This window comes from Antechinus flavipes, chromosome 4 (assembly GCF_016432865.1).
Source record: "Antechinus flavipes isolate AdamAnt ecotype Samford, QLD, Australia chromosome 4, AdamAnt_v2, whole genome shotgun sequence".
Classification (NCBI taxonomy): domain Eukaryota; kingdom Metazoa; phylum Chordata; class Mammalia; order Dasyuromorphia; family Dasyuridae; genus Antechinus; species Antechinus flavipes.
The window spans coordinates 195,347,562-195,419,650 of NC_067401.1; the positions used below are offsets into that span (position 1 = coordinate 195,347,562).

The 72,089-nt window shown below is 39.0% G+C and overlaps 1 protein-coding gene across 7 annotated transcripts; it reads left to right on the forward strand.

Moving 5' to 3' along the window:
* The first annotated feature begins 15,026 nt into the window (after positions 1–15,026).
* Positions 15,027–48,660, forward strand: BRPF3 (bromodomain and PHD finger containing 3). Of its 7 annotated transcripts, none has more exons than XM_051996548.1 (14): positions 15,027–15,497; positions 18,978–20,427; positions 22,695–22,851; positions 25,387–25,518; positions 26,494–26,622; positions 27,088–27,400; positions 28,168–28,452; positions 29,901–30,407; positions 32,410–32,514; positions 33,145–33,238; positions 40,321–40,418; positions 42,507–42,604; positions 45,089–45,243; positions 46,218–48,660. In XM_051996548.1, the coding sequence occupies exons 2-14, from the start codon at positions 19,022–19,024 to the stop codon at positions 46,399–46,401; spliced, it is 3,663 nt and encodes a 1,220-aa protein (XP_051852508.1). In that variant the 5' UTR covers positions 15,027–15,497; positions 18,978–19,021; the 3' UTR covers positions 46,402–48,660. The 7 variants fall into 7 exon arrangements, with proteins under 7 accessions (XP_051852508.1, XP_051852509.1, XP_051852510.1 ...); XM_051996549.1 differs by having other exon boundaries at positions 29,904–30,407; XM_051996550.1 differs by having other exon boundaries at positions 25,390–25,518.
* Positions 48,661–72,089: the final 23,429 nt, after the last annotated feature.

The following is a 72,089-nucleotide window of genomic DNA, read 5'->3' on the forward strand; positions in this document are numbered from 1 at the left end:
GGGTCTTCTCTTTTGTTTCAAGGGTCTGCTCCGTCTCTCTGCAATGGACAAGGCGAATACGGCTCATTGGCACCCATCTGATTCCTTCTCCACCTGTAGAGATACAAGCAAACCCTCTCCCCCAAGCAGTTAGCCTATCTGGTCCCTTCCATTCACCACTTTCTGGGTCTCTCCACATCACCTGGCTATTATCTAAAGATAGTGGAGCTGCTCGCACTGGACACTGCCCTTCCGGTGGGTTATAAAACCTGTCTGCTGGAGCCAGTGCATCTTTGTCAAAAATCAAGAAGTTAATAGTATAAAGTGCTAGATTTAGTAGTTCTCTAGGGTTACCTGTGGCTCCCCCTTTCTTTTGTTTTTGGAGCAGCGTCTTAATGTCTCTGTTTCTCCTCTCTACTATTGCGTGTCCTTGAGGATTAAAGGGTATGCCAGTGGTGTGTAAAATCTTATACTGTGCACAAAAGTGTACAAAATGTTTGGAAGTGTATGCAGGACCATTGTTGTTTTTATTGCTTGTGGCACATCCATAATGGCAAATGCTTGTGTGAGGAATTCAGTGACCACTCGGGCTGTCTCTTTTGCTGCTGGTATGGCAAAAGTGAATCCTGAAAAAGTGTCTACCACAACATGGATAAAAGACAGACGACCGAAAGATTTATAATGGGTCACATCCATTTGCCAAATTTCATTGGCTCTCAAACCACGAGGGTTCTTCCCTGGAGGCAGTGTAGGAGCATGGACAGGAAGGCAAGCTGTACAGCTTTTTACTATACTCCTAGCTGCCTCTTTTGTAATCCCAAGTTAAAAACGCAAAGCTCGAGCAGCCTGATGGTATTTAGAATGGGATTCCTAGGCCTCCTGAAATAAAGGTGTACTGGCTAACATAGTTAAAAGGCTATCTGCCTTTGAATTCCCATCAAAAATAGGACCTGGGAGTCCCCTATGTGAGTGGACATGCAAGATATAAATCTTACCTGGATGTTTTCTCACTTGCTCCTGAAGTTCCTTAAAGAGCTGATATATATTAGAAGCTACAAATTTTATTTGGGCTGTGGCAATTCTTTGTACCACACCTACTGAATAGGCTGAATCAGATATTATATTTATGTCTCCTGAGTAATAAGTGAGAGCTAACATGATTGCATATAATTCGTTCTGCTGAGTGGACTGAAAAGGAGTTCTGACTACTCTCTTTATTATTAAGTCATGAGAGTATACAGCACAAATATTGTGTTTGGACACATCTGTAAAGATAGTTAGTCCTTTAAGAGGAACTTTAGAAACTTTTTCTTCAAGAATCCATCACCAATTATGTAAAAGTCTGGTTATCTTTAATGGAGACCCATGTGTAAAATTTGGAGCCATGGCTAATAAAATTTGCCACTCTGGGATAGTCTCACAACACACATTAATTTGTGTATTGGTGTAAAAGGTGTATATCTTATCAGGTCCTGCCCCAGATAATTGTACTGCTCGCTTAATGGCCTTTAACAAAATTCTAGCCACAAGCACTGGGTAAGGAGTAAGGCTTTGTTCTGGTTGTGCCGGGAGGTTCACCCACTCTATCACACTGTCTCCTTGATGAAGGACTGCTGTGGGTGCCTCTTGTGTGGCAAAAATTGATATTTCCAAGGGTTTTTGAGTGACTCTTTCAACCACATTGGATAAAGCCAGTTCAACTTCTCTCAAAGCTTCTTGAGCTTCTTTTGTAAGCTGGCGTGGTGAATTTAAAGCACTGTCTCCCCTTAAAATATCATATAATGGTTGTAACTGATAGGTAGTCAAGCCTAACACTGGTCGCATCCATTGGATATCTCCTATCAATTTCTGAAAATCATTTAAGGTGTTTAGCTTCTCTGTTCTTAAGGACAGTTTTTGTACTGTAAGCACCTTAGGGTATACTTCATATCCTAAATATTGAAAAGGAGCATGTCTTTGAATTTTCTCTTCAGCTATGTATAATTTGTAGTATCTTAGTGTTCCTATGGTCTTTTGTAGACATGCTTCTAGCATTTGTTCCTCAGGTGCACATCCCAATATATCATCCATATAATGTAATAGCATAACTTTTGGAAATGCTTTTCTTATTGGAGCAAGAGCAGCAGCAACATACATTTGACACATAGTGGGGCTGTTTTTCATTCCCTGTGGCAAAACTGTCCATTCATATCTTTTATAAGGCTCAGCTAAGTTAACGCTGGGCACTGAAAAGGCAAATCTTTTTGTATCCTCCTTATCCAGAGGGATAGAATAGAAACAATCCTTAATATCTATGACCCAAAGAGGCCACTCTCTAGGCAATTGAGTAGGAGATGGAAGTCCAGGCTGAGGAGTTCCCATAGTTTCCATCTGTTCATTCACTTTTCTTAAATCAGTGAGCATCCTCCATTTTCCCGATTTCTTTTTTACAACGAACACTGGGAATTCCAAGGACTTAGAGAAGGTTATAAATGCCCTTGTTCAAGCTGCTCCTGTATTATATCTAATAAGGCCTGAATTTTATCGCTACTTAAGGGCCTCTATCCACACTGGTGTATCAGTTTTCCATTGGATAGGAACAGGTGAAAGTGTTGGCAGGCCTTCAACAGCAGCTCTGCTTAAAAAACCGAAGTACTCATTTTTAACCCTAATTGTTGTAAAATGTCTCTTCCCCACAGATTGATGGGGATTTTTTTAACTATAAAAGGAGTAAAAACTCCTGTTTTGCCTTTAAAAGTCTATCTCATAGGGGCAGCACTAACTTCAGCTGCTATTGATCCTCCTACCCCAGACATATAGGTGTCTGCTTTAATCTTTGGCCAGTGACTGGGCCAACTGGCACTTCTAATAACTGTACGATCTGCACCTGTGTCTACCAATCCTTCCAATGGTAGGCCATTTATATAGATCGTGAGCATAGGTTGGCCAGCTGTTACAGCTGCTGTCCAGTATATTTCTTTATTTTGTGGTCTGGAGTCAGAATCTGGGTGACTATCACCAGATTGTTTATTAGGATTCTGTATGAGTAAACCTGATGCTACTATTTCTCCTAGGTGATAAGTCACACATTGTCTACCTGTATTAGTGACTGGGATATTATCTACACATTCCCCAGTTTCCCACATCAGTGTGTGGATGGACACTGTTTTGTACGTACAAAAAGGAGGTGAAATGGTTAAGCCTACTGTGCCTGGAGGTAAGGGATCTATAGGCTGGAGAGGAACAGATTTCACCTCTCCAGGGGGTATCTCAGTTGTCCCAGCTGCATACAGCTCTATTCTCCCTAATTGTAATTCCTTTCTGCCATCAGGTTGCTTCCTGGCTGATTGACTGTGTAATCCCCTTCTCCCATCATATAGCTTTCTGGCTGATTGGTCATGTCTGGGTACTGGACTTCTAGGCACTCTCTGGGTGCACCATTGGCTGCCATCATGCCCCAAGTGTTTTTTGCCTTGGGCCCTGGGGCTGGGCCCCTCATCCCATTTCCCTGAATCTGTCTACATTCTGAGGCCCAATGGAAGCCTCTGTTGCATTTTGGACATGGGATATTGGGTCTTGTTCTCCCACCCTGTTTTCCCATTCTATCTCTATACCAACATTGAGCTTTCAGATGTCCTACTTTTCCACATTGAAAGCATCTACGAGTCTCTCTGGAAGTCCCTTGCTAGGAGGGACTCTGTCTTCCCATGTTTGGATTTTGGGAAGTCTGCATCATAGCCTGGCTATAAAAGGCACCTGTGCCCACTGTGGCACAGCGTCTTATGAGCTCCTCTAAAGGAGCATCCTTGTGCAGTCCTAGTATAATTCTTCTGCAAACCTCATTAGCATTTTCCTTAGCAAATTGCCTTATCAAAATGTCTGTTATTGCATTTTCTTCATTTGTTCTTGTGATAGCTGTCTGCAAACATCCCACAAAGTCAGCAAAGGGTTCATTTGGCCCTTGTGTTATTTTTGTGAAGGCCCCACCCATTTCATCTTTATTGTGGAGAGAAGCCCACGCATTAGCAGCATTTTGCTGATGTGCTGCTACAGAATAATTAATTTGTACTGCGACATCTGCATAAGGACCTACACCTGTTAGTAGGTCACAGGTGATTGCAGTATGAACTCCACGTTGACTATTTTGTTGGGCTTGTATCCTACAGAGCTCACTATAGAGAAGTTTAACTGATGTAAAACAATTGCCACACAGAGATGGTTAAAATAGTCTATAAATCACATTAGCCATTTGATGTTTTGCCAAACAGAGCGACATGGAAGTAAAAATCTAAACCAGTTTATAAATCATTATTATTTGCAAAACATTAGGAAGAGGATGAAAGATTTTTTTTTTATTTAAATTTTATTTTATTTAATAATAACTTTGTATTGACAGAATCCATGCCAGGGTAATTTTTTACAACATTATCCCTTGCTCGCTTATGTTTCGTTTTTTCCCCTCTCTCCCTCCACCCCCCCCCCCCCCAAGATGGCAAGCAGTCCTATATATGTTAAATATGTTGCAGTATATCCTAGATACAATACATATTTGCAGAACCGAACAGTTCTCTTGTTGCACAGGGAGAATTGGATTCAGAAGGTAAAAATAACTCGGGAAGAAAATCAAAAATGCAAATAGTTCATGAAATTCGTTTCCCAGTGTTCCTTCTCTGGGTGTAGCTGTCTCTGTCCATCATTTATCCATTGTAACTCAGTTAGGTCTCTTTGTCATAGAAATCCACTTCCATCAGAATACATCCTCATACAATATAGTTGTCGAAGTGTATAATGATCTCCTGGTTCTGCTCATCTCACTTAGCATCAGTCCATGTAGGTCTCTCCAAGCCTCTCTGTATTCAGAGGATGAAAGATTATGAACAGTCATGACTCATAAAACAGGGAAAAGCAGTCCAGGAAAAAGCATATAGAAAGGTTTACAGCCAGAACTGTGGTTGAAACTGGAAAGACAAATAGATGTCAAATGGAACATATCTATCAATATTTGTAGTGTCATCAGTGATGACAGTGGAACTCCATTTAGACTCAGTACCTAAAATACCATTCAGTAAATTTCAAAAGAAAGAAAAAATATCCTGAATAACATTATTGCAAAATAAATATAGTTTGAGTCAATGGGAATATCAAAAAGATTCCAGATTGGAATAGGCAAATCTTTCCTAAGTGATTCTCTATAATATACCAAGACATGGACTGGGACTGTGATTTTATTAGTATAGGGGGTTCAGTTAAGGAACTTTTTTTTTTGAATATAGATCATCACCTTAGCAAATCTTAAGTGAGTTGTCTGAGTCACTAAGAGGTTAAATAACTTGTTGAGGATTGCAAAGCATACATATACACATACACATACTCAAAGCAGGACATGAACCCAAGTTTTCCTGACTCCAAGGCTCTTTATCCACTTTGCCACCTTGCCTCACAAAATTGACTCAAATATATAGAAGATAAACTCTTGCTATGTTTATCCTTTATTAATATCCAGTAAAACACTTTTTGATAGAATCCAACAGCCTTAAAAGCCCTCTTTTAATAGTATGGCTCCCATTCAGATATATTGTTCCATATTCTTTGGTAGATGCAGCCAATGAGAACTTTGTTTAACAATCGTCTGATTATCAAAATCAAGTAAGGTACAAAACAGGAAGATACAAATTTGCCATTGTCAGGGATTAAACAAAGTCCAAATGAATTATCTCTAGGTGGTGAGGTTCTTCAGATATTTTAGGTGACATTTTGTTGATTGCACTGACTCCCTCTTCCCCTGCAAGATGTATTCAATGCATTCTCTGATTTATTACTGTCAATGACCGAGATCTCCTTATTGAAATCTATGATCATTCATAAGATATCAATCTAATAAGTAAAAGAAAGGATGAATATTAACCAATGGATGGGCAACCTATTGATTAGTTTATTGATATACATGTAAGAAACAGATGCCACAGACAGATAGTAAACTGGGTTTAGAATCAATCTGGAAGAATAGGCAGGGTCATATTTGGGATATAAGTAAGCTGTTGCATATTACTAATGATGCCTTCCATGTGAAGAGTTTAAAAGACATTAGAGACACATATGACTAGAAAATGTGGACCAGCCAAGAAACTAGAGTAAAGAATAACAGATAGCTAAGGTGTTCCATTGATAGCAATTAAATATCAAAAATACCATGTCAATAGTTATTAGGTCGGTTTTCTACTTTAAGACAGGTACACAAATCAGAAGGTAAAAAGGCATAGAAATTTTTTTTCTTTAATACTATGAAAGGGAGTACACATAGATCATTGAAATATTGAAGTCCAGAAAGATTAAATGACCTAAGTTCAGATAGTAATAAAACTGAGTTTAGAACCTAGCAATTCTGACTCTTCAATTGATCTTTCCATAAAAAACTCTGTCTCTTAATTAAGAGAATATCCATAAAAAAAAGTATATCAAAAGTCTACACAGTTATAAAAAATGCTAACACACACACACACACGTGCACATGCAAGCAAGCACACTTTATTACTACTAAGAATCTGAAAAGCATATTTTTGACTATATGACTTCCTACTTCATCAAGAGATTCAATTTGGTGAAAATATTAAAGGATGAAATGAAAATACACTGTATTCCATCGAATTTATACTTGTCACATACTAATTCTTTTCATACTCATGGTTTAGTACTTCCAGGCTAGCAAACAAACAGACTATTCATAACTATTCATGTCATGGATTCATGGACTTCAAAGTCATGATAATAAATGTTTCCAAGGCTGGTTTCAAACAACCCAAAATTTCTGAAATTGAACTCATGTTTAATTCCAGTACCACCTTCTTCACAAAACATTATAATTTTATGTGTATATGCCTCTGAACTATAAGCTCCATGAAGGAAGAATAAACTCAATAAATGTTTATTGAGCAAATTAATCTCATTATCAACTACTTTTCAATAGGTCATTCAAGCTTGAAAACTTGGAACTGATTTTCACTCGTTTCTCTTTTCCTTCCCATATTCAATTAGTAAATAGCCAGTCTTCCTCTACAAAATATGAATTGACTTTCTTCCATACCACTTCTTTAATTCAGATTCACATTATCTCAGGTCTAATTTACTACTATCATCTTTGCTTATTTGTCTTATGGACTGCACCCTTAACCCATTCCAGTCAATCTGTTGCTCAGTTGCTAAGATAATCTTTCTCAAATGCCATTTTGATCATATTTCAAACTGGCTTAATAATCTTAAATCCTTAACAGATCTCCAAGGGTAAGAAAAACTACACAAAGTTTATTAATAGGTATTTCCCAGCATCTTAATTTTTTTTTTGGATATTTTTTGTTTTTCCATCACCTAGATTTTCCCCTCTCTTTGTATCTAGGAAAACAGTCCCAATAACAAAGAATTATCTTGTCATGCATCACAATTTTTAAGTGACCAGAATTATCTGGTGATACTAAGAAATTTCATTGAAAAAATATTTTAGCATTTAAGTGCTAAGGATTATAGGAAATTGAGGGGGGAAAGACCATTAGTGCTCTGCAGAAGCTTATTAGCTATTATTTGCTATTTGCAAGGCACAACCCCTAAGTGCCAGAGATGTCAAGATAAACATACTTCTAAGTTCCTATCCTTAAGGAACTCACATTTTGATGGGGGAGAAACATTGAAAATAATTATGTATAACCTGAGGTAAAACACTAGGATTTAGAGGAATAATCTACTTGTAAGGCATTTTGCAAAAAGTGGAATTTTAGCTGAGTCCTCTAGCCAGGTAAAACCAAGTCAAAGACAAGGAGAAAGGGCATTCCAGGCAATGGGAACCAGCTAGTGAAAACACATGGAGTAGGAAAATGGAGTGTTATGCAAGAGGAATAGCAAGAAAACCATAGTCACAAGGATAGGTGGAGGGGATTATAAGGTAAGAAGACTGAGGAAATACAAATGCTAGCTTATTAAGTATTTTTAGAGACAAATGGAATGTTGTATCTGATCCTGGAGATAAAGAATAACTGGAGTTTCCTGACTATGCATGTTATATGGTTAGGTACTTTTGCAGCTTAGTGGAGAAAGGATGTGAGTGTGGACTTGAGAAAGAGAGAGATGCCATCCAGGGAGATTATATCCACAATCTAAGTGTAAAAATGATAAGGACCTGTACTGAGGTGTCAGCTGTGTGAGTAGAAAAGTGGATATATTTGAAAGATGCAAAGGTAGAGGCAAGATTTAGTGACAGACAAGAGTTGTGAGATAAGTGCAAATGAATTGCTGACACTGATGTTGCATGTCTGGATGACTAGGAGTATAATGATGCTCTTGATAGAAATAGGGAAACAGGAACAAGAGGAGGATTTGCTGGGGAAAGATAACTTATTTTGGAAATGATGAGTTTGAGATTCCTAATACTCAGTTGGTGATTGTGAGATTGAAGAGCAAGAGAGCTTAGAGCTGGATAGATGAGAATCATTTGCCCAGAGATATTAATTTAAGCCAAAGAAGCTGATGAAATCTCCAAGAAAGAAAGTGAAGAGCATAGTATAGTGGTGTCAAACTCAAATAGAAAGGGATCCCTGCAAACAGCCAGAAATAGTGAGTTTGACACTTCTGGTAAGAAAAGCACCAAGGACAGAATCTTGGGGGATAACCATGATAAGTGAACAAGAATGAAGACCAAACAACTAAGACTAAAGACTGAGAAAGAGCAATGTCAAAATTAATGCAATGAAAATCTCAAGGAGGGTTTTCAGAAAGGGTACACAATATAGTCAGTTGAGGAAAGGACAATAAAGATGAGAGAAAAAGACATACTTGGCAATTAGAATACTAGAAACTTTGGAGAGGGCAACTCTAGTTGAATAAAGAGGATAGAAATTAGTTGTCAAAGTATTTAGAATCAAGCGGGAAAAGAGGAAATAATCTCAAATCTCTCTTCCCTCAGTTCTTTCCCAGACCATTATCGCTGTAATTTACCTTCTTTTCCCTTCTTTATCTTGACCTCCTGGTGAACCAGTTCAATGCTAAACTGTACTCTCCCTTTAAAATATGAGCACTTAAACACTTGTTAACTGAGATATCATTTAGAGGCCCCTTTCTCAAGGAGTTTAGCCATGAAATGCTAAAGGCATTGGTGGTGGTGGTAGTGGAAGAAGAGGGTGTAATGATGATTAAGGATACAGGAGACATAGGCATGTTTAAGGACAGTATGGAAGCTGCCACTAGACAGGGAGAGACAATGTATTAGTAAGAATGGAAACAGAAATGGCAATTTGTGACAAAGATATCATGGAATCATTTGTGCATATAGAGGGGTTTACATAGGCAAGAAGGATCACTTTTTCATCTGTCAGGATGAAGATAGTAATGTACAGCATCTATATGATTTGAGTAAGGATGGTAAAGGCAGAAGTACCATAGGAGGATTAAAAAGATTTTGAAAAGTTATCGTGGGACAATGAATCCATTAGGGAGGTTTGAAATGATTACCTTTCTGTGGTGAAGACTCAGTTGAGATTAAGTAACATAAATTTATAGTGGTCCCAGTCTGCATGACTTTGAGGCAATAAAATGACCTCTTGTGACATTAAGGCATAAAATACCCTCAATTAATGGAAAAAAATGGAAAAAAAAATATATAAACGAAGATGGACTAGCTATACCAGATGTAAACTATGTTATAAAGCAGTGATCATCAAAACCATTTGGTATTGGCTAAAAAATAAGAGTAATTGATCAATGGAATAGATTTGGCTCATAAGACACAAAATTATCAATGATTTTGATAATCTAGTGTTGGATAAATCAAAAGACTCCAGCTTCTTGGTTAAGAACTATTTGACAAAAAATGGAATATAGCATGGCAGAAACTGGGCCTTGATCAACACCTAACACCCTATACCAAGATAAGATTGAAATGGGTTCATGACTTAAGACATAAAGGGTAAGCAAATTAGGAGAACAAGGAATAGTCCACCTCTCAGCTCTGTGGAGAAATAATTTATGTCCAAAAACTAGAGATTATGAAATGAAAAATGGATAATTTTGACTATATTAAAAAGTTTTTGTACAAACAAAATCAATACAGTCAAGATTAGGAAGGAAAAAGAAAACTGGGGGAAAAAAAATTATATCCAAGGGTTGATAAAGGCCTTATTTCTAAAATACATAATTGATTCAAATGTATAAGAATGTAAGTCATTCTCCAATTGATAAATCATTAAAGGATATGAGAAGACAGTTTTCAGATGAAAATTAAAACCATTTTTAGTCATATGAAAAAATATTCTAAATCACTATTGATTAGAGAAATGCAAATTAAGACAACTCTGAGGTACTACTACATACTTCTCAGATTGGCTAAGATAACAGGAAAAGATGATAAATGTTGGAGGGGATGTGGGAAAACTGGGTCACGTATATTGTTGGTAGAGTTGTGAACTGATCCAACTATTCTGGAGAATATGGAACTATACCCAAAGGGCTATCAAACTCTGCATTATCCTTTGATCTAGCAGAGTGTCTACTGAATCTATATCTCAAAGAGAGCATAAAAAAAATGAAAAAGATCTACATGTGCAAAAATATCTGTGGTAGCCCTTTTTGTAGTGGCAAGGAACTGGAAATTTAGTGGATGCCCATCAGTGGGGAAATGGCTGAATAAGTTATGATATATGAATGTTATGAAATATTCTATAAGAATCAGGAGGATGATTTTAGAAAGACTGGAAAGACCTACATGAACTGATGCTAAATGAAGTGAGTAGAACTGAGAACATTGTACACAGCAACAAGATTACGTGATGATCAGATGGATATGGCTTTTTTCAATGATGAGGTGATTCAGGCCCGTTCCAATAGACTTGTGTTGGAAAGAGCCATCTGTATCCAGAAGATGATTCAGGCCAATTCCAATAGACTTGCAATGAAAAAAAACCATCTGTATCCAGAAAGAGGACTGTTGGGACTGAATGTGAATCACAACATAGTATTTTCACTGTTTTTGTTTGCTTGCTTTTTCCTTTTTGATCTGATTTCTCTTGTGCAGCGTGATAAAGATGACAATATATATAGTAGAATTTAACATATTTAGCATATTGTATTACTTGTTGTCTAGGGGAGGGGGTGGCAAAAGGGAAAAAAAATTTGGAACACAAGGTTTTGCAAGGGTGAATGTTGAAATCTTTACATATATTTTGAAAATAAAAAGCTGTTTTAAAAAAGAACATCCTCTTTGCCAAAGATTGAAGCAATCTAATGATTCAACCCACCCTGATTTTAGGTCCAATTATATTGTTCATAATTTAACACATGATAAAAATTTGAAAAAATACAACCAGCTTAGAAAAAATTGGTTTAGTCTTGTTCATATCACAAGCAACAATGAACTCCATATAAGAAACTGAAATTGCTTCATAATTTTACATAATGAGCCCAGTACTAGAAATTATACTCCTAATTTATAAGAGCTAAAGATTAAATTGACATAATATCCAGCCTTTCTGTAGAAGACATGCTGGACCCTAGCCCTGGGCCTGAGATTGGATTATAAAAATTGCTAACATACATTTTCTAAAATCACTAACATAAATCTGTTTAGACTTGCTGGGCCCAGAGAAGAAACACTTGCCCAGTAAACTGTTTCTTGAACAAGGCAACCAAGTTGCCATTTTGACTGTATTTAACATACCTTGAGGCTAGGCTACGGTCTGAAAAAGACTTTTATCAGTCTTAGTATTCCTAATATGTCTTAAGAGCCAAAATTATGGTATATAAGTTTTCTTCCCCCTAATCCTAATTGCCAATTAGTTACCTATGCTATTTGGCTCACCCGCTTTGTTGAAATAAAGCTTTGACTCAATCCTATGCCAGTGTTTTCATTTCACTTTAAACCAAAGGCTCTTCTGCATTTCTAAAGTGAATTTATTGAAAATTTACACTGAACATTGTAATGACAAAGAGAAAACATATACACCCTTTTACCTTTACCCTTTTTCTCCTGAGATCTTAATTTCATAGGACACTATATTGTTTAGGTGGTTACTTTGAGAACATAAATGAATTTTTCCATGAAAGCAGAATGAGAGTTAACAATGTCAGAACCACAAAACTTTCTCCATTCTTGTTTATAATACAAACAGTATATCATTTTCTTAAATATATCCACAAGAACCTACCAAAGAGACTATTCTAGTCCAGTAGTGTCAGACTCAAAATGTAATGTTACCTATGTTTATTACATTTTCCCAATTATAATCTGTTTTTGCCAGCACAGCCTGTTTGACTCCTTTGTACAAGACCATGCCTACTGGTAAAAAATAACTTTTTATTCACTTTCATTCCAGCTATAAAAGAGTTAATACAGTTTTCATTTCAGATATATTGTTCCTACTCATACAGATTACAATAAAAAACCCTATTTTAGTTAAACTATTAAAAAAATTCACATTTGTTGACTAATTGCTGACTATCTTAATGGAAAGACTGGTGAATTGCTGAACTTAAAACTCATTAAAATAGCTTGGGAGTAAAGTGAATTAAATGTAGGGCTTCTTGATTTGATACATGTTCCAAATTTGTTTTTAATGGCATAATTGTTCCATTGGTTACACTGTAAGGTTACATCATGAAGAACCTGTTATGTGGTTACTTTGTAATAAGAAACCAATGTCAAGGGTCAAAATTTATGTGAGTAAAGGTCTTAAAAGTATTAACTAAAAATGGAAGCATGAAAATCAAATAAGAAAAATCTCAGGCCTAATAAACTTCTGTGAAAAGTTTTAATGAGGAAAACTTGCAAAACACAAATTGTGTTTGCAATATATCCTCATTGCACAAATATTTTTCACTTATTGTTACAAGACAGAACCCAATGTTTTAGATGAATATAATATGTCCCCCATTTTGAAAATTCCCATTGGAATAAGTTGTCACCTAGATAATGACTGTCAAGAGAAAAAAAATTGGTATGGATTTCCAACTATATTTTGAATTTTTCAAAGAAAAATGAAATTAAATAGATACTACCATTCTTACTACCTACTCCCCAAGGTATTTTACATTTTGGTAATGACCAAGTCAAATTCTACTTTCTCATTGACTTCTATTTAAATTGATTTTTCCTTTCTACCATCAATCTAAGTTCTATGAAGAGGAATGTGAGGTCCAAGTAAATACCAGAGTAGATTGTATACTGTAACACTTTTGAGTCTGGTTTGATATTTAGTTCCTATTCAACAGTTTATTTTTCTAAACTCTGGCTTCTAAATTTTTTTTCACCTTCCATCCCAAGGAATAATTTATTCTACGATTCAAACTCAACCTTCACAACTTCCTGAATTTGTTTCCCACTTTTTTGTGTGTATTTGTTAATATTGCTAATATGATTAACATACTATATTGTAACATGAAAATTCCTTGTGTTTAATACTTTAAATCTAGTTAACTATTTACATATATTTTAATTTATTTTATTAACTTAGGACAGGATATTGCAGTATTTTGCAAGGCAGTTAACTGGGTTGTTAGTTGGCATATGCTACCAGATTTATGTAAAGAAAAACAATTCTAAGACTGTTCTACAAATGAATGTTGTGGATCATTCAGTTACAATTGAAAAACTTAAAACTATGTTATCCTTCATGAACCAAGGTACCACCAGAACATTTTGTTGCAATTGTCTACTGGTACTTAATATCACACAGATGCAATTTCAATTTTAATTACAAGGACAAAATCCATCCAAGAAAGAATAGGCATAGCAAACAGATGTAAATAATTTGACCTTTTCCTCTCTTAAAATGTACTTCGATCAAGGGCAGTACAATTTGATTACAAATAAATTTGAGGTTGCTACTTATCAAACTAGTAAAAATTAATTTTTTCCCCCTAAACTGTTTCTATATACAAAGTAGAACAGAGAAAGAACTATACCTGAAACCTTAAAATCTCTCGAGGCTACATCCTTTTCCTTTTATTTGATAATTTCAACATGTAACTTTCAAAGCTATCCTGCTCTTCTATTAACTTGCACTTATTTTTTTTTTTTTAAAGGCTTCAATTTTTTGACTCTGGCAATCTATTATAGAGCTCTCACCCTCCATCTCACCAGCCTCAAATGAAAAAAAAAAATCCTTGTAACAAATTGCAAAACTTATCCTTAAAGGGAAAAAATAACTTTCCTATTTACAAAAAAATAACAAGGTATTTTTAGCGGTTAAGACTGACTCTTGAACTACTGTATTTAAATATGTAAAACAGGTTTAACTACTAAAATGTAATTTAGGAACAGGAACTTTTATTTTTTTACTCCAACGTCCCCTAGCACTTCATTTTAAAAATCCTATCGAGTCCAATCACTAGTTTAATTAGGATAACTAACCAGTTGGTTTCATTTGTATAAAACATAGGTAGAAGTGTTCACTGTTGTTTTCAAAAGGAAGAGGAAGACTAGACTATTCCAGAGAATAAGCAGATCTTTGAGAAAGTGCTAATTTTTTTTTTTTTTTTTTTGGTGGGAGGTCATCTTTCTTTGCAGGCTACATAAATTAACTAACTCAGGATCCTGGCTATAGAGCTGATCATGTGCGCAATCCAACCCTTCTTTTTTATATTAATAATCTGAGCCCCAGAAGGGCCAAAATATTTTTGCACAGATAATTCTGGAATCTGACCCCAGGTGTCCAGACTAAAAATCCTGCAGTCTTTCTACTACATTAATCCTCATCCTCCCTTCTCCTCGGTATTGCTTGATCGTTTTATCCTCCTAGAGCTGGAAGGGATCTACAGGTTATCTAGCCCTACCAACTCGTTTCACAGATGAAGAAACTGAGGCCCCATAGAAGGGTAAGCGACATGCCCAAGGTCACCAGGACTAGGCTCCATCCTGGCGACCACCTCCACCTGCTGGAGGCGCCGGAGGCGGAGCTGGGCCGCTCGCCAGCCTCCACACCGCACCCCCCCTCCCCCCCAGCAGCCGCCCTGGGCTCCCCGCAGCGCGGAGGGAGGGGCGGGCGAGGAGGCCCAGAGGCGCGCAGGCCGCCCCCTCCCTTCCCCGCTATGGTGTCCGTACCGCCACCGTGAGGCTGAGGGGAGGACCGTGCCCCCGTGGCGGCGGCGACAGTGACGGGGCTGCTCCGGCTCCGCTCCAGCGGCCCGGCTCCCTCTCTCCCAGGAGGGCGAGAGTGGGGTTTTTTTTCCGCTTTTTCGGCGGAGGCGCGGGCGGGGAGCAAAGGAGGGAGGGAGCGGGAGCAGGGGCGGCGGCGGCAGCGGCGGGGGGAGGCCGGAGGGGCGGGTCCTGCCTGGGGGCTGATCCCTCCCCCCGCGCTGCCTCCCCTGGCCGGGCTCCGTGGCGGCAGCAGCGGCGGCGGCGGCTGCTCCGATTCCCGTCCCTCTCCTCCCCTTCCCTTCCCTTTCCCCTCCCCTCCCCCGGGGACAAGCTGCCGCCGCGGGGGCCAGCGCGAAGTACGCAGAAGTGGGGGAGCAGGAGGCCACCTCTCTCCTGCTAAGGGGCCCCCGAGCGGCCAGGCCGGGCTGAGGTAACGGGGGCCACGGGCCCGGGCGGGGGGCGGGGGCATGGGGCCTGCGGGGCCCGGGCGACCGGAGGAGGGGAGAGGGGAGGGGCCCCGGGGAGGGAGGAGGCTTCCCGCTCCGGGCCGCAGCGTTGGTGGTGGCGGCGGCAGCAGCAGCAGAACCGCGCGACTCCTCCCTAGGGGCGGAGGCGGCGGAGGCCCGAGTGGGCCGAGGGGGAGACAGGCAAAGCTGAGGAGCGGGACCCCCCTCCCGCCGCCGCCGCCATCTTGTCTCCCCTGGCCCTGGCGGCTGAGCGGGAGAGCCCTGCCCCCGCTGCGCGACCCCCGCCCACTCCATGCTCACCGATTGGAAGTTGTGGAGTATGGCCCCGCCTCTCCGCGGCTCTTGGCCCCGGGCTTCCGGGATTGGCAGGCCAAATGGCCAATAGAGCTGCGATTCCTCTCCCTCGCTTTATCAGTGTTTCTTCTGTCTGTCTGTCTTTACATCTCTCTTCTCCCCCAGTGTTTCAGGGGGGCGATAGTATTTCCCTTTCGACTTTTTTTCACCTCCCCAAAAAGATTAAAGAAGTACCCTCTTAACGCAGCAGGGCTCAGCTAGAAATTTGACCTACTTGATGAAAGTGCCAGGTCTCAGAAGCTCCGTTCTGCACCTACTGTGTGCAAAGCCTCGTAGGGGCAGGTGGAATGAGAGGCCTCATTGTGGGGATACTACCACTCTCCCCACCCCAACTCTCCAGTTATCTTAGGGGTTGTGAGGGGAAGGAAGATGCAAGAACACTGGGATAGGCTGTTGATTTTTTCTTTGAGGGCACTGACCGACCTCTATCTAAATTGCAACTAAAATGTAAGCTTCTTGAGGGTAGGGAGATGGTTACTGTTCCCATTTAGCATAGAACTGAACACCATTCCTAGGAAGATACTTCTACACTGGAAGGAATTTAAGGGACCATCTAGTTCAATCCTCATTTTACAGAAGAGGAAGCTGAGGCCATTGGCGCTTAAATGATTTGTCACTTAATTGACAGAAGTTGTATTTGGAATCCGCATCTTCAGACACTTCAGACTTGGTGGTTCTACTTCTCCCGATTTCCATTGAGCCGTGTCAGGCTAGTTAATGGGTGGAGTATTTGATGGGAAAAGTCAGGGAGGGAATTATGCAGTGTGACACCCCCCCCACCTCATTCCTCAAGTAGACGAGAAAGCAGGTGGTTTCTTTGGGAGGTGAATAAAAGAAGCAAGACTTCAAAGCATTTGGCAACGGGTGCAGGCAGGCTGACAGTAGCTTCATGTGGCACAGGGTACCCCAAAGACATATGACATTTTTAAGATCTCCAGCTGGTGTCAGACAATTCCATGTCTGACTCGGAGTCCTCCCAATACAAGTCAATCCTCCATGCTGACTTTCTTCATCTTCCCTTTCCTATGTATAATAACCTGGATACATTTTTGCCAGAATGATGAGGTTGTTACTTGTGTCAATCTTGGACTGCTATTGGGATACCTGGTATTAGTAAGCATGATACTAATTACATCTTATTAAGGATAATAAACAGATATTTTATTGGCATTTTATACTTTTCAAGGCAATTTTATATGCATTATCTCCTTTGTTCTTCATAGTAATATGAGAGAGGGAGATATTATTACATCTCATAGAAGAAGAAACTGAGGCACAAAGAGGAAAAGTCACTTGTTCGTGTTCATATGATAAATTAATAGAAGTTAAGGCTTTTTTGACTTCTTGTCCCATTCCCTTTCCAGAATAATGGCTTCTGGAGGATGTTTTTCAATCTATTTGTAATTTGATAGTGGCATCCCCACTTTACAGATGTGAATAATCTGTCTACCTTTGTGGAATTATAATAGATGGTTATATAGTATTTAAGTCTTGGGGAGACTAATGACTTGTTATTTATATAGTGCATTAAAATATGCAAAGTACTTTATATGAATCATCTTATTCCCCTTCTCCCCCTTTCAGGTAGAAGCACCTGTTACCTCACTGTCTGTCTGCTGTCAGCTCAGGTCAACTTGTCTTCTAGGTTCCATTTTCCAGGAAAGTTGCTTGTACCAGTGGGAGAGCTAATAATTTCCTTGTCAGCAATTGTGGCTCCCTTCCCCCAAAACTTCTAATGGAAAACTTCAGAACCATTGTATACAATAGTTCTCAGCACTGTATGGATATAGAACAGTGTGTTTTGTAAGGGATCATCTTTTGAGGTTATAACATGTAGTAAGGGCATTTTAATACTTTGTTGGTTTGTGATTCAGAATAAGAATTTCTTTGATGAATTTCCAAAGCTTTCAGATATGTCTGATTTAAAGCATTCTAGAGATTATATTAGATTATTTTCCTGATTCTTTTACTAAAGGACCATACTATAGTTTTCAGGGTTTCTCTTCAAGAACTTTTACAAAACTCAAATACTATGTGTGTGCAGTTTGAAGTCTACACCAAGAAGGAATATATATTTAATTAGAAGTGTGATGCTATTCTTGGTCTTCATGATTCTGGGGGTAACTATGGGTTAGGTATCTGTAAGAGATTACTGTGTTGAACTTAAGAGTAGATGAATTTTGATTGAACTCTAGATCTGCTTCGTCTTCTGTAAAATAAGTTAATAATTCTTGTACTACCTGCCTTGTAGGAGCTATTGTGAAAAAACAATTCTGTAAACCTCAAAATGTTTGTAGAAATATTGAAAGTACCTGGTTAGTGGATAGAGAACTGGCCTTAGGAGTAAGGAAGGCTTCAGGTTAAGTCCTGCCCCTAAATTGAGCTCAATGAACAAGTGACTTGACTTAATGTTTCTGGCTACTAACTCTGAGATTGTAAATTTCACAGAGGATACTGATTTGCATTAGTATGGATTTTTTTTTTATACACCAGGAATGCTATGGGGTCCCCTATATTCCAGAGGCTTTGCCCATGCTGCTTACAGTCCCCTTTCCATCCTGTGGACTGTGTTCTTTGCCCCAACAAGGGTGGGGCCTTCAAGCAGACCAGTGATGGGCACTGGGCTCATGTGGTGTGTGCCATCTGGATCCCTGAGGTCTGTTTTGCTACTACTGTGTTTCTGGAGCCTGTTGAGGGTATTGACACTATCCCACCAGCTCGATGGAAACTGACCTGCTATGTTTGTAAGCAGAAGGGTCTAGGTGCTGCTATTCAATGCCACAAGGTGAATTGCTACACAGCCTTTCATGTGACATGTGCCCAGCGGGCTGGGTTGTTTATGAAGATAGAGCCCATGAAAGTTCCCTATGGCAATTAAATCACAAATTTGATCCAAAATAAAACAATAAGAATATAAATCCACAATTTTAATATTAAACATTTTAATACTAAATGGGGATCCATGAAGCCAACATGTTCTTTTTGGTCTCTTAAAGGAATATTCTTATTATATGTTTGGATTAGCCAGTATGTGCTATTTGTGTTTCCTGTCTACCAGCTTACATTTTTCTCTTAATTTTTTCTCTTAGACTTTTTTCACTCCTAGACTCCACTTATTTGGACTGCAAGTAATATGAGGAAGCCTCGAAGGAGATCACGGCAGAATGCTGAAGGCAGGCGTTCTCCATCCCCATATAGCCTCAAGTGCTCCCCAACTCGAGAGACACTAACTTATGCCCAGGCACAGCGGATTGTGGAGGTGGACATTGATGGAAGACTGCACCGAATCAGCATCTATGACCCTCTGAAAATCATCACTGAGGATGAACTGACAGCTCAGGACATCACTGAATGTAATAGCAACAAAGAAAACAGTGAGCAGCCTCTGTTTCCTGGCAAGTCCAAGAAACCTTCCTCAAAAGGAAAGAAAAAGGAGTCCTGTTCCAAGCATGCCCCAGGTACTTCCTTCCATCTGCCTCAGCCTAGCTTCCGAGTGGTTGAGTCCTGCAGCCAGCCGGATGCACCACCCCTCCCTGCTGCTTACTATAGATACATTGAGAAGCCACCAGAGGACTTGGATGCAGATGTTGAATATGACATGGATGAGGAAGATCTGGCCTGGTTAGACATGGTAAATGAGAAGAGACTAGTGGATGGCCATGGGACCATCTCCGCTGACACATTTGAATTGCTGGTGGATAGACTGGAAAAGGAATCCTATTTAGAGAGCCGAAGTAGTGGAGCTCAGCAGACCCTTATCGATGAAGATGCTTTCTGCTGTGTCTGCATGGATGATGAGTGTCACAACAGCAATGTCATCCTCTTCTGTGATATTTGCAACCTGGCTGTACACCAGGAGTGCTATGGGGTCCCCTATATTCCAGAGGGACAGTGGCTTTGCCGATGCTGCTTACAGTCCCCTTCCCGTCCTGTGGACTGTGTTCTTTGCCCCAACAAGGGTGGGGCCTTCAAGCAGACCAGTGATGGGCACTGGGCTCATGTGGTGTGTGCCATCTGGATCCCTGAGGTCTGTTTTGCTAATACTGTGTTTCTGGAGCCTATTGAGGGTATTGACAATATCCCACCAGCTCGATGGAAACTGACCTGCTATATTTGTAAGCAGAAGGGTCTAGGTGCTGCTATTCAATGCCACAAGGTGAATTGCTACACAGCCTTTCATGTGACATGTGCCCAGCGGGCTGGGTTGTTTATGAAGATAGAGCCCATGAGAGAAACCAGCCTAAATGGTACGACTTTTACAGTGCGAAAAACAGCCTATTGTGAAGCCCATTCTCCCCCAGGCACTGTGAAGAAAGATATCCTCCCTGTGATCTCCATTGAAGGTGGGGAAGAAGATGAGGTAAAGGATGGAGGAGGAGAAGAAGAAAGCAAGGTTCTAGTAAGTAGTGCCCTGAAGACTACTGTAAAGAAGAACAAAATGAAAGTAAAGCAGAAAATCAAGAAGGAATCAGAGGATTCATCAAAGGATTCACCTGCAACAGCACCCTTAGTGACTATAACACAGATCCCATCCTGCAGGTGAGCCCTAGCCACCAAGCCAGGCAGGAACATTGACCAAGTATGAGGTCTCTGGGAACTCTTATTCAGTCACCTTGGAGAGTTAGAGAAAAAGGGAGACACACCCTTCCTTTGACTTAAGACCTTGAGAAAAGGAAAGGTCTCTGGATATGCAGTTGTCTGGAACCTCCAGTTCCATTAAGTCAGACATAATCTAATCTGTACTAAGTAATCAGGCAGAGAAGAACTGTCATTGGTAATGAGAAATGTTCTTGGACTGATGAGAGAACTGTAGTTTTGGAGAGAGGATGATGAGTTAAGGAAGTTTTTCTAGAGAAGATCAGTCTTAAGAAAGAATATTTTCATAGACTTCTAGAATTTCACAACCAAGAAGAGTTTTAGAAATCCTTTAGGCTCATCCCTTCGTTTTAGAGCTGAATTACATACCCTAAAGATAGGGAGTGGCTTGCTCAACACCAACACTCATTTAGTGGCAGTTACTGACACTCGGAGATCTAGGTCTTCTAATTCTTGTCCTCTGGTCTATTTAGTACATCCTATTTTTCATAGAAAAGTATAGGGAGAATATGAAGATGGGAAGAAGAAAGAATTAAGTCATTTAAGGAGTTTGCTAATAACATATGCTGGAGTGGAGCATATGCTTAGGGAGTATATAACTGGAGAGAAGGGACTCGCTCAAGGTTTATAATATATTCTAACAGAATTTTGCTTCTCTCCTGTTTTATTCCATTTTGGCCCACATCTGCTTTGATTTGGAATCAATACTGCGTGAGCAGGCACAGAATTTAGTCCATATTTGTAGAGTTGTTATATTAAATCTTTTCTTTGAGCACAGTTTTCACCACCCAATCCCTGAATTCTTTTAGGTTCTTTGTAGGCAAACTGGTTCAGAAACAGTGGGAACAAGAATGAAACTTGCTGCAATTTGCAGGGTTGGAGTGATTTGAATATGAATTAGTGCCTGTTAAATATCAATTTTTTTTTGGGGGGGGGGTTTGCTCAAAGGTTTTGCTCAAAGAGTAGAGAAAAAGACTGAATAAAAGAGAGCTCTTTGCACTTTTTTAGAGCTGTTCTTCTCCCTTACCCCAGTTGTCACCTTTTAAAAACAGTCCATCTTATTCTTGATTTATGGAGGCTCGGATTGCTCTAGGTCAGTATACTTCTCCTGAGCTTTATTAGCTTTTCTTTTTGTATAAGAATAGAAGACCTTAATGAGCTTTCTAGAGTCATACAAATATGCTTTTAGACCTTGGATATTTTCATTGAATCAAAAGTTGGGCAAAATTCTTGTGACTTCAGTGTTTTCAGTAAGAGTCTCAAATATTAGGATATCTCTAAGGGAGCTATACATGACCCAAATGGTAGTACTCCTGGTACAGAACTTCCAGTTTCCCTTTCTTATGAGACATCATAGTTTTGGAAAAAGATTGCTGGATTTGGAATCAGGAGATGTGGGTTCAAATCCATTTAGATACATGTGTAAATCATATAACCTCTTTAATCTATTATTGTCTTGGGGACCTCATATGGTTCTTTCTTTTTTTTTTTTTTTTTTGAGGTACATTTTTATTTTTTTTTATTTATTTATTTTTATTTAATAATTACATTATATTGACACTCGTTTCTGTTCCGATTTTTTTCCCCCTCCCTCCCTCCACCCCCTCCCCTAGATGGCAAGCAGTCCTTTATATGTTGCATATGGTTCTTTCTTAAGCCATAAATTGTTATATAGATGTGAGGAGTTCTTACTTTTTTGTGCCATTAACAGTAGGGAGAAGAAATTAGTGATATTTTCTTATAGCTTATTCTACCTCTTATTTCCTTTGGCTACATTCTTCAATGATGTAGGGATATGCATATATTTTAGGTACTCAGTGAGTGTTTATAAAGCATCTCATAATTGTTAGGCACTATGTGTATAAAGCCTTCCTTTTGCCCTGTTTTCCTTAAAGCATTGAAAAACCGACAATAGGAAGGCTTCCATTGTGTTTCCAGTGTGTGACATTGGAAGAGGTTAGGTTGAAGGTTGGAAGGAAAAATCCAAGATGCTGAATTTTGGATACCTGACTGCTATTATCATTTAAATCTTTCTCTGGACTTGAAGTGTTTGGAAACTCTACAGCTCTTTTTTTTTTGTCCCTACTTCACCAGATCTAGTAGAAGACCTAAAGTCAGGATAGGGATGTGGGCTCCATGACCCAGACTTCCCTCTGACTCTGAATACATACCTGTCTTGTTCCCTGCTTCCTGTCCCTAATCTTCCCAAGGTTGAACAAGATCTGTAGTGGCCTCTCCCTGCAGAAGAAGAACCAATTCATGCAACGGCTTCATAACTACTGGCTGCTGAAACGACAAGCAAGGAATGGTGTTCCACTCATCCGGCGCCTACACTCACACCTTCAGTCCCAAAGAAATGCTGAGCAGGTGGGTGAACAGCTACGGGGAAGAATGGAAACATACCCAGAGACATGGTGAGGGGTGGCATATGTGGCTGGCTCCACACTGCTCAAATGTGGCAGCCTTCAGGCTAGATTGTTCTTGCCTGAGGCACTTATGACCATTAATTATGAAGCTCATCAGTTTGCATTGTGACTTTTTAAGACAACCACTTCCAGGGCCATGGCAGGTTTGGGAGATAAACTTCAAGAACAGCACCTAGACTTAGCTCAGTAGGCTAGTAACAGGCAGCAGAAACATAGAAAAGTAGAATATTGAGCTTGGAAATCTTGGGAGGAGGGAAGAAATAAAACAGATTTGAATGTAATCTTGTGGTCATTCCTTCTAAGTGTCATAATTTTCCCCTTTTTACTTCTTCCCCTAGACCTAAATGATATGTATGCTCTCAGGCAAGGGAACAGGTACTGGTTGGCAAGTAACTATTATTCTATTGCAACATTTTAAAAACTCCAAATGATTGCCAATGAATGAAGTTAAACAATTTTTGATATGCCACAGAAAAGGAAAGAGTAATCATTTAAAATTTATGTTTTCTTATGGACATGGATGGAAAACTGGACTTTTTTCGCATTTATATTACATGGGGGATGAGTTGAGGAATGTTTATTGAAAAGCTAAAGGAGTATGGGCTCTCAAAGAATTTGAGAATTCCTTCTCTATCTCCTAAGATGAAAAAGTTTTCATTGACTCTGCTACTCCCTCCAGTTGCTGGCTTATTTATTTGTTTTCATTTGTAACCACACTTCTCTGCCTTTAAGCTCTCCTTGAGGACCTTTCAGTCTAACCCTACTTACTTATCTCCATTTTACTGAAACTGATGATACTGCTTTCCATAGATCACAGTGATCCCTTTTGATAATCCAGTTCTCATTCTTTTTGAACTTTATTTGATACTGTTTGATTGAACTATATTTGATTCATTTGCCATGTCTTCCCTCAGCTTCTGTAACTCTTCTGATTCTTCCACCTCCTTGATAACTCCCTTTAGTGATGATTTTTTTTTAAAACTATATTCACTGGTTCCTTAGTCCTTTTAATCCCTTTTGGCTTAACAGTCATTTATATCATATGTTTTGGACTCCAGATTCTGCCATATTCCCAATCCCGACCTTCTGTTCATTTTCTTGTCCCATTAGTGCCAGTTTACTGTAGGATATTTCTATTATTAGATTCCTATAGAATTTTTGAAAATTGAAATCCTCACTATTGTCCCCTTTCCCCAGTGATTCAACACCTTCTCTCAACTCTTCTGTCCCCATCAAGGCCCCATTCACTATATTGAAATCTCATAATAGAGATTCAGATGATACATCTGGAATTGGAAGTGCCCTTGAGATCACCTAGGGAAATCTCATTTTATAGATCAGGAAACTCAGATCCTTAAGATCACATAGGCTACAAGAATCAGAATTGAAATCTGAACTCCTGACCAGTGCCTGTCATTCCCCCTATACCAATCAATGCCTTTCCACTTGGCTTTTTTCCCCTCCCATTATTATTTTTTTTTGGCATGATTTCTCTATACCAGTCAATCGCTAAATCTAATTGATTTCTCTATAACATCTACTAGGTTTGTTTCCATTCTTTCAGTCTCCATTCTATTCTAAGGTCTTATTATCATTACTATGGTGGTTTCTTACTAGTCTCTTTATTTCAAATTCTTTTCTACTTCAGGGGAGTCTTAAACAAAGCTGCTATATATTTATTTAGAAATCATTTTGATTCATTCCTGCTCAGAATCTAGCAAAGCTAGTTGCATGTCAGAATATTCTGTAATGTCAGAGCTGGAGGGGATCTTCAAGAACATCTCACAAGATCCAGAGAAGGGAAATGATTTGATCAGGGTTATAATGAATTCTATGATCAGAACTTTTGACTCAAGTTCAGTGCTTTATCTTGTACTTTACACTAACACCTCAGTCTGACATTCACAGTCTTCCATCAGCTGCTTCCTGTCCCTTTTCAATCTCATTCTTGTTTCCTAATCTCAAACCTCTCATCTAGCCATTTTTTCTGTTTTCTTTTTTTCTTTCTTTCTTCCTTTTTTTTTTTTTGCCATTTTTTCTTTTGCAATTTCATGTCTGTTGTCACTCTGCAAGAGCTAACTCATTGGATCTAGGAAACCTTGATGAATCCCAACCTTCTCTGATGATTCTTTTATAGCATCCTACATTCCTTCCCCTTCCCCTCTAGAAAAATGTGCTTAATAACTGCTTGTAGGAAAAAGGCCTAATTTGATCCTTATTTGGGGAAATAATCTCCCTTTACCCCCTGCTCACATTAGGGATACAGTTTTCCTTTGGTGGTTTCAACTCCTGTATGCCTTTTCATAGTTGGCAATTATGTGGCAGTAAAAAATTCATAACTACACTTAGCGAATGGAAAGGAAGGGAAAAGGGAATTTTTTTTTTTTTTTTTTTGCCAAGGCTTAGGGAGATGGCTGACCTCTACAGAAGGTGCATGTTTCCCACATTCCCCCCAGCTCCTCCCTTTGCTTCCTAGAAGGAACAGGACGAGAAAACCAGTGCTGTAAAGGAAGAGCTTAAATACTGGCAGAAACTACGCCATGACCTGGAGAGGGCACGATTGCTGATTGAGCTGATCCGAAAGAGAGAGAAGCTCAAGAGGGAACAGGTAAGAACTTCCTTCCTCTAAAACTCTTGGCCAAATAAGGGAAAAGCCAATCACTGAATTCCCAAATGTCATTGAGTACTGTCAAAATCTGTTCTGTGACTATCTAACAGGTGACTATCTAGCCTTGGCCCCATTCTGGGGTCTATCTAGATTTCTGTAGCACTATCTTATGTTATTCGCTTGGCATTTCATTGTTTGTTACTTAATGCTCCGTGTGCATATCTTAATTGCCCAGTGAGAGTCACATCTTGATGGTATGAACTGTTTTAGTCTATTCTATAATCCCTAGGTGTTTAGATGTTTTGTTAACATCTGGATAAAACATGATGATCCAGATCTGGTCTCTTTGATTATAGAAGCAAGGCAAGTAGTCTTGTTGAGCCACAAAGGCAGAGTGGGTATATTTTAATTTCTTTCTGTGAAATCATGTTAGACCAGCTTCATAACCACAGGAGCTCAGCAGGGCCCAGAGGAGCAATCAGAACTCTCTCTGGCCCATGACTGAAAGCTGTAGTACCAAGTTTATACCTTGTAGACTGGGCAGCACAGCCTAGGCTCAATTTCTGGAGCCAAGAGGAACAACTTGGGATTTTGATCATTGGGTCTGCACCAGCTGTGCTAACCCTTCATGAGATTTCTGGTGCATACTCGGCCATCTGTCATTACTGCTTTAAGTGGTGAGCAGGAAGTAGTCGTCCTTTAGCATGGGCAGCAGGGCATGAAGCTTTCTTTTCTAAGCCGTCCTATGCTTTGCCTGCCCTATACTCTGCCTGCCCTTTCACTGTTGTGTGTTGAGGGTTGGCAATTTCGCCATCCCTGCTACAGACTCTTGTCAGCACTTACCAGTTTTACATGGGTGGTGTAGCTAGCCATCTTAACAAGAATAAGTGTTGTAATGGTGAGGTGGGGTGGGGGATAGGAGAAAACATGCAAATTCTCACTCATCACCTTTCCTCCTTCTTCTGGACTCTTTAGGTCAAGGTGCAGCAGGCTGCAATGGAATTGAAGCTGACTCCTTTTAATGTCTTGTTGCGCACAACTCTGAATCTTCTACAGGAGAAAGATTCTGCCCAAATCTTTGCTGAACCTGTCAACCTGAGTGAGGCAAGTTTTTTCCTCACCATCATTGCCACCAAACTGCCCCTGTCGACTTGTCTATGGTATTGGCACTGCTGGGACAGCAATATAATATTTAAGAGAGCTTCCAGACCAGATATAGTTTTAAAGAGGTCTTAGGTATAGGATTAGGTGGAAAAGGAGTAGGTTTAGGGAACCAGTATTCTTTTTTTTTTTTTTTTTAATTGGAACCAGGACTCTTTTTCCAAGAGGATAAAGAGTTGGTACCCTGGAAAATGGCCTCACAAATTAAATAGCTGAAAGTGGGATGGGTTGAATGATGGGGGCCCTGAGGTGATGGTGGAGGAAAGGGCAAATTTTAGAAGAGAGGCAAGGAATTGCCAGTAAGCTTAGCAGGACCAGTTGGAAGGGGCAGCTAAGAGTGCCGTTGAAGGGTGCACTCTGTTTGGCTAGTAAATGGTTTTTGTAATTGTACAGGTTTTATATGTTTAGGTTCCAGATTACCTGGAATTCATATCCGAGCCAATGGATTTTTCCACCATGAGGCTGAAGTTGGAGTCCCATCTGTACCGCACCCTGGAGGAATTTGAGGAGGACTTTAACCTTATGGTTACCAACTGTATGAAGTACAATGCTAAAGACACAATTTTCCACCGAGCAGCTGTCCGCTTAAGGGACCTGGGAGGGGCTGTCCTGCGGCATGCCCGGCGGCAAGCAGAGAACATCGGCTATGACCATGAGGTGGGAACCCACCTACCTGAGTCACCCAAAATGGAGGACTTTTATCGCTTCTCCTGGGAGGACGGTGAGAAGCTTGGGGTGGCGGGAAAACTAGTGGCTAAGCAGCTGGGCTGGGCTAGGCTATCACTGGCAGAGTTAGAGGGCCAGAGAAAATTCATTTGGACAGTAAAAGCTGGTAGGTAATGGGACATATGTGGGAAACAGGACTGGTTATATACACTGTGTGTCTTGGTTTCAGGGTGGGGAGGGCCCTGGCTAGGGCTTGCCCTTTGCAGAACAGGAACTTCTTCAAGACCGAAAGCATTTAGCTCATTTCAAAAGGTACAGGGACAGCAGGAGCACTTTGGAAAACTGGCTTAGGAGGCTGGAGCTTCTCATAAGGCTTCTCCTCTTGGGCTTCCCCTTCCTTGTGTGGTTGGTATTATGGGGCTTGCATGCTGGTGTCTGTCGGTCTCTTTGGGGGTGAGTAGGTTGGTAACAGAAAGACTGAATTACTTGAGCTCAGAGCATTGATCCTCAAGGCTTTTGGCTCTGCTGTAGAAGCCAGACAGTCAACCAGGCAAGGAAATTTTTGCCTCTGACCCCTTCCAAGAAGCCCAATCTTGATTGTGAGCTGCTTCCTGCAGATGCTTCCCACATTCTGATCTTGCCCAATTGGCTCCCCTCTGTGCAGTGGTATTGCCAGGGCTGAGGCTCTACAGTGACTCTGCTAGAAGCTCCGGTCCCAGGCATTTCAGGAGAGTGTATTTCATCCAGAGGACTCAGCTCCTTCCCCTTGCCCTCGGCCGTGCTGGTCCTTCAGCCCCCTCTGTCCTCCCTTCTCCCTGGCAGTGGACAACATCCTCCTCCCAGAGAACCGGGCTCACCTATCCCTGGAGGTGCAGCTGAAGGAGCTTCTGGAGAAGCTGGACCTGGTGAGCACGATGCGATCCAGTGGGGCTCGGACCCGCCGTGTTCGCCTGCTGCGGCGGGAGATCAACACCCTCCGGCAAAAGCTGGCACAGCAGCAGCCAAACAAGATGGTGCCCAATGGGGAGTTGCCACCAGGGCCCCGGGAGGAGGTGGACGTGGTGGAAAAGGCCCTGCATGGAGAGGAAGAGGAGGATGGGGAGAAAGGTGAGAGGTGTGCACAGGCAGGGCCAAGTGTTGTTAAAGTTTCTGATAGGGAAGGCCCAGACAACTCCCTGCTGATTCCCAACTGGTGGGTGGATGCCTGTGAGCCCATCACTAGAGCCTCATTTTTATATCTTAAGGCTCTAGCACCAGTTGAATTGCCAGAATCCCTGGTACAGTAATACCTGAAGCTGTTAACAGTTACTTGTACCTCAGTATGCATGGAGGATCTGAGAACAGGTTTTGATGTGGAAATGAGAGACTAGAGGAAGTTCAGCGCAATGCAGAGCCTGGGTCAGGAAGCGTATTGGATTCAGTGTCAGGAAAACGCTCCAATCTCACCTCTGCTGCTTTAGAACTTGGTGTGATCTTGGATAAGTCGCTCTTTTGGCCTCAGTTTTCTCATCTGTAAAAATGAAAAGGTTAAACTAGATGATCCTTTGAAGTTTCAAACCTGTAATCCTCCGATTTCTAAGGTGGGACAACTGAATTCTAATCCTGGCTGTGCCACTGCCCTGCTCTGGGATCTGGACAAGTCATTTCCCTTGTCTTGGCTTCTGCTTTTTCCTCTGTACAGTGAGGAAGCTGCATTAGGTTGTCTGTCTCCAAGTTCCCTTTGAAATGTAATACCCTATGGGCCCTATCCAGAAGAGTCAAATTTGCAAGTTGCTTCCAGGAAGAACTCACTTAGAGACTTTAGGTATTTAGTGAAGGGAATTGCTTTTCATTTCTTTTCCCCAGTGGGGGAGAGGTATCTTGGTGGCACAACTGGGGATTTGGTCTGAAATTGGGTTTTGAGACTGTGTCTCTCAGAAATTGGATGAATTGGTATGATGAATATTAGTTTCTTTGGGGTCTGGTGCTGTCTCACATGAGCAGGGTTCAAATTTATGGAGAAGGTCCCATTAGGTCTGAGATGTGGCAGAGAGAATGATAGGGGCAGGTAGCCTGAAGCTTACTGAGATATAGATAGATAGATAGATAGATAGATAGATAGATAGATAGATAGATAGATAAAGCTTTGGACTTGGGAGTCAAGAGACTTCATTTTTGATTTCATTGACTTTGTGAGTCTGGATGAGTCACTTAAATGTGTTTCAGCATTGTAAACCAGGGATCTTTAATGCTCCTCCTCCTTCCCTCATGTGGGTGGTCTGAAGCAAAATGGAATCACAAAAAAGAAAGCACTTGGTCAAGTCAAAGGAAATTTTCTATGTACTATCAGAACTACAATCAGCTTAGTTGATAAACTTAAAAGCTTCCTCATTCCCCCTAAATCTACATCTTAGGATGATTTCTGAGGCTTGATAAGTCCTAGGAAATCATGTGCTTTCATTCCTTTGGGCTAAAAATCATGGGTTTTTTGTTTTTTTGTTTTTTAGTTTTTGTGGGGGGGGGAGGGGGGACATGACTCTATCTATAATGTTCAAGCAGATTCTTTTTCTTTCTAGCAGATGATATCAAGCCTCCTCACCCCCCAACTCTGGAACCTACGGGGCCAGCACCTTCTCTGTCTGATCTGGATTCCCTCCAGGACCCTCCAACCTTGAAACCCATTAGTGAGAGCAAAATCCCAATTCGGCTTTCAAAATATGGGAAGATGGAGGATGAATTTTTGGACATGGTGCCATTACAGCGAGGGAGCCAGCCCTTCCAGCACCTGCTGAGTGACAATGGTTTTAACAGACTCTCCCTTCCAGCCCTTGAGATGTCCACTATGTCCTCCCTTAATGGTGTGGGCCGGCGTACCTCTGTCCTTTTCAAAAAGGCCAAGAATGGGGTCAAACTTCAAAGAAGCCCCGATGGGGCCCTTGAAAACGGAGAGGAGCACAGTCTGATGGACCTGCCTGCCTCCCCAGCCAGTACCGAAGATGAGAGGCAAGCTCGGAAGCGACCACAGAGCAGGAGTTGCAGCGAGAGTGATGGGGAGAAGTCTCCTCAGCAGGTGGAAGAGACAGGTGACCTAACCTGTGGCTCCGCTTGCTGCTGCTTGTGCTTCAGGGAATAAGGAGTGGCTTAATGTTTGCTTCTGCTTATCAGCTGGCCAGTTGTACTATCCTTGGGGGCAGACTCAGAACACTTTAGTAGACACTTACTCCTTGATAAACCCTGTGGAAGCTAGTTGTTTGAGGGTCAGGTAACCCAAACTGGTTTTACATGCTACAAGTAATCAAGAGATTCAGTCAACCAGCAGTTTCATCTTCATTTTCTAATGTTTGTTTATTGCTGACTTAGACACAGCAGGGACTTCAGAGAAGTACGTCTTTACAATCTAGGTGGTCGAATCTAATAGCTTGTTGGTAGCCAAGTTGTATGGGCATTAAGATGTTGGTACCATAGAGCAGTGTATTTGTTGCCAGATGAGTGCCAGCTACGTTTGATGAAAAGAGACAGATCGCATTGAATAGTTAGAGAACACTTAGTTGAGGAGGTGAGACTTGAACTGGGCCTCTAAGAATGAGTAGCATTTGCCCGGGTGGAATGTTTTAGTTTTCTCTGGGTGAGAATGAGCATGATTGTGTGCTGAAAGTAGAGATGAAATTGGGCCAACTTGAATATAGGCTGCTGGGGAATAGTTCCAGCAAGAGTGAATGAATAGGAATGAATCCTGAGAAGTGATTTTAACTTGTATTTGTGTGTGGGGTGGGATTGCTTGTAGTGTAGAGTTGATTGGCAGGTTCTTACTCTTTTCTGTCCCTTTCCTATCTTTTCAGATAGGGACAGAGTTAAATCCTTTTTTGATCTTATCTCTTTCTTTGCTATTGGGTGGGGAAAGACTTTTTCTCTGCAGATTTAATCAGCCACACTGTCACAATATCTAGCTCCCTTTTTAACTTAGGGGCATAAAATGCCAGGCTTCTTAAACTATTTCCACTCACAACTCCTTTTCTCCTGAATCTTCAGATATGTAAAATAGGTGTGCCTATCAAACATTTACTGATAATAAATCATAATTTTGCAAACCCCACATTCAGTTACATAATCCTATAGGGTTGCAAATTTCAGTTTAAGATGCTTTGATGTAATGGACCTTCAGGTTGTACAATGTTAGTGTAGTACAAATGTTATCATCCTCAATCTTGGGTCTGAGATTCAGAAGCCAAGAAAGCCCTGAAAACCAAATTGAGGAGTTGAGGCTTGATGGTGTTTGGAGGAACCTGAATTGTTTGATTTTGAGAGGAGGGAAGAATTAGAAGATGCTCTTAAATCCTTCAAGAGATAGTTTGGGTCTCCTCCCACCATTTCCCCATCAGCCAGATGGTGTATCCTTCACCTGTTTTCCTCTTCCAAATGTACTTATTTTTTTTTGTCCAGAACTATATATGTACATAGTCTGTAGAATTAGACTTAACCATTGACACCACCCTTAGGTTGGTCTTGCTTTAGGGGATTAGTTATTAAATTTAATGTCTATTCTGAGAGACACTGAGGTGCATATGGATGATAGGCAGTGTAATATAGTTAGAATCTGCTCATTTCCTAGCCTCATTTAGGCCAGTGAGTAGTGTGTAATTAGAATAATAATGCTTTATATTTGAATTAGAGCTACTTGATTCTCACTGCAATTTTGTGAAATGGGTACTACCAATGTGTACAATAGTCCCATTTAATAGACTAGATACAGAATCACAGTTATTAAGGAACCTCACTAAGATGACACAGTTATTGCCAGACACAAAATAATAGTCTAACTCTTTGGCCATCTGTTTTACCCACAAATTGAGGTATGGATGATGTATTGTACAAGAACTTAAGTGGGGATGCCTGTTCATTGCATAGTCCCTGAATTTACTTTGGGACTCTGTTATCAAACAATTGAGCCACTGAGATCAGGAAAGTGATCTGGTATGACTTGAGAAAGTTTTCAATTCCTCCTAAAGAGCTCCTTGCTATAAATAGATCTCTTCTCATTTACTTAATCAGATTCCTACAAGATAAGGTATTCTTTCTGTTTCACAGATGGGGGAGCCAAGATTGAGAGAAGAGGGGAAGGGACTCAACCATCATATGAGTTGCCAGAACTGGGATTAGAACTCGGAAATTCTGGCTTTCATTCCAGCACAGGTGCATTATAAGTATAGTATGAGACATTTAGTTTTTGTTGACACCTTTCTATGTCTTTCTAACTTTGCTGCATATTTCAGGGCTGTTCTTTTTTTAGTTTCTAATTCCTGATTTCCCCTCTCCCAAAAGAAGGACAACTGCCTATTTCAAGCAGTATGTTGTATAGGGGTGTGAATGTTCATTTAAAACAAGGAAAGTGGGGTCCCAGAAGGACAGAGAAAGCTCTCTGATGACCATCTAGTCTTCAAATGAGAAGAAAAATTTGGACTCATGTGAAAATTATGAGGGTGGGAAGGCTTCAGTTTTTTGCCTTTGCATTCAAATGTTGGCCTATATAGAGTGTGTTCATCTCTTTAAAGTGAAATGTATGTACGTAAATATTTCAGGGGAAGAAATGAGAATTCTTTTTTATTAGTCAAAACCCATTAGCCTTTAAAAAAAAATTCACCTTGCCAATATATATTCAGTCATTGACATAGTAAAGCCCTGGCCAGTAAACTATTTGAATAGCTGCTACCATCTCCCTCCACTCTGCCCTAAACTAGTGGTGTGTGTTGGGAATTTTAATTTATGCACCATAGCTCACTGTGTGTTTGTGTGTGTATGTGTGTGTGTGTCCGTCCTTGGCAGGAGTCACCAACGGCTTTGGGAAGCACACAGAAAGTGGGTCTGATTCAGAATGTAGTTCTGGTCTTGGTGGTGGCCTGGCATTTGAAACTTGCAGGTAAGGACTTCAATTCCTAAATCCTCATCTTTTTGTTTATTCTTGTCCCTTCCCTTTAGCTTCTGTACAATAACAGATTGATTTTCCATTATGGTTTTCATTTGTTTTATTTGTTTGTTTGGTTTTGGTTTCTTTTCTCCTTGGTTCTTATTTTTAGGGCCAAGAAGATTGTAACTTCATGGGTGTATCCATGGTCTTAAAGACTTTGGTCCCTGTGGCTTCAGGCCACTTTTCTGGCAAGGGAAAGTAGAAAAGTATGGTAATAATAACTGACCAAGAGCAAAGTGGACAAAATAACATTTCAGTCAAATGGAGGGCACACATTCAAAACAGAAAACTGGATTGCCTGGAAGATGGCTTCTTTCTTCTTTACACTTCAAACCTTCTCCCCACCTGCTGGCAGAAGGGTGATGGTCTTTGAAGAATGAAAGCTGTTAGTCAGAAAGGATGCTTATAAGGACTTTTGAACTATCTTTCAAAGGTCTCAAGCTTCTCTGTTTTTTGTTTTGGCTTGTTTTGGTTTGTTTTTACTAAACTTGAAGGAACCTTATTAGATATTATGTAGTTCTTGGACTCAGAAATGAAGTTTTTTTTCCCCAGGTTTACACAGGTAATAAATAACCAACATGAGAATAATCAATAAATAATCCAGTTAGACCCAGACCTTCTGATTCTAAATCCAGTGCTCAAATGTATAAGTAGAAATGATGGATATTTTTCATGATGGAAAAAACTCTTACTATTAGTCATTAAGGTTTCAAAGTGTTTTCTAACTCTGAGTTTCTCTAGGTCTTTATTGACTATCTGTTGTATAACTGGTGCTGAACAAAGCACAAGGAGAAAGGGAAGTAGGAGAGAATAATAAATCAGGAAGGAAGAGACTTCCAGAATTAATCTCGTCATTTCTCCCTTTGATTACAGAGTGGTATATAGATAACAAAATCCTGCGTTTGAAATATTAAGGCAGAGACCACCTTCCTTGTTTTCAGCCTGGGTTCCCTTTGATACTAAGAACTGTACCGACTATTGGGCTTCCTTCCACAGTAGAATTTCTGAGTTCAGAGAGATTAAAGAACTTTAGTGATTTTTTTTTAAAGCTATCTGAAGATCATTAAAGGGCAGCTAGATGGTGGAGTGAGTTGAGTGCTAGGCCTGGAGTCAGGAACACTTACTCTATGAGTTCATATCTGGCCTAAGACACTTATGAGCAGTGTGATCCTGGCAAGTCACTTCATTCTGCCTCAGTTTCCTCATCTATAAACTGAGCTGAAGAAGAAAATGGCAAACCACTCCAGTATCTCTGCCAAGAAAACCCCAAATGGGGTCATGAAAAGTCAGACACAAATAAAAAATGAACAACCCTACATAAAAAGAAAGCCTTAGAATGTACTTTAAAATAACATAAACCTAGATTTTACAAAAAAAACTTATTCTTCTGGTGTAACCAAATGAATTGGCAGGCAAAATTTTAAGCTACACTGGACAGATTTTTGTTAATCCCCATGGAAGTTTTTGCTCTGAGTGATTTTTACAATCCCAGTTCTGTCATTATTGCCTGTGTGACCTTGAAAAGCTACTTCCCCTCCCTCGGCCTGAATTTTCTTTAAAATGAGAGGCTTTGACTAGTTTTAAAACTTATGGTCCCATAGTCCTCTTACTAGACTAAGTATCAAGAAAATTATCACCAGTAGTGCAACCACTTAATGATGAATTCATTGACTACAGCAAACAAAAAGACCTAAAGAACACAAAATGACTCTCATCCATGTGGTTCATTATTCTACTTTCTATGGGATACTGACAATGTGCCATTAAAAGAAGCAGAAGAGCCTAAGTATCATAAATTTTACCTTATCTGTAAATGTTAACTATTTGTATTTTAAGTGTGAAGCTTGTTTTAAGATCACAAAATAGACCATAACTGCTGAAAGAACTGAATTATCAAGGTTGCCATTCCAGTTATAATGAAACCCAAAGGCAAAAAAGAAGTTAACAGCTAAATGGAAGCTAATTAGCAAGTATTTTTTAATGTATCTTCTATGTACTAGGCATTGTACTAGGTACTGAGGAAACAGATACAAAAAGCAAATAGTCCATAAAGGACTTTATCTACTAGGCTGACTCATAGGTTCTTCTTGGCAAGGCAAATAAATTGTTAAGGCAATTATGGGAAAATTGGTTTATTGTGTACCTAAGGGCTACAAAAATTGTAATTTTTTTTTTTTTTTTTTAGAAAATTTGGTCATCTCATTGCATTGTCCATGAAAAGCATTTGCAAAAAGGTCACCATATAACTAATTGTAGCTTAGGTAAACCAGCCAATTAAATAAACATATCCAGGGTATTCCCAAAGTTTTTTAATTTTTAGTAGTTTAAAATTCCATTGAAACGTTAGAGACACCCTTTATGAATATTTTGTGATTTCAGTGCAATCAGGAGAAGCATGGTGAAAAATAATTAGGGAAAAAAAATAGTTCAAGGAATAAAACAAAGAGTCCAAAGATTTTATTGACAGAAACCTCATGTGCATGAAGAGAGAAATGGAAGACTCTGGACATGATGTATATACAAAATAACCTTACTGAAAATGAAAAGATCAGTTAAGCACCTGGTTGCTGATTTGGAATCTCCATGTTTCAAATCTGTTACCCCTGTAATTAGACCAGCAACTTGTTAAGAGTAAAGTTCAAAACTAGTACCAAACTAAAAAAAGGACTAAAAATAAGATATGGTATGCCATTGATTCAAATCTAACATGACCTACTTACACTGGCATCAAGAAATGGGAAATACATAAAAGAACAGAGACACTCTGGAGACCCAAAAGAGCCTTATAAATTACATCAGCCTTACTTTAATTATTTAATTAATTTTGCCTCTTTGCTAAATGGAAAGAGATGGTTGTCAAGGATATCACCAATTTCTAAACTCATTTGTAAAATTTAATAGAGGAAAGGATAGTGAATTTATTAAAAATATCAGCTTATAAAAAAGAAGAATTAGAAGAGTAAACAACTTTTCAAAAAGTTGAAACAAAGAGACCAAATTAGTTTCAATCACTTAAAGGACATATGAGGATGAAACTGAAAGGGCAACAAACAGATGAAAAATGGGAAAGCTCTTAAAAGATTTTAAACTTTTCTCCATTAATAATCAGATTAAGTAATCAGAAATCACCTCCATGATATTTGTTAAATGGGATTAGGAATCCTAATCTCAGTTTCATTTAGGAAAATGAAATAACAAATTTCTTAGAATATAAATAATTAGATTAGAAAATTCTTTTTGTTTCTATGGTTGTGATAGCCCTTAAGAAAGAATTAAATGTCCCTGTACTAATTGCATAAACTGTGAGGTAGACCTAGTTCTTTATTCCTCATGTAGGGTATTTTTTGTCCATAAGACACATGAAAAACAATTTTCTATTCTGGATAGAAATTAATGAGTATTACATTTGGTTTGAAAATACAACAGTTTTTAAGCCTCTTTAAAAAAAAAATAAAACATGCAGACAAGTTGTACTTCCTCTTCCTGTTTTGTTACATGGATTAGCAAAACTAAATACTGAGAACCTAGATCACAACTATTCTCAGTTTAGAGAATTCATGATGAACATCATGCAACTCATCTTCCTATCAAAGACCTCCCAGAAGTTCTGGGATGTCTGGTTACTTTCTTCAGCATTTGTTCTAAAAGACCTCACTTTATAGTTTTGGTCTTAAGCCTCTTTTGTCAGGAATCTCTCAATGACAGTAACATTCTAACGAATGAATTAAACACTTATTACTATGTGCAAAACATTGTTTAGCATGGGGGACACAAATATAAAATTTACAGGAGCTCACATTCTAATGGAGAAAAGACTCATGGAAGTTTCAGGTGCAAGTCAGTTGGAAAAGTTCCCTACTTGAGGATGCAGCAGCAAAGCAGATGGTGTTGCCTTTTCTTTAATGTGATTTTGTTATAAAATCAGGAAGTGTTGCTGTTGAACCATTTGATGGTGCTAAAGACTTTAGTGACAGAACTTTCTTTTTGGGATCTTCCAAGAGCAATTGCTAGGTTGCATCTCCAAAGGAATGTCTTCCTAGCATGACTTTGAGCACTGAGCCATTAGTGCCCAAATAGCGTTGACATTTCCAAGGTTCTTGAAATCAGGGTTCTGGATCAACTCCATTAGGGTTTGAGGGGTGAAGGTGAATTGACCTGCTTGGCCCATCTGCCTCCTATATCTCTTTCATTTGCCTTGTTATTTTAGCTGTGTTCACATACCTACATATTGTGTGGCGGTTAGTTGACCCTGGATAGAGATGGCTGGTGCCTTCTTCACAGAGTTGCCTTCCCAGTAGGGTTTATGGAGATGCTGGGTACTCCCAAGTTTCTTTGCTTTGTATACCTTTTGCTGATGGGGTAGTCAGCAGTTGTGGGTGAAGTGACTTTACCTTTACCTTGTTGTTCATGAAGCTTTCTCTTCTCTTGCCATTCAGATTCTGCTGCCTACGGGGTCTTGCCTTGTGTGCTCTTATGTATATCTCTTAAATTGCAGTTTTCCTGTCCTTAAGCCTTATTCCTGAGTTGATTATTTTCACTTTTCCACTTAGAGAATGATTTTTTTCCATTTATCTATGTTAGTAGTAGCTTGATTCTTGCAAGTGCTGCTATAATACTCTTCTATGCCTTAAGGAAAGTCATGAATATAGATTATGCAAAAAACAAAACTCTACTTAGGAATCTGGAATAAATTAAAGAAAGAAAAATATCTTTTTTTCCATATAAAATATAGATTCCTAGGGAAGATACACTATTCACAGAAGTTCTGCAATACTGGGTTGCTGTGTGAAATGTTTGGAACCAGCTCATATTCTATTTCTTCATTCTGAAAATCTATTTAATATGTTTTCCTTGTTTAGAGGACATAACAAATGTGAAACTTATAAGAATAGTTATTTTTGTGTGTGTGAAAATTGAAATCTTAACCAAAAATCTAAGAAACAATTCTGTGCACATTTTATATACATATAAAAATGTATATGTTTAATATATAATATTATGTATATATGCAAAATTTCCTGTGTGTGTGAGCATATGTATGTATGTGTTGTATAGACACTGTACTTGGAAAATTAGTTGGGTCCAGAATTGAAGAAGATTGCCTTTGGGGAATTGCAAAGTTTTTTTTTTTTTGGTTTTTTTTTTGTTTTTAATGACTCAAGGCTCTCCCTGAAACCAAAGCCCGTCTTTTTAATCCCAGTATTCTTTCAATGATAAGGTATGTCTGTGGGTCAGATTATACAAACTGAAGAATCCAAGTTGAAGCACAGTGTAACCATCACTGTTTGTATGACTTTGGGGTACACACTCCATTACCAGTGAAGAAATGTGCAAGAGAAGTGACATAAAAGATAACATTGAGGGGTAACTGATCATTAACTTATATGCTTAGTTGGTATCCACATGATGTCAGAGATATAGGGCAAGATGCCAGGTTTGCTGAATGGACTCTCTGGATGACTTGGAATAGAATGTATCTAAAAATAACATATGATGGGTTAGCAAGAATAAGTTGTGTCTTTGTAGATGGAGGGAATATCCATATAAGGAGATTACAGATCTACCACAATATCTAAGTTGTCCTCTTCTGATAAATAAAACATGTGAAAGTGATAGTTGAGAGTTTGGGTGTTTAGAATGGCTGTTTTATGTGTCTTTCTGGGCGGGTTTTTACTGAACTATCATTTTACTTGGTTCTATTTGCAAGGTGATTATAAGGATGCAGTCTGATTATGGGACAGAAGTTTTTTGGCACATGAAGCAAATTGGTCTTAGTTTTAATGTAAACAACAAATCCTAGTCCTTGAAGGATTCTGATTCATTTTAATAAATAATATAGTGAGCATTTATAATTTTAAGATTTGCAAAGCATTTTATAAATATTCTCTCTTTTAATCCACACAATAACCCTGGGAAGGTAGATGTGATTATTATCGTCATTTGACAGATTGAGGTAGGCAGATCAAATGACTTGCCTAGGATCACACAATTTAAGTGTATGGGACAGAACTTGAACTCAGGACTTTCGTACTCCAGATGCATCAGTATCTCTGCTACACCACTTGTCTACAATGCATTTACTTTGTTATTGCTTAAATATCTTATGTAAAATCATAGCTGAAAAGAATCTTAGAAGTTAGGAATATCAAAGCTCTCATTTTTACAGATCAGACAAGTGGCCTAAAAATGGAAAATGATTTGCTTGTTTTAGCTATAGCTAAAGGAAAGTGGTTGGCATGAAATTCGAATCCTCAGATCTCTTGACTCAAAATCCAATGCTTTTTTCATTATTCCATATTGCCTCTTAGTTAAGAGGCATTCTGGGTAAGTTGATATTTAGCATTTTCCCAAGAACCCTTATTTTTATCTTTCTTTCTTTCTTTTTTTTTTTTTTTTTTTTTTTTTTTTGCTGAGGCAATTGGGATTAAATGACTTGCCTAGGGTCGCACAGCTAGGAAGTATTAAGTGTTTGAGGTCAGATTTGAACTCAGGTCCTCCTGACTAAAGGGCTGGTGCTCTATCAACTGTACTACCTACCTGCCACCTTTTAATCTATTTTGTTAACCTGCTTTTTTAACTTTAAAAGAGCCAGTCTTTCCTTTGTTTATTAAAGCAGAATGTCTCTTTAATTTCTTTTTTGAGATCTGAAAACTTACCTATACTTTATTTTCATCCATTGTTGAACAGAAAATAATTTGAATAGTAACAATTCTAATTAGTCTGTAAGAACAATGAGAGTTTAGGATGGGAAACTAGAAGAGGCTATGGAATCATCATCTTTTCATTTATTTGGGAAAGGTTTTGTGTGTGGCTTGTCTAGAGACTGAGGAGTGAATACAATTATTTCTTGAAGTTCCTTCCAGGTACAGAGCTTCTTGTTTTGGATTTTCATGACTTTAGGCATATCAGCCATCCAGCAATTTTCTTGCCTTTCAGTGTATATGGAAGTATGGAAGATTGAAATACATTAAGGAATTTCACCTAAATTGTTGGTTTGTCATGGTTTTGTTTGCGCTTTGTTTTCGTCTGCACAGTGGTCTGACTCCTCCTAAAAGAAGCCGTGGGAAACCAGCTCTTTCTCGAGTCCCTTTTCTGGAAGGTGTGAATGGAGATTCAGACTACAGCAGCTCAGGTGAGACTAATGGTTTGAACTAGCTCTGAGGAATCAGCTGCTGTGTTAGTGGGCTTTTCTGAAGAAAATCAGCCACCTGAACTTTATTCTTTGTCCATTTTGGAGAGAAGTATCTTTAGTCCCAGCTCACTGCAGTATACTAACTCTCCAGCTCTTCATGATTTATGTCATTATCTCCAAATTAAATTTTAGACAGTGCTTTCAACTCCTTCCTTAACTTTAGGTCTCTCCTAACTGCCACATGTTTGTTTTTTTTTTCCCTGAGGCAGTTGGGGTTAAGTGACTTGCCCAGGGTCACAGAGCTAGGAAGTGTTAAGTGTCTGAGGTCAGATTTGAACTCAAATCCTCCTGACTTGGGGCTGATGCTCTATCCACTGTGCCACCTACCTCTGGGTACCACATTAAGAGGACATTTTACAAAGTAGAGCTCTTCAGAGAAGGAAAACCAAAATGCTGAGGGTTCTGAAAATTATGAGAAGTTGAATAAACTGATGTTTAACTTGGAAAAGATAAGCCTACACTCAGGGAAAGAACTCTGGGAGATGACTATGAACCACTACATAGAAATTCCCAATCCCTCTATTTTTGTCTGCCTGCATTTTTGATTTCCTTCACAGGCTAATTGTACACTATTTCAAAGTCTGACTCTTTATACAGCAAAATAACTGTTTGGACATGTATACATATGTTGTATTTAACTTATACTTTAACATATTTAACATGTATTGGTCAACCTGCCATCTGGGGCAGGGGGTGGGGGGAAAGAGGAGAAAAAGTTGGAACAAAAGGATTTGCAACTGTCAATGCTGAAAAATTACCTATGCATATATTTGTAAATAAAAAGCTATAATTAAAAAAAAAAAAGATAAGATAAGCCTTAGGTGGGGATTACAGTTTGCAATGTTAAAATATTTGATAATTTGTCACATCAAAGACTTAAGTTAATCTACTTGGTCCCAAAGAACAGAAGTAGGACCAATAGTGGATATTGCAGGAAAGGCTGGTTTTAGTTTGACATAGAAAGTACCTATTAAGAATTAGTGGTTCCTAAAAGAACTGAATTGCCCTGGCATGTAGTTCCTATCACAAGAGCTGTTGCTTTAGGGAAAGGTTGCTTTCATTGATTCCTAAGGTCCTTCCTACTCCATCAGTTTTTAATTCTGTCAAAACTTTTTAAGCAAGCCCCTCAAAAAGAATAAAAATGGTTAGGTTTGCATGTCCCCCTTACCCTAAAGCCCAAGAGGTGAGGAAGAGAAACCACAAAGATAAAAAAAATGATCTTCTGGAGCTTTGTTCCATTTCTCTGTTGAGTATGAACCTGCACTGCTCATAGAAATGGAAGATGAGAAAAAACTGTCTTTTCCACATGTGATATTTCCACATGTGGTATTGCATTGCCCTAGCCTAATGTAAGTTAATCAAAGCAGTCATTTACTTTCTTTGGGGTTTCTTTTCCAACAGCCTGATGCCAGTTTATACTGACAGTATGTACAAATAATGTACAGCAAGACTTGGCAGTAAGGTCTTTAGGGCTGTCTCTAAAGATACAAACACTAACCTCTGACTTGCTTGGCCAGAGCCTACCTTGCAGCCATCACCTAAATTATAGGTTTTACTCTTAGGAGATGGGCAGGGTGTTGCCAACCAAGAGTCCTTTTGCAAGTCATGTTGGTGCCTTCTACACAGGCTATCTCCTGGTAACACCCAGCCACTGCTGTGAATACTTTGCAGATAAAGAGGTGCTGAGCCATGATGGGGATCTAGACTGGGATCACAGAATAGGGGGAATAGAGAGGTTATTTTAACTTTTCCAGCAAGCCTTTTCTTTTCCCTGCAGTGGTGAAACAACTAAATCCTCCCTGGTCAATGGAGGCACCTTTGTGAGTGGTTTACTAAATGGGCTGTGTTTCAGACTTTAAAGGAATTTCTTTTAGTCAAGAATTTCAGGGGAGGGTAGAAATTTTACTTGGAAACTCCTAAGCTGTATGGGCCACTTTAGGGATTGGATGTGGGATAGTAAGTACGTAATCTGAGCATGTCATTTTGAGTAAATTGTCTCTTTCCCTTCTCTTCAACCCCACCCCCCAGGCAGAAGCCTTCTGTTGCCCTTGGAAGATAACACAGACCTGGAGCCCCTGGAGCTGGTGTGGGCTAAGTGTCGAGGCTATCCTTCCTACCCTGCCTTGGTGAGTCATTGACCCAGGCTCTTTTTACTCTTGAGTTTGTATCTCATAAAAACAACTGTGACTTGGTCATATGATCACCAAAGAAAGCTTATACTCCAGTCAGGAGAGCCTCATACCCTTAAAGTGTCCATTTTGGGACACTTGTGAAACAAACTCAGAGGCCTTTGTGTTTCACTGTGCTCTGCTCCCTGCTCAACATACTAATCTCTTCCATGTTCTTCATGATTCAAAGCTCTTTCACAATAGTTGTTCTGAGTTGATCTGCATCAGCAATACTGGGAATTAAATAGAGCTGATGAAGAAACAGGTGTTTTCAGATCTACTTTGATCTACTTTGAATATTTCAAAGCAAGGGTGGCCAAGGCAGTATCAAATCCTCTAATACTTAGCTTAGTGTCTGGCACATATTAGGCACTTAACCAATGTGGATCGATTGATTGACTTCTAATCCAGACTCCTCTAACTACAGAGCCAAGCCTGGAATAAGAATATTTAGAATATTTGCCAGGTAACAGAATCATTATTTTGTATCTATTGTTACTACTGTGACTCTTAGGGGATCCAGGGTTAGAGGATAGTGAGATATGTGCAAGGCTGAACAGAGCTCAGAGCCAAAGGAAGGTCTTAACATAAGACTTCCATAACTTGTGACATTTAAAAAATAGGCTTGAAGGCTAATGACTTCATGAAAGATGAAAGAGTTAGTATAATACTTCTTTAAAAGCTTGAAAAGACAACATAACAATAGCAGATTTTCTCTCTTATTACTTAGGACAGATTTTTGAGTTACCATTTTCAAGTTCTGTTAAGTCCCAAGTGCAAACCAGAGTGCAGAACACACCTCATCTGATATTGAATGAGGACAAAATATGTGAGGACTTTTTATATAAACCAATAATCTTAATTATGTCCTGTCATTTGGAGTCTGCACGTGTTGGGGCTTAGTTGATTGCTCTATAGCCAGGAGAGCATGGCTTGGACTAAACACCCAGATATCCTCCTGAGTAATTTTTATCCTTTTCCTCTTATGGGAGGCTTTATCAGTTTTCAGGTCTTTATCTTAAGAAGAATATAGAGAACGTGGGAAAAAATCCAGACTTGAGTAAGGAGCAATTTATAAGAAAATATTAGTCTCTGGAGCTTTTCTCAGTCAGGTTATTCAAGTCCCTATGGGCTTATTGTATAGAGAATAATGGCCAGCTGTTCTCAGTCTCTGGAAGCTGAACAGTGAGTGAGGAGGAAGTGGCGGCAGCAGTGGAGTGAGAACAGCTTGAAAGGAAGAGATTGGGAGGTCTGGTTCTGTCACTAACTAGTTGTATGACAAGGCCATCACCTCACATTAGCTGTCTGAGTCTCCATTTAGTCATCTGTTAAATGGGGAGCTGTTTTAAAGTAAATTAAAAAAACACAATACATGTGAGAGAGCCTTGAGATGTGGAAAGACACCAAACAAATCTAAAGGATTATTACTATAAAGATGCTAGAATTAGGATTAGGATCACTAGAGTGAAGCGCTTTTAAGAGTGTGATTGATGGGGAAGTGGAAAGGATATCTCTTATGTTCAGGGCTCTTTCTTAGACATTGGGATATGAAAACAAAAATAAAAAATCTCCGTCCTTGAGGAGGATCTTGCATTATATTATGTTGGTGGAATTTCCAGACTCATTTTTATGAATTAATTCTGTTATTAATAACCTTTTTTCTGTTAGCCTTCTGATCCTCAGCCTTGTAAACTGGGTCTTCTGTGTAAAATCCATTTTTGGAGCTCCAAAGGTCTTCTTTTGTCCATAACATTATTCTAGCCAAGATTGTTGAGGTTGTTGAGGTCAAAGCAATTGAGACCCTTAACAGGAAAAACTGGGACACACAGATGTAGGTAATTATGTTGTAACTATATGAAATACATTTCTCATGGTAGCATAACCTCTGTTGTGGCATTAACCCTTTATCTCCTGCCACATGGCTACCCACTTTTGCAACATCTTTATGTGTCTGAGATGTCTCAATTCACAGAATGCATCTGAAATGAATTGTGATAGCTTAAGAGGAAAAAAGGACAAAAGAAGAGACTGGTCCTGACTCTTTTTCCAAATGAATATAAGAAATGAATAGGATAATTTATTTACCTCGTATCATCAAGAGCAGTTTCATTCAGTTATGAGCCCCCACATTAAGAAATTTCCCCAGATTTCCTCAAATTATATTGTATGTACATCTCAGGAAGCAGGCTTGTGCCCAAGATCAAGGGAGATTAATGAACATTCTAAAAGGGAATTTGTTCAGAATTCCTCTCTAGGATAATGAGAAACAGGGCAGATAAAGTCTTAAAGCCTCTGTAAAGGTGGGCATGTGGACAGAGGTTGAGACTCTTTAAAAGGGCAGCTTTGGAGGTGAACAGTTAAGAGCTTCATCCCTTGTATAAGAAGACTTGCTGATTCCATTTCTCTTCTTACTGGGGTGGCATTTGTTCTTTGTTTCTTCAGATTATTGATCCCAAGATGCCCCGTGAGGGCCTCCTGCACAATGGTGTGCCTATTCCTGTCCCGCCCCTGGATGTGCTAAAGCTGGGGGAGCAGAAGCAAGTGGAGGCTGGAGAGAAACTCTTCCTTGTTCTCTTCTTTGACAACAAACGTACCTGGTGAGTGGCCATTCATAGCCTTCTGTTTCTTCCTTCTTGAGTAAATTTTCCCTACATCTTTTCCCCTGACACTTGATTTCCAGAGAGATAAGATTGTTAAATCAGCTAGCTAAGTGCCTTAGACAGTTTGAAATTAAGTCTGGAGGCTTCCCATGGGGTATTGCTTATGGACCTAGATGACCTTTTCTCAGCTTTTGGAAACTGGCGTAGTAATAATGATCTGAGCGGTCAGTCTCTGTCCTATTCACATTGTTTTAGTAACTAGGAGAGCAGGAGAGGGGCTGTGAGCTGACTCTGTATGAGCAGCTTAGATTGTTTTTGGTATTAGCTGAAAGTGCCATCTTGCTGATCTTTTGACAATGGAGTTCCTTTGTTGCTTGAGTTACCTGATTCCTGCAGTGTTGTGGAGTCCACTTGCTGGGACCGAGCCCTTGGATGGCTCTGCTTGTCAGAACAAGGAAAACGGGACTCTTCAGCTGGCTAGGCCTAATTAGATGGGTCTCTGGGTCTGGGCATTAACTTCAACCAGATCTAATCCACTAATGGCCCTGGGAACAAGCTGGGTTCTATTGTCTCCAGCCTCATACCAGTGGACACATTGCTCATCACTCTGGCTATTTTTTCTTTGTTTTTATTTGGTTTTGAAAACCTTCTAAGATAGCCTTCAGGGTTTTCCATCTTAGTCAGAGTTCTGTCTCTTCCTGTCCCTCATCCTTTTGTTCTCCCACTGGCTTTGTGGAGTTTAACTTCTCTGTTCTGCTTTTCTGGAATTAGGGCTCTAGTTAGAAATGATATGAGGAATATAAAGGGAGATGACTCAAAGACTAAGCTTTGAGGGCCATGGGAGCACTGGTAAAGATAATTCAGAGTAATGCCCTTCCAAATTAAAAATAGTTAAATATATATATATCAAGGTACCTATTTATGACCTGGGCTTCCGGATAAGCAGGGTTGGTCTTATGTTTGGGTTGCAGGCAGTGGCTTCCTCGGGACAAAGTCCTCCCCCTCGGAGTAGAAGATACCGTGGACAAATTGAAGATGCTGGAGGGACGCAAGACAAGCATTCGCAAGTCTGTGCAAGTGGCCTATGACCGTGCCATGATCCACTTAAGCCGGGTTCGGGGCCACCATCCTTTTGTCACTTCTGGCTACTTGTAAAGGAGTGGGATGTGGCCTGCCTGCCTTTGCTTCTGATCCTGGAGTGAGGAACCCTCCCCTCCCCATGATGGGACGAATGGCAGACAGCCTCTCCCTGGTGCTGTGGAGGATAGGGGGCTGTAGCCTGAAGAGTCCATGGGGAAAGTCCTGTTGTAGACAACAGCATGACTCCCATGGTCGGCCCTATCATGTGCCAAAAATTCCTAGCTGAGCTCCTTCAGAGAATATTTTTACTGAAGAGCCAGTTAGAGGCAGGGACAGAAGCTGGATGTGGGCCCTGCTGGGGAGATAAACCTGCTATGGAGGATGGCTCCTGCACTTGATTCCCAAGGGGTTGCTACCATCACTATCCCCACTTGACACCTCGGATTGGGCAAGGACCTGACCTTGAACCCAGAGGTGCTGTAGATACACTAGGGTCCCATGGAGAATCTTGCTGAGCCCCGCTTGTGCATCCCCTCTGCTGCTCGCTATCACTTGTTCTGTAAGATTTCCTCTTCTCCCTTTTTCTTCTGTCACTTGCACACATTTTTGCTCCTTTGCTTACTCTTGTGCCAAATTGTTAGAAATTATCACCAACTAAATTATTTTTAAAGTCCCAGTTTCCATATAGATCTGGCTGCTCTAAAGAGCAGAATCACTAGGTGAGACTATCAAGAAGACCAGGATAGAAGCTAGCAAAACATCTGTAATGTCAATCTCCAGGAAAACCTAGAATCAGGAAATAGACATATTGTCTCTGGGTTAGACTTCATTATTTTGGCCCCTAGGTGTACAGGTGTCTTAGCATCCTGTGAGGTTTTTTCTCTTGGGGTAGCTAAGGTTACACAACGTTAATACAAGATTGCAGTGATAGACTTCTCCACTTTCTAACTTTATGGCTGAAGAACAGCATGATAGGGAAGAATGTTCTCTTGGTAGACACTGGATGTCATTAGCATTTTAAAGTTTCTTGTTTCTCTCTGGCTGTATCTGTCCTAATACTCTTCTCCTTTCCCTAGTCACTTCTTTCCTCTCTTTTCACAAACTTCATCCTCCATTGTGGATAGGGTCCCTGCTTGCTGGGCCCTCGAGTTGTGCCAGCAGTACCTCTTGTCCCTCTTCTGATCTTCACAGCCTTGTTCCTCCCTGTTATTCCTGCAGCAGAATCCTCAGGTGAAAGGGAGGATAAAATCCTGCAAAAAAAAGAAAAACAAAACAAAAAACCCTTTCATTTTCAGTGTCTCCCTCAACCCTCTCCCCCCCCCCCCCCCAACTCCTAAAAACTGTGAACTGGGATTGTCAACCACAAGTGTTGATATCTGTTCTCTATCCCCAACCCTCAGTCGTTTTCCCCCTATACTCTAGCACCAAAGTCACAGGGCCTGGTTGCAGATCACCAAGCACTGCGTTGCTTTTTAACCTGTCGTTCTTTTTAATTGTTTTAAATTTTTCATAGGGGAATTTTGGATGAAATGAAATCCTGGGGGAGATCACTGCCATTTCTACTCAGTCAACTTTTTAAAAGGGAAGTAAACAAACAAAATACCCACCCACCACTACTTATATATTTGGGACATGAGCCAGAGTTTAAGGGTAAACCAACAGAACAGGTCTGTGCCATTGAAAGGATGGCTGGGGTTGGGTTTTTTGTAAAATAATAATATAATGCTTAGAGCCGTGTGGATAGGGAAGGACGTGATGTACATAGTTGTAAGATATTGTTCTAAATTATTCAGGCCTATTGTTTCTCTTCTTGAAAGTCCTCCCCCACCCCACCCTTGCCTCAATCCACCTCCCTAACTCCCAATTGTGTGGCTGGGTCTTGTAAACTCACACAGTGAGTGCCATTTTATTGAAAGGAGCCAATGCATTCCCCCAGGTAGTTGATCTGCTGTGGACTTTGTGACCTGTGTCTAAACCTGTGTTTTAAGACCTTGGGGTTTTCTCCCCTGCCCCCATTCTCTGTCTTTCTGTCTCTATCTCTTTTTAAAAATGATATTTTAGAATGGGAATTGGCTCAGATCCTGCTGTGGCACTGAGGCCTGTGCGTCACTGTCGAGTCTGCTGTGAAGAAGCACACGATGCTCTATTTATTGTAGAAAGTGACTTTATTTGCTTTCTAGAATTGTTTATATCAGATGGTATAAGAGAGGTAATTAAAAAAAGAGAAAAATCTATGCTTGTAAAGAAGACAAAAGTTAATTTTACCTACTATAATATGACTGTCTGAAACTTTTTTTCTCCCTGAGAAATAAATGTTCCAATGGACAGCAATAACTGTGTGGTGCTTGTTGCAATTGATGCTTTACCCTGATGTGATATATGGACCCAAATGATGTGATTTAGGAGAACAACTACCCGTTCCAAATGATATGTTTGGGATTTAATACCAAATGATGAGATGGTAGGCACCAAAGGTTGGAGTTCAGTCATGTGAAAAATTCACAATAGCCATTCTTTGGCAAAAGGTAGGTTTATTTAGGAGAAGAGATTGCAGACAAAGTGACAATAAATAAAATGACAAAAATACAATAGACACCAGGAGTGATAAATATAAAATTGGGAGAGCATATAGTTAGCAAGGAAAGAGGTTTTTAAACAATTAACAGTGGAAAAGACAAGCTGTCTCGTGGAACTCAAACCAGGAAAAAGGATGAAAGCTTAGGTATACCGACTAAAAAAAAAAGAATTTAGACCCCCCAGGGATCCTGTTTCCATCTATTTAGATTTCTAGACAACTTTCTCCATCACTGGTTCCTCTAGCCATTGTTCCTTTCCCTGGGTGGCCAGATTGAACCCTGTTGCTTGCTTCTGGAGAAAGGTAGAAGGAAAGACTGATAAAAGTTGCCATTCTTTCCCATAGAGCTCTCCATCCCTCTTTAGTCCTAAGAACCTACAAGAAACAGGTTCTTTGTGCCTTACTCCATGGCCCAAGGTGTCAGTCAAGATGCCTGGTTTCCCATTCAGGGCTTTCAATCTGCTGATGCCTAACCTCATTTGCTTCTAGTGACTGTCTTTTGTTTCTTGTAGTTTATGATTTTCCTCAGGAAATATTTCTTTTCTGAGATCCCACCTCTAGATTGTGATGACTGCGTATTTTAAAATCAACCGGAGTCAGGAATTTGGGTTAAGGGAAAATCTTCAATCTTTATTCTTTTTGAGGTGAAGGGGGATTAGCAATGTGAGTAGCTGCAACAAGACACCAGCTAGCAGTCTCTTTCCACTTCTCTTTCCGCCCCTCTGCCTCCACTCACCAAAATCGTCTTTTCCTATACAACACATCAGGACTTGCACAAAGAGTGGGTGGGGGCCATTTTTTCTCCAAGCATATATATTAATAGAGTATGGTCCCATTACTATTTAGCCTCACGTGCTTGCGACCTTAGTGCATTAACTCAAGCCTCAGCCCATTACATCTCCCGCTTTCTTTTGTTTTAGAACACAGGTGGTCATGCCATCCCTGACTCCTCAGGGAGGTCAGAGGCCCTAAGGGGAGGTGATCACACCCTCCCTGACTTCTCAGGAAAGGAGGTGAAAGCACCAGAAAGGAGATGATCAGGCCCTCCCTGACATCTCAGGAAGGGAGATGAAAAGCACCAAAGGAAAGTGGGGGTTGCTAGCGCGTTTCTGGGCTGAAGGGTCTTATTATGCACTAATCCATTAGCATGGGAGGTATTATGTAAGCACATAGAAATAACCCAGAGGCTATTAGTGATGACCCTCCCCTCAGTCACAGGCTTGATTTGGTGTAACAAACATGAATTGTACACGCAAGTAATGGTATAACAAACAATATAAATCAACATGGTATTGTAAAAGATTGCCAGAAGTCCTAGAAAGAGAGTATGTAAACAGCAGTCACACACACGCCTTCTTCAGCAGCCAAGAGATAGTCCAAAACCAATCTATTGTCCATTGCTTCACATGTCAGGGAATCCAATGATCCCCCCAAGTTTTTTAAGTCCTGCAAAAGTCTTTTTATGTGTTAGGGAATCCAATGATTCCAGTAGATTTTGAAGTCTTATAATAGTCTTATCATTTCTCAGAAAATCTAATGATTCCTGAGGGTTTTCAAGTCTTATGTCACAGAGAATCCAATGATTCCTGAGAGTTTTGAAGTCCAACAATTTTTGATGTCCATGAGTCAAACGCCATAACTGCCACGCTCTTTCAATGGTGAGCACAATCAGCAACAGAATCACCCGATATTTCTTGGGTCTTCTCCTTGGTTTCAAGGGTCTGCTCCGTCTCTCTGTGATGGACAAGGTGAATATGGCTCGTTGGCACCCATCTGATTCCTTCTCCATCTGTAGAGATACAAGCAAACCCTCTCCCCCAAGCAGTTAGCCTATCTGGTCCCTTCCATTCACCACTTTCTGGGTCTCTCCACATCACCTGGCTATTATCTAAAGATAGTGGAGCTGCTCGCACTGGACACTGCCCCTTCTGTCTGCTGGAGCCAGTGCATCTTTGTCAAAAATCAAGAAGTTAATAGTATAAAAGGTTGATTTAGAAGTTCTTTAGGGTTATCTGTGGCTCCCCCTTTCTTTTGTTTTTGGAGGAGCGTCTTAATTTCTCCGTTTCTCCTCTCTACTATTGCCTGTCCTTGAGGATTAAAGGGTATGCCAGTGGTGTGTAAAATCTTATCCTATGCACAAAAGTGGGCAAAATGTTTAGAAGTATATGCAGATCCATTATCATTTTTTATTGCTTATGTCACACCCATGATTGCAAATGCTTGGATAAGGAATTCAGTGACCATTCAGGCAGTCTCTTTTGCTGCTGGTATGGCAAAAGTGAATCCTGAAACGGTGTCTACCACAACATGGATAAAAGACAGGCGACCAAAAGATTTATAATGAGCCACATCCATTTGCCAAATTTCATTGGGTCTCAAACCACGAGGATTCTTCCCTGGAGGAAGCATAGGAGAGTGGAAAGGAAGGCAAGATGTACAGGCTTTTACTATGCTCCTAGCTTCCTCTCTTGTTATTCCAAATTGTAAAGGTAAAGCTCGAGCAGCCTGATGATATTTAGAATGAGATTCTTGGGCTTCTTGGAATAAAGGAGTATTGACCAACATAGTTGGAAGGCTATCTGACTTTGAATTACCATCAAAAATGGGACCTGGAAGTCCACTATAAGAATGGACATGCAAAATATAAATCTTACCTGGATGCTTTCTCACTTCCTCTTGAAGTTCCTTGAAGAGCTGATATATATTAGAGACTGCAAATTTTATTTGGGCTGTGGCAATTCTTTGTACCATACCAACTGAATAGGCAAATCAAATATTATATTTATGTCTCCTGGATAATAAGTAAGAGCTAGAATGATCACATACAATTCATTCTGCTGGTTGGACTGAAGAGTTCTAACTACTCTCTTTGTAGTTAAGTCATGAGAGTATATACCACAAATATTATGTTTGGATGCATCTGTAAAGATACTTGGTCCTTTAAGAGGAATTTTAGAAACTTTTTCTTCAAGAATCCATTGCCAATTATGTAATAGTCTGGTTATCTTTAATGGAGACCCGTGTGTAAAATTTGGAGCCATGGCTAATAAAATTTGCCACTCTGGGATGGTTTCACAGCATACATTAATTTGTGCATTGGTATAAAAGGTGTTTATCTTGTCAGGTCTTATCCCAGATAATTGTACTGCTCTTTTAATGACCTTTAATAAAATTCTAGCCACAAGCACTGGGTAAGGAGTAAGGCTTTGTTCTGGTTGTGTCAGGAGGTTCACCTACTCTATCACACTTTCTCTTTGATGAAGGACTGCTGTGGGTGCCTCTTGTATAGGAAAAACTGATATTTCCAAGGGTTTTTGAGTGACTCTTTCAACCACATTGGATAAAGCCAATTCAACTTTTCTCAAAGCCTCTTAAGCTTCTTTTGTAAGCTGGCATGGTGAATTTAAAGCACTGTCTCCCCTTAAAATGTCATATAATGGTTGTAACTGATAGGTAGTCAAGCCTAACACTGGTCACATCCATTGGATATCTCCTATCAATTTCTGAAAATCATTTAAGGTGTTTAGTTTCTCTGTTCTTAAGAACAGTTTTTGTATTGTAAGCATCTTAGGGTATACTTTATATCCTAAATATTGAAAAGGAGCATGTCTTTGAATTTTTTCCAGAGCTATGTGCAATTTGTAGTACCTTAGTGTTTCCATGGTCTTCTGTAGACATGCTTCTAACATTTGTTCCTCGGGTGCACATCCCAATAGGGAGAAAGGTATTACAATTGGGGAGAATAGAGTTGTATGTAGCTGGGACAACTGAGATACCCTCTGGAGAGGTGAAATCTGTTCTTCTCCAGCCTATGGATCCCTTGCCTCCAGGCACAGTAGGCTTGACCGTTTTGTACATACAAAACAGTGTCCATCCACACACTGATGTGGGAAACTGGGGAATGTGTAGATAATATCCCAGTCACTAATACAGGTAGGCAATGTGTGACTTATCACCCAGGAGAAGTAGTAGCATCAGGTTTACTCATACAGAATCCCAATAAGCAACCTGCTAATAGTCACCCAGATTCTGACTCCAGACCACAAAATCCAAGAATATACTGGACAGTAGCTGTAATAGCTGACTGACCTATGCTCACAATCTATATAAATGGCCTACCATTAGAAGGATTGGTAGACACAGGTGCAAATCATACAATCATTAGAGGTGCCAATTGGCCCAGTCACTGGCCAAAGATTAAAGCAGACACCTACGTGTCTGGCATAGGAGGATCAATAGCAGCTGAAGTTAGTTCTGCCCCTATGAGATGGACTTTTGAAGGCAAAACAGGAGTTTTTACTCCTTTTATAGTTGAAAAAATTCCCATTCCCTTCCCTTCTCTTTTACAGCAATTAGGGTTAAAAATGAGTACTTCAGTTTTTTAAGCAGGGCTGCTGTTGAAGGCCTGCCAACACTTTCACCTGTTCCTATCCAATGGAAAACTGATACACCAGTGTGGATAGAGGCCCTTAAGTAGCGATAAAATTCAGGCCCCAGTGTATGTCGTAAAAAAGAAATCTGGAAAATGGAGGATGTTGACTGATTTTTAAAAAGTGAATGAACAGATGGAAACTATGGGAACTCTTCAGCCTGGACTTCCATCTCCTACTCAATTGCCTAGAGAAGGCCTCTTTGGGTCATAGATATTAAGGATTGTTTCTATTCTATCCCTCTGGATAAGGAGGATACAAAAAGATTTGCCTTTTCAGTGCCCAGCATTAACTTAGCTGAGCCTTATAAAAGATATGAATGGACAGTTTTGCCACAGGGAATGAAAAACCACCCCATGTTGGGCGCCAAATGTGATGACCGTGTATTTTAAAATCAGCCGGAATCAAAAATTCAGGTTAAGGGAAAATCTTCAATCTTTATTCTTTTTAAGGTGAAGGGGGATTAGCAATCTGAACAGCTGCAACAAGACACCAGCCAGCAATCTCCACTTCTCTTTCCGCCCCTCTGCCTCCACCCACCAAAATCGTCATTTTCTATACAACACATCAGGACTTGCACAAAGAGTGGGCAGGGGCCATTCTTTCTCCAAGCAGATATATTAATAGAGTATGGTCCAATTACTATTTAGCCTCACGTGCTTGGGACCTCTGTGTATCAACTCGAGCTTTAGCCCATTACACTAGGTCTTAGAGACAGATTAAGGCCACTCTACACTTCACACCTAGATCAGATTGGCAAAGGTGACCAAAAGGGAAATGACAAATGTTGGAGGGAGTAGGAAAAATCAGGTACACTGGAGCAATATTGGAATTATGAATTAAATGGTCCCACCATTCTGAAAGCTAAGATGGAAGAGTAGAAAATGGGGAAGACCTAGATGATATACAAGAAAGGAGGAAGTTCAGAAACCAGTAGCAGGAGTGGTGTGGCTCAAACTTCAAACTCTGAGAAGGGTCTCTTTCATTATTTAGTCTCAACTCAAAGATGAGTCTACAATTCTACCACGTTAAACTAATAGAGTTTTCCATCTGGTTAATTAGGGACAGAGTTTAGCAGAACTTGGCAAACTCAGATCAGAAAGTTACATAGCTTATTTCAGTGGAACAGCAAAACTTCCTGAATCACTCTCCTTTGGTAATACTGAAAGCTTACCAGTCCCCAGCCTTTTTCTGAAATTTTAGAATAACATAACACTCAATATCCCTCAAAAGCAGCAATAGAAACAGGCTTAGACCTTGTCTCCAAAAGAACTTTAGAGCCCTTGAAGAATGGGTAAACTAAAAAAAAAATTCTATTGTAATGAGCTATTATGGTAGCAGGGATGCTGGAGACAAAAATGCAGATAGAAGAGAATGATTTCAAAACATCTACAAGCAATACCTCTGAGGGGAAAAAAAACAGCTTGAGGAAAAACTCAATTAGAATTCTTGGGAGAGATGAAGTAAGAGTTTTTAAAAGAATTTAAAAAATGTTTTTATAAATGGAATGCTTGAGGAAAAATAAAAGAAATGAAAGCTATAGAAGAAAGAATTGGAAAGGGAATTAATAGCTTGGTGAAAGAAATATAAAATCCTATCCCAAGCAACAAATTCCCTGAAAATTAAAATGGACCAAATAGAAGTTAATGATTTCATGAAGCACAACAAGAAATATTAAAACAAAGCCCCCCCAAAAAAACAAAACAAAAAATGGTGGAAAAGTAAATTATAATCTTAAAAAAAAACTGATCTGGAAAACAAGTCAAGGAGGAAAAATTTAGAAATAATTGGGCTATCTGAAATTTGTGACAAAAAGAAAAAAAGGCTCAAACATTCCATCTCAAGAAATCTTTTTTTGTTTGTTTGTTTTGTTTTTCAAGAAATCTTAAAAGAAAACTGCCCAGATAGCTTAGAACCAGAGGACAGAGTTGAAATAAAAAGAAGCCACTGGTTACTTTTCGAAAGAAATACCCAAATGAAGACTCCTAAGAACAACATAGCTAAATTTCAGAGTTTCCAGATTAAAAAAAATTTTTTTTAAATATTTATTATAGCTTTTTATTTACAAGTTATATGCATGGGTAATTTTACAGCATTGACAATTGCTAAATCTTTTGTTCCAATTTTTCCCCTCCTTCCCCCCACCCCCTCCCCCAGATGGCAGGTTGACCATTACATGTTAAATATGTTAAAGTGTAAATTAAATACAATATTAATATACATGTCCAAACAGTTATTTTGCTGTTCAAAAAGAATTGGGCTTTGAAGTAGTGTACCATTAGCCTGTGAAGGAAATTAAAAATGCAGGCAGACAAAGGTAGAGGGAATGGGAATTCTATGTAGTTGTTCATAGTCATCTCCCAGATTTCTTTCGCTGGGTGTAGCTGGTTCAATTCATAACTACTTTATTGGAGCTGATTTGATTCATCTCATTGTTGAAGAGGGCCAGGTCCATCAAAATTGATGTATTGTTGCTGAAGTGTATAATGATCAGAGCTTCCAGATTAAAGAAAAAACAATGCAAGCAGCCAGGAAAAAAAAAAAATCGGGTATCAAGGAATAGAATAACACATGATTTAGCAGCTATTACTCTAAAACAGCAGAGAATTTGTAATGCACTATTCCAGAAGGAAATGGGATTATAGCTAAAATCCTTACTTATCTAAACTAGTTAAAAGAAGGCAAAAAAGACACACAGACACACATAGAGGTGGGTATAAAAACATTTCACTCTATAGGAAAATAGGAAGGAAAGGAAAGAAAGGAGGAGGAAATTAGAGGAAGAGTCTAAGTGGGGGGGAGGGGAGAGAATTAGTCTTAAGGAAAACAAACTAAAGATATGCAGAAATATTCCTCTTTTTGAGGTGCCAAAGGATGGGAATCTAAGGGAGTGCCTATAAATGGGAATGGATAAACAAGTTGTGGTATATAAATGTGATGGAATATTATTGTGCTGAATTCTAATCAGTATAATGACCAACTAGGATTCCTAGTTGTGATAAAAATTGCTACCCATTCAATGATAAAGAAGTGAAGGACTCAGAATACACAGAAAACAATTAGGGGGGACAGATAGGTTGCACAGTGGATAGAGCACCAGCCCTGAAATCAGGACTTGAGTTCAAATCTGGTTTCTGACACATAACCCTTCCTAGCTTTGGAACCCTGGGCAAGTCACTTAACCTCAATTGCCTCAGAGGGGAGAAAAAGAAAACAATTAGGGATAAAGGGGGGTAGTCAATATGGAAATCTGTTAAATTGGATTTTGTTTTAATTGTGTTCTCAATTGTTGAGGAGGGGTTGGGGGAGAGAAGTGAGAAGGCTGATCTTGGTTGATTGAAGCAATTAAAAAAAGGAAAAAAAAACTTGAAAGAGACACAGTTGAAGGGGCTGAAGTAGAATTTCTCATACTTCAGCTGAAGTAAAAAAGTAAAAGGCAAGAATAGCAATTATGATCTCAAAGCAAGAACAAAAATAACCTAATTGAAAAAATTAAATAGGAAAACTATATTTCATTTTTAGCACCACAATGAACTAATATCAAGACTAAGCATATGCACCAAATTGACAGGGGTGAACTCTGAAACTGTGTCCCCTTTAATCTGTAAAATAATTACTCTGAAACTGTGTCCCCCTTAGATCTGTAAAAGAAGAGAGATTCAGGATCTCAGACTCCAGAGAATCTGAGAGGGGGCATACTTTCCAGACTGACCTTTTTAAAGATAAGTTGCATCGTTCAATTGGAGATCTTGGGCAAATCATCTCCTATTAATTTTTTGGGGGTAGCTGGATCCTCTTTAGGGAAATTCCAGACTCTGGAAAAAAAAAAAAACCTTCAAAGTGATTTCATTCATTTGGGAGATCTTGGTCTGATAATCAGCTCAAATTGCCCTCAGACCCCCAGATTTGCTCATAAAATAGGTTTCTGTTAACACATTCTTTGCAAATTCCTCATTAAGAGATTTGCTAGCTAAGAGAGAGCCTCTTAGTGAAAAATAAAACTTCCTTTGGCCATTCAGATTTTGGATTCATGAATTCTTTCACGTTGGACCTGGATCGAGAACAGAGGGGATTCTCACATCAATTCTCACACCTCAATTCTCTGCCACTACACCTCATCAAAATGGCACAGCATTCAAAATTCTAAAGGAAAAGTAAATGAAACTATACTGGTGAGGGACCTCAACTTTTTCTTCTTAGAGCTAGATGTCTTACAAAATAAGAAGATGACTAGAATTGTTAATAAAGTTAGCTATATAGACCACTGAAGAAAACTGAATGAATAGAAAAATATGTACCTTTTTCTCAGAAAGACATTAAACTTTCTCAAATATTGACTGCATTGGGACATAAAAATCTTACAAAAACAGATATGTTACATACGCCCTTTTCAAATGTTAATACCATAAAAATTCAATAAAGGGTCATGGAAGTATAGATTAAAAATTATTTTGAAAATAATTCTAATTTGTGAGTGGATCAACAAACAAGTCATAGAAACAATAGTTTCATTGAAGATGACAACAATGAAATGACAAAATTTATGAGATGCTTTTAAAGCAGTATTTAGGGGAAATTTTATATCTCTAAATGCATACGTTAATCAAAGAAAAAAGAGATCAATGAATTGAGCACATCTTTTAAAAAAAACTAGGAAAAGTGCAAATTAAAAATCCCCAATTAAATACCAAAACAAAAATCCCCCAAATCAAAGGCAATCATTGAGTATAAGACTCTAGCCAAAGATCCCAGGTCCATGATAGGTAGGTGGATCATAAGGAAGGGGCAATTGACAGGAGAAAACTTGTTGAATTTAAGTGGGTCTTTGTTGTAGTGGAATTCCCAAATCTCTTCCAGTAAAGCAAGAGCACTGACAGGATTATCTTGTCCTTAAGTGGGCCTTACTTTCAGTTGTTGAATTTGTTGAATTTCTTGTCAAAATCCTTGCATTGACAAAATTATCACAACCTCACAGTTACTGTATTTAATCAAAAGGCTAAATTATAGATGTCAACCCTTGAGGTTATTTTCTCCAATAAAAGAAGCTATTATTCCTTAGCTTACTTCTTTCAGGGAACTTAGTCTGTTTATTAAGCATCACAATAACAGGTTCACTAGAAACTGCCCATCCTATGGTGTCTTCACTCATGTTAATGGTGAGTTCTAGGGAACATAGCCTGAGTCTTTCCCCTTGTTATTGGCTAACTGCCTTTTAGAACTTAATCCACCAGTAAATGGCATAATAATGAAATCTTTGCCTCTTGACTTGGAAAGGACTATAAATTCTTTCAAGATACCTCATGACACCATCCTCAAATCCCTACATATTTTTTGGGTTCAACAGTAAGATTAATAAAATGGAAATTAAGAAAAGCATTGAACTAATATATAAAACTAGAAGCTGATTTTATGAAGAAAAAAAAAAACAGTGAAATAAACCATTGGTTAATTTAAAAAAAGAAAGAAAATCAAATTACCAACATAAAAATGAAAATGGTCAATGAAGACGAAATTAAAGAAAAGAAAGAAATCTAAAGTTATTTTGCCCAGTTATATGCAAGTAAAACTAAATAAAATGGATATTTACAAAATATAAATCTCCCAGATTAACATAAGAGAAAATAGAATACTTAGATAACCCTTTATTAGAAAAAGAAATTGAACAAGTCACAAATGATCTCCCCAAGAAAAAATTCTCGTGACCAGATGAATTTTCATGTTTGTATTCTATCAGATATTTAAGGAACAATTATTCCCAATGCTATATGAATTTTTTTTTAAATAGGTAAAGAAACAGTCCTTCCAAATTCCTTTTATGAGACAAACATAGTTTTGATACCCAAATCAGAACAAAAACAGAGAAAGAAAACAGTAGGTCAATTTCCTTAATAAATGTCAATAGCAGAGTGATTACAGAACTATAACACAAAGATCATACACCATACCCAGGTGGCAGAGCTGGTTCTGATAAAACCTGGATTATAGACCATATTCCCAAACCTCCAGGAAAACTGGGTTTGAGAATTTAGAAATGACCCAGAAATCTCAAACTCCCTTTTGCACACCTTTTTAATAAAGATCCTTGTCTCTTTTTCTGTCAGAACTCTCCTTGGTATAAGGAATCTCATGCAAGAATGCTGTCTCCCTGAACTTGTCTTTGATATATTTCCTTAACAACAGTTGCAAAGATGTCAGAAAAGAAAACAGGCTAACTTGTTTTCTGGTCTCTGTCAACCCTATAAAAAACCCTATGTCCTTTTTGTCCTTCACCATGTGTTCTAGATATTAATCCCATGTGGTCAGTTGATTTAAATAAATTCCTGGTTAAAAATTAATATTTCTCAACTCCTCTCTGTATTTTGGCATAACATTTTTGGAGGTCCCATAGACATATCTATATTTAGATCTAGATAGATAGATAGATAGATAGATAGATAGATAGATAGGTAGAAGAAAAATGAGCTGAAAGTATTCTGTCAAGATGAATGGCTCTCTTTTGGGGTGGGATGGCCATTAGAAGGCACTTATGATAGACAAATAGTACAAGCTGTTCATCAGATTGTTCCTGGCCACCCAGGCTATCCTGACTAGTACTCATACATTGATGTCTGTGTTTGATGAGGTGTGAAAATTGAGGGTTTAGAGATCCCCTCACAGATTCTTTGTGAAAGAATTCAAAAACCCAAAGTTTGTGGTAAAAGACAATTTATTTACACCGAGAAAACAGCTTTCTTAGTGGGCAAAATCCTGTTAGGACTTCTGCAAAGGTATCCGCTGAAAAAGACCCAGTGGGCCAAGTCCAGAAGCACATTAGCAAAGATTGGGGTTCAAGCCAGGGCCAAACTGCAGAAGATCTGAGAGACTGATTTTCAATTCAATTCAATTCAAAATTGAATGAGATTACTTATTTTGGGAGTTTCCCTTAAGGACTGGAGGGTTTGAGATCCCGTCCCCCAAAGATTCCTTTCTGACCCTCCCCCCAAGATTAAAAGGAACACCATTTACGTCATTTCTCCTCCCCAAGCAGTCACCCCGAATTCATTTGGGACAAAGGTCTCATTTTCTGTAGCTGCTGCAAGCTGGCAAGGGTGGGAGAGCTGCCCCTGGGTTCAATGGGGTTCAGGCCAGGAGGGGAAGGGAAGGCAGCGACAGCAGCAGCGCCATCTAGGAGACGTGGAGTGCCCCATGATCTTCAGGCTGAAGGAGCAGTGAGAAGTTCATAGCTTGGGGCCTGAAAAGTAAAAGCCGGACTCTCATCGCTCTGCAAGGAACGAGGCAGCTGAGGTGAGGGAGAATCTCTTTTAGCAAGCGCCTGGATACCTCCTGAATCTGCTCAGTCCTGCAGGGAAAAGCTTCTACCCACTTAGTAAAGGGGTCAACAAAGACTAAAAGCAAGTGGAAACCAATCTCCCCTGGGCATGTGCCCCTTCTCTGAACAGGCTCAGGAGAGGGGGAGGGTTAGGGTCAAGGACAAAGGTCCCATTCAGGGCAACCAGGAAGTCGAACTTGAGAGCCCCAGAAGTAACTTCTGGGCCGGAAGAGGCCGTATCATGGGCGGAAACTCTTAGCCGCATTGAGGTAGCTTCGCAACGGGAGACGTGGCCCTCTCTGGCTGTGCGGGTGACCTCAGGGACCCTTCTTAGGCTCTGTGGAGGAGGAGCTCTGTCTCTAGCCTGGGAGTAGCTGAGAGGCTGGAGGCAGGTTATGACCACGTGGTCTCTCGCAGACCTGGGGTTCTCCTGGGAGTCAGCAGGAGCTCAGGGCAGGATGGGAACGCGTGAATAAAAGACTTTGGCTGTTCTTGAGCACACTACCAGTATATGAACCACAGTTCCTGTGAAACAGTGGCCAGAGACCGCCAAAGACCCCAGAACGGGGTAAGCTGGGTAAAACTGGTGATACACTGCAAAGGTCAGTGGTCAGAGGATGCTCTGAGGGCCTGGGGATTAGGAGAGCCGGGCAATGGAAATGCAGAGGCACTAGGGTGTTCGCAAGTGAAGTGACTGCCCAGGGCCAAGCATTTTTTTTACAGGGGAGGTTTAAACCAGCCAGAAGGAGAAAGGGTTTGTTCCTGTAAGAATCAGGGAGATTAAGAGTGCCATAGTCAGGGGAGAGTGAACAGCAGCTTTAGCTGCAAACCCATTCCCCGTGGCTGGAAGTGAATCTCCCTTCTGGTGTCCTTTACAAAATACGACTGGAACTCTCTGGGTCCGTGGACAGCTTGTAGTAACTGTAGAATTTCTCCTGTCAAAAATCCCCTTTCTTTCCATATGGCCCCATGAGCAGGCTAAATATGAAAAGCACGTGTGGAGTCAGTGTAGATGTTCACTCTCATTCCCTTCTCCAGTTCCAAAGCTCTGGGTAGGGCAATGAGTTCAGATTTCTGGGCAGAAGCCCAGGGGGCTGTGGCTTAGCCTCCAGGGTGCCATTGAGGGTCACCACAGAATAACCCGCCTTTCTTTCCCCGTTTTCAAGAAAACTGGACCCATCTGTCAACCATTCTCCATTGGGTTGTCAAGAGGAATGTCCCTCAAGTCAGGTCGCCCGGAGTAGACAGAATCTAAAGCTTCCTCACAATTATGGACAATGTCTCCTGACTGAGCGCTGTCCGGGAGGAGGGTGGCAGGTTCCGGGTGTGACACACCCGGAGAGCCAGGCCAGGGGTGTCTCACAGGAGAGCCTCATATCTAGTAAGCTGCCCACCACCAAGCCACGGATGCCCTTTGGCTTCCAAAATGCTCCGGTGCCCTAGGGTAGACACTGAGGTTTGAGACTTGGCACCCCTAAAGCTACTACTATTGATCTATTGTAATATTATTACATAATCGTTCTATTAGTTATATTCGTCCTATGTGTTACACACCTGTTAGCTATTCTGTAAGCAACTTATCTTTTCTGCTTGGACTGATAGCAGTGAAGGAACTAAGCTCCTTGCTGTGAATGTTTGCTGGTCATGGCTTGCCCAAGGTGTTTATATAAAGGCCCTTTATGTGACCTCTAGCTGCCTTTCTTGTCAATAGTTCAACTCCTTCTGGAAGAAAAATTTGATAAAAGGTAGATGAAAGTAGGTGCCCTATCATTTGACCACCTACAGAGGAACTATATTGAACTGCCGGTGTCTGCAGGCTACCAATATTTTCACCTAGGGATTGTGTGCTGTTTATTTGTAGTGCCTCTCACCATTGAGACAATACCAAACTATCCATAATGACAATTATTTTTATTATTATTTTTAATAATTATAACTTTTTATTGACAGAACCCATGCCAGGGTAATTTTTTTTTACAACATTATCCCTTGTACTCGCTTCTGTTCTGACTTTTCCCCTCCCTCCCTCCACCCCCTCCCCTAGATGGCAAACAGTCCTATACATGTTAAATATGAATGACAATTATTTTAAAATTTTTATTTGTGATTTATCATCAGTAAATATTTAATTTGTATACCTATTTTATATGCCTGGGGTTGTGTAAAAATTTCTTGAGTTAAAAGGGGTTGGATTGGAAAAAAATTGTAAACATGAATTTGTTTATGTTCAATTCAACTACTCTTGGGAACAGTTTGGAACTATGTTCAAAGGACTGATGGCCCCAATAATTACCACTAACTAGATCTGTATCCCAAAAAGATTTTTTAAAAAGGGAAAACATATAAAAAATTATATGTTCAAATATATTTATCCCAAAGAAATGGCCCTACTAGTGAAAATTTCAGGAGCTATAGCAGATAGAAAAGATATTTTGAGATGGAAGGATTCTTTCTTAGTGTCCCTTAATCCAAATATATAACCCCAAACTGAAAACAAAGTAAGTGCCCATCAACTGTGTGACAGTTAACCAAAACTTGTTTTTTAAGGTAATGTTTTTAATCAGGTCATGAGAAATTATGAATATGAAGAATTGAGAAAAATATGGGATGCTCTTTTTGTAATGGCAAAGAATTGAAAATTGGAAATCACTTGGGGAAATGACTGAACAAGTTGTGGTATATCATTGTGATGGAATATTATTGTGCTATAAGAAATGATGAGTAGGATGATTTCAGAAAAACCTGGGAAGATTTATATTACTTGGTGCAAAGCAAAGGGAGCAAAACCAGGCGAACATTGTGTATAGTAATAGCAATATTATAAATGATCAACTGTGAAAAATTTAGCTACTTTGACAATATGATGATCCAAGACAATACCAAAGTATCCATAATGACAAATGCTATTTCCAGTGAGAGAACTGATCAGTGCTGAATGCAGATTGAAGCATACTTTTTTTTCCCACTCTCTCTCTATTTTTTTTTTTTGCCTTTTGTTGTTGTTTTGGTAACATGTCTAATCAGAAAATATGTTTTGCGTGAATTTATATGTATAATATTGGCCTTCTCAATGGATGTGGGATGTGGGATTTGGAACTTAAAAACATTTTTTAAAAGGAGTGCTAAATAAATAAATACATTATTGAAAAAGAAAAATAGAGATAAACAAGGCAGGGGAGTGGAAAATGATTAACTTAAAGTCATAGTGATGGTAAGCCTTGTGTCATTTCTACTTCCAATATCATACTCTTATTACTGTTAAGGATGAACAGTCAAAGGCTCTCAGCCCTTGATTTCTTACCTTGTATCCCTCACTCCAGGATTGTGACCTATACATTCAGTCAATGGTTCTGGGTTTGGGAAGAGGACAAAGGCAATTGAAAGCAATCTCATAGGTCAAAATGACTTTGATTGATTAGACAGCTTATTTTCATTTTTAAATCCCTGACCAACTGATTTTGCTTAGATGAATATGGCAGCTGTGTACATGGTATGGTTATTTTAAAAGTATTACTAGTTTTTATTCCACAGTTATTTCTTTACATATGTATTCCTTGCCCTTCCCTCATGAAGAAAATAGGCAAACTAACCAATAAAAAAACTAAATTTGACTTTGTATGCAACATTTTATACCTGCGATCCCCTTGCCTCCTTCATCCTATAGAGAGAGGAGAAAAATTTTCATCTATCTCTGGGACCAAAATTTGTAATTGCAATTAATCTGAGTTCCCTTACCTTTTAGTTCCATTTTGAATCATATTTTCACATATATTATCATAATCTGATATGTTGTTCTTGTGGTTTTCCTTATTCCACTTGGTCTCCCATATTTGATTCCCATATTTTCCTGAATTCTTTGTTGATAATTTCACATGGCATCATAACATCCCATTAGATTAAAAAAAACAAAACAAAACAGGTTTTTATTTACTCATTTCCCAATTGATGGGCACCCACTTTATTTTCAGTTTTTGGCTACACATAGAATGGGTTGAAGGACACCAGGAAAGATTCCTCCCAACTCAAAATATCTTCTCAATCTGCCATAGCTCCTGCAGTTCCTACTATTAGGGTCATTCCTTGGGGGAAAGCATTTAATATACTTGTTAAAAATATATTATCAAGGAAAATATAACATCAATCTACAAATGGCTGGGGTGTTCTTACGATTAAATGCAGTTCTGGAGAACATGGTCTTGAAAGTAAGAGGGAAAGAAAAAAATTCTAGTATGAGCTATATTAATACAATGATGAGAAGTAATAGGATGTTCTTTACAAGACCTAAAATAGTCTTACAGTATGTGACACATGAGGGCGCTCCAACTAGCAAGAAAGGCAGCTTCATAAAAACTTACTCTCATTTTATGGCCCTAAGAAAATCACATTTCCTTATAATTAACATGATTGTACAAATGTAATCTATGCTTGCAGTCTTGACAATGGTGGAAAGGGAGTGAGGGAGGGAGAAAAAAATCAAAGTATAAAAGTAAATGTTGAAAACTATCTTTACATGTAATTGGAAAAAATACTATTAAGTGGGGAAGGGGAGGGGGAAGAAAGACCATTACCTTCCAAATCTGAGCCTCAGTTTCAGCTTTCCTAAAATGAAGGGGTAATATCCCTTTGCTTTCTAAGTCCTAACATCCTAAGTTTTAAAAAGTTGTAATAATTAAGGATAGGTATTGATAACACTGGTGTAATAACCCTTAACTGAGTCTACAAGCATCTATCAATACTTTGGAGTAAAATTTTCTTACCTAACCAAATCCAATTACTTAATAAGATACAGGAGGTCGGGAAGTTCTGATGGGACAGGTGAGAGGAACAAACAAAATTATTCCTGGTTTGGGAGATGCTGGTGAACACTGAGTTTCTTCCCTTTTCTGAAAAGTAGTAGGGAGGATTAGGGACACTGAAAACAAGCTTTGTCTACTTTAATTTCACATTCGAGTTAAAGTGGGCATGAATTGACGAATATGAAAATATGTTTAGAAGATTTGCACATGTTTAACCTATTTCAGATTGGTTGCTGTCTTGAGAAGGAAAGGGAGAGAGGGAAAAAACAAGAATTTGCAAAGGTGAATGTGGAAAATGATTTTTTGCATGTATTTGGAAAAGTAAAATGCTTTTAAAATTAAAAAAAAAATAAAGTGGGCATGAATGAGCCAATTTGTCATTCACACAATTGGCTTTAAGAATATCATGTGATATAGAATATAGATAGTTCTCTAAACTAAATGTCTAAAAGGTTGTCTATCTGATTGCAGAATGTTGTAATATCACCACATAAGAATTTTGGTATTGGGAAAGGGTTATTCAACAAGATGTACATCTTTAAAAAGTGGTGTTTAATGAATGATGGGAAAGAAAGAAAAAAGAACTTACATAGTAGGGAAATGAAGAGACCACTGGGCTCAGTCATTATGGAATCCTGCTCAAGAAGCCCTAGGCAGTGAACAGGTAGGTGAATTTAGAAGTGGAAATAAGAGTGGAGTTAGTTGCTAGAGCTGAGGGATAAGAAGCCTGGGCAGAATCTGGATAAACTTAAAGCCAGGTTTGATCATCTCAGTAGTTCCCCCTGATGTTAGTACATAATGCTGATTAAGAGAAAGATATTAATAGTTTTCTCATTCAGACTATCTATGAGCTGAGGAAAACTTTCCTCATTCTCAAGATTAACCAGGAGGCTTCAGTTCATCCATTCTATGTGGGGAAGAGACACCCTCTTACATATAGAACATGCTTTTACTACTGTATTTTCTTTGTATTTGAAATGTTTACTATCTGAATTAAATGCTTGTGGTATTTAATTTACATCTTTTATATTATTGTTGCTTTATATTGTTGTTTTGTTGTTGTTGTTTCTGACTCTATGACCCCTTTTGTTTTCTTTCTTTTTTTTATTTTATAATAACTTTTTATTGACAGAATCCATGCCAAGGTAATTTTTTTTTTTACAACATTATCTCTTGCACTCGCTTCTGTTCTGATTTTTCCCCTCCTTCCCTCCACCCCCTCCCCTAGATGGCAAGCAGTCCTATATATGTTAAATATGTTGCAGTATATCCTAGATACAATATATGTTTGCAGAACCGAACAGTTCTCTTGTTGCACAGGAAGAATTGGATTCAGGAGGTAAAAATAACCTGGGAAGAAAAACAAAAATGCAAATAGTTCACATTCATTTCCCAGTGTTCTTTCTTTGGGTGTAGCTGCTTCTGTCCATCATTTATCATTTGAAACTGAGTTGGGTCTCTTTGTCAAAGAAATCCACTTCCATCAAAATACATCCTCATACAATATTGTTGTTGAAGTGTATAATGCTCTCCTGGTTCTGCTCATTTCACTCAGCATCAGTTCATGTAAGTAACAACAATATTCCATAACATTCATATATCATAATTTACCCAGCCATTCTCCAATTGATGGGCATCCATTCAATTTCCAGTTTCTAGCCACTACAAACAGGGCTGCCACAAACATTTTTGCACATGTGGGTCCCTTTCCCTTCTTTAGTATCTCTTTGGGGTATAAGCCCAATAGAAACACTGCTGGATCAAAGGGTATGCACAGTTTGATAACTTTTTGGGCATAATTCCAGATTGCTCTCCAGAATGGTTGGATCCGTTCACAACTCCACCAACAATGCATCAGTGTCCCAGTTTTCCTGCATGCCCTCCAACATTCATCATTATTTTTTCCTGTCATCTTAGCCAATCTGACAGGTATGTAGTGATATCTCAGAGTTGTCTTAATTTGCATTTCTCTGATCAATAGTGATCTGGAACACTCTTTCATATGAGTGGTAATAGTTTCAATTTTATCATCTGAAAATTGTCTGTTCATATCCTTTGGCCATTTATCAACTGGAGAATGGCTTGATTTCTTATAAATTAGAGTTAGTTCTCTATATATTTTGGAAATGAGGCCTTTATCAGAACCTTTAACTGTGAAGATGTTTTCCCAGTTTGTTGCTTCCCTTCTAATCTTGTCTGCATTAGTTTTGTTTGTACAAAGGCTTTTTAATTTGATATAATCAAAAATTTCTATTTTGTGATCGGTAATGGTCTCTAGTTCATCTTTGGTCACAAATTTCTTCCTCCTCCACAGGTCTGAGAGATAAACTATCCTATGTTCCTCTAATTTATTTATAATCTCGTTCTTTATGCCTAGGTCATGGACCCATTTTGATCTTATCTTGGTATACGGTGTTAAGTGTGGATCCATGCCTAATTTCTGCCATACTAATTTCCAGTTTTCCCAGCAGTTTTTGTCAAATAATGAATTCTTATCCCCAAAGTCAGGATCTTGGGTTTGTCAAACACTAGATAGCTATAGTTGACTATTTTGTTTTATGAACCTAACCTATTCTACTGATCAACTAATCTATTTCTTAGCCAATACCAAATAGTTTTGGTGACTGCTGCTTTATAATATCATTTTAGATCAGGTACAACTAGGCCACCTTCATTTGTATATATCCATTTTAAATACAAATTGTATGAAATACAATGTATATAACTACATATGACTTAATAAACATTACTGAGAACATATGACTCATATTTAACCAACTGCCCCATATGTATCATAAATATATTTAAAACATATAGTATGTGCTGGGATAATTGGAAATTAGTATGGCAGAAATTAGGCATGGACCCACACTTAACACCATATACCAAGATAAGATCAAAATGGGTCTATGACCTAGGCATAAAGAACGAGACTATAAATAAATTAGAGGAACAAAGAATAGTTTATCTCTCAGACTTGTGGAGGAGAAAGAAATTTGTGACCAAAGATGAACTAGAGACCATTACTGATCACAGAATAGAAAATTTCGATTACATCAAATTAAAAAGCTTTTGTACAAATAAAACTAATGCAAACAAGATTAGAAGGGAAGCAACAAACTGGGAAAACATTTTCACAGTTAAAGGTTCTGATAAAGGCCTCATTTCCAAAATATATAGAGAACTGACTCAAATTTATAAGAAATCAAGCCATTCTCCAATTGATAAATGGTCAAAGGATATGAACAGACAATTTTCAGATGATGAAATTGAAACTATTACCACTCATATGAAAGAGTGTTCCAAATCATTATTGATCAGAGAAATGCAAATTAAGACAACTCTGAGATACCACTACACACCTGTCAGATTGGCTAAGATGACAGGAAAAAATAATGATGAATGTTGGAGGGGATGCGGGAAAACTGGGACACTAATGCATTGTTGGTGGAGTTGTGAACGAATCCAACCATTCTGGAGAGCAATCTGGAATTATGCCCAAAAAATTATCAAATTGTGCATACCCTTTGATCCAGCAGTGTTTCTATTGGGCTTATATCCCAAAGAAATACTAAAGAAGGGAAAGGGACCTGTATGTGCCAAAATGTTTGTAGCAGCCCTGTTTGTAGTGGCTAGAAACTGGAAAATGAATGGATGCCCATCAATTGGAGAATGGCTGGGTAAATTGTGGTATATGAATGTTATGGAATATTATTGTTCTGTAAGAAATGACCAGCAGGATGAATACAGAGAGGACTGGCGAGACTTACATGAACTGATGCTAAGTGAAATGAGCAGAACCAGGAGATCATTATACACTTCAACAACGATATTGTATGAGGACATATTTTGATGGAAGTGGATTTCTTTGACAAAGAGACCTGAGTTTCAATTGATAAATGACGGACAAAAGCAGCTACACCCAAAGAAAGAACACTGGGAAACGAATGTGAACTATCTGCATTTTTGTTTCTCTTCCCGGATTATTTATACCTTCTGAATCCAATTCTCCCTACGCAACAAGAAAACTGTTCGGTTCTGCAAACATATATTGTATCTAGGATATACTGCAACATATCCAACATATAAAGGACTGCTTGCCATCTAGGGGAGGGGGTGGAGGGAGGGAGGGGGAAAAAAATCGGAACAGAAACGAGTGTCAATATAATGTAATTATTAAATAAAAAATATAAAAAAAAAAACAAAAAAAAACCATATAGTATGAATACATATATTTTAGTAATAAGCTGTATCTATATATAAAATATATATTACATATACATCTAAAATTATCTTTTCTACATAAATTTTATCCTTTATATGTGTGTATCTATATTTATATTTATATCTCTTTTCTGATCTTCATTTCTGCTAAATGCTAGATTTACAAAGACAAAAAATAAAATAGTCCCTGTCCTCAAAGAAGTTATATTTAACTGTGTAGCATAAAAGATATGAACATTTAAGTAAATACAAGAAAATTTTAGGAGATAAAGAACACTCATATAGCCCTATAGAAAGGGCTTTCTATAAGAGGCAGCTCCTGAGCTAAACCCTGAGCCAAATCCTGAGCCATGGATTTTAAGAGGCAAAGATGAGTTGGGAGTACATTCAGGCTGAGGGGGAAATTTGTGTCATTTCAGAGGGGCAGAACAGGAGGATACTGGACTGACTCATTTGAAGGGGGAGGGAAGGTGTCAGCACTTTCAATGATCCTAAAGTGTTTCTTGTAACAAAAGTCTATCTTTATAAAAAGATGTATTTTCCTGGTGATGACCCATAACTGTAACTCAGAACACCACATATCTCAAAGAATCTACTTTGATCTATAGGCTACCCAAAGGACAATGGAGAGTTCCATGGAGGATATACGCAGTTTGTAGAATATTAACAATGATTATTTGTCTGTGAGAAGTGGTGTAAAAGTCATCATCCAAGATGTGTTAACAGAAAAGTAAGTGGATCAGTCATGTAGCCCAAGTCAAAACTGGTATCCATGAAATATTAAAAGACCCAGCATCAGTCTTCTAGGAAGCTGCTTCTCCTCTCTGATCCTCAATTTCCACATCTGTAGATATAATACTTATATGATGTGTGGAGGGTTGTTGTGAATGTAATGTGTGTGTGAATGAATTGTGTATAATGAAATGCTATGGTTAAAATGCTTTGCAAATCTTAAATTAAAGCATGATATAAATGGTACTTATTATCTACAATAATTATACCATCATTGAGATTCCATGTTTAAGCATAAATAAATCCTTATCTCTTCTCTCCTGTCTCATCTCAGATAATGTTACTCTCTTCTTTGCTAAGGTTTATGCCTTTGACCTCCCTTCCAACACCTTGTTTCATTTATCATTCTCTCTTTGTTTTATTAACTTTTCCTTCTCTATTGGTTACTTCCTTTTCCCCAACAAGCATATTCCTCTATAAATAAATCCCTTTTATTTGTTCTCACCGATCCTCCACAATTTAATTTTTTAAAAAAAATTTTCAATTCATGGAATAAAACAAGTATTTCCATTACACAATGCAATAAAATAGATGATTGCAATGAAACTGCAAATCTACCATGTACAATTTGCTATTTCCTCCAAACATACAACAAATTTATCATGTAAATTAAATTTTTTTTCTTTTTTTTCTTCCTCCTTCCTCTCCCACCCTTAAGATGTCTACTATTAGATACAAATAGGTATATAGATGTAAAATTATTTTATACATACTTCTATTTATCAGTTTTATCGCTGGTTGCAAATAACAGCATGTGTTCTTTATTTCTATTTGTATATTTATAATAGTCAAAATGACTTCATCTCTCGAAGTTGTTCTTAAAATAATATTGCTATTACTGTATACAATATTCTCCTGGTTGTGCTCACTTCCCTCTTCATCATTTCCAAACTCCTATAACTCAATTTCCCTTCAATACTAAACTTCTAAAGAGACCAAACTGTCTTCACTTCCTTTCTATTTACAATCTGGCTTCCTACTCCATTTTTCTATTGAAACACCTTTCCCTAGCGTCCCTAATGACCTTTTAATTGCTGTTTGCTCAGTCTATACTTATATTACTATACCTAATCTTTTTTGACCATTTTTAATTCTTAAAATTAAAAAAATTATAATTTAAAGCATAAACAAAAAATAACTAAACTTGCTTTCCAACTATTCCATTTAAATACATAGATTTCAAAGTATTTAATAGCATAACATCTTTTCAATTAATCCTTTCTTGGTCCCCAGAGGAAGGACTGAAAAGATGTTATGTTGTTGCATCAGAATTCTGTCAATTTATTCCCATTTCTTCTCATAAAAGAGTAAATATGTACTCTGGGTTCTTCTGCTTGCTTGTTTTACTTTGCATGATTTGCAGTCTGAAAATGTTTCCAAATTTCTTTATATTACTCACACTCATTATACTTAATTCAATTATGTTACTCCATTACATAATTAATTAAATTATTCATTTATTTATTGGACATGTTAAGTTAGTTCCGGTTTTTAAAATAATGACAATGCTTCTGTTATATAGAATTGTGTCTCCCTGATCTTTGTGGAGGGTGGGCCACCTGGGCTGGGGAAATTCCTAAAAATGATCCCCATCCTCCTATCTGGTTCCCATGGGAATCTCCTACTTCCAATTAATC

Coding starts and splice junctions, on each gene's coding strand:
- BRPF3 (XM_051996548.1), top strand. CDS start 19,022: ATGAGGAAGCCTCGAAGGAGATCACGGCAGAATGCTGAAGGCAGGCGT. Junction 30,408..32,409: donor TCAGCAGGTGGAAGAGACAG/GTGACCTAACCT, acceptor TCTGTTTCACAG/ATGGGGGAGCCAAGATTGAG. Junction 42,605..45,088: donor ATCCTTCCTACCCTGCCTTG/GTGAGTCATTGA, acceptor TTGTTTCTTCAG/ATTATTGATCCCAAGATGCC.